The following is a 61565-nucleotide window of genomic DNA, read 5'->3' on the forward strand; positions in this document are numbered from 1 at the left end:
CTGAGAAAATTTGTGCCCAAGAGACTGGCTCTGCAAGAAATACTAAAGGGAGCACAACAGACAGATAGGAAAAGACAGGAGAGGGAAGTGTGGAGAAGAGTGTAGAAATGAAGACTATCAGTAAAGGTAAAAAGAAGAAAAATTAGATATGACATATAAAATTCAAAAGGCAAAATGGTGGAAGAAAGTACTGCCCATACAGTAATAACACTAAATGTTAATGGATTAAATTCCCCAATTGAAAGATATAGACTGGCAGAATGGAATAAAAAAATGGGACCCATCTATATGCTGTCTACAGGAGACACATCTTAGACCCAAGGTGTTAAACATAGGTTGAAAATGAAAGGTTGGGAAAGGATATTTCAGGCAAACAGCAATCAGAAAAGAGCAGAAGTAGCTATACTAGTATCCAACAAATTAGACTTCAAATGTAAAACAATTAAAAGAGACAAAGAAGGACACTATGTATTAATAAAAGGAACAGTACAACAAGAAGACATAACAATCATAAATATTTATGCACCAAGCCAGAGTGCTCCAAAATACATGAGGCAAACACTGAAAAGAGAAATAAACACATCTACCATAATAGATGGAGACTTCAATTCCCCACTCTTATCAATGGACAGAATATCTAGACAGAGAATCAATAAAGAAACAAAGAACTTGAATAATACAATAAGTGAGCTAGACTTAACAGACACTTATAGAACATTAAACCCCATAGCAGCAGGATACACCTTTTTCTCAAGTGCTCACTAGAACATATGCTGGGTCACAAAGCAATTCTCAATAAATTTAAAAAGATTGAAATCAGACAAAACACTTTCTCAGATTATAAAGCAATGAAGTTGGAAATCAATCATAGGCAGAGTGCCAGAAAATTCACAAATATATGGAGGCTCAACAACACACTCTTTTTTTTTTAATTAGTTAACGGAAAAAAAAAATTAACCCAACATTTAGAAATCATACCATTCTACATATGCAATCAGTAATTCTTAACATCATCACATAGATGCATGATCATCGTTTCTTAGTACATTTGCATCAGTTTAGAAGAACTAGCAACACAACCAAAAAAGATATAGAATGTTAATATAGAGAAAAAAATAAAAGTAATAATAGTAAAAAAAAAAGAAAACAAAAACAAAACAAAACAAAACAAAAACCTATAGCTCAGATGCAGCTTCATTAAGTGTTTTAACATGATTACTTTACAATTAGGTATTATTGTGCTGTCCATTTTTGAGTTTTTGTATCTAGTCCTGAGCACAGTCTGTATCCCTTCAGCTCCAATTACCCATTATCTTACCCTGTTTCTACGTCCTGCTGGACTCTGTTACCAATGACATATTCCAAGTTCATTCTCGAATGTCGATTCACATCATTGGGACCATACAGTATCTGTCTTTTAGTTTTTGGTTAGACTCACTCAGCATAATGTTCTCTAGGTCCATCCATGTTATTACATGTTTCATAACTTTATCCTGTATTAAAGCTGCATAATATTCCATCATATGTATAACAACAGTTTGTTTAGCCACTCGTCTGTTGATGGACATTTTGGCTGTTTCCATCTCTTTGCAATTGTAAATAACGCTGCTATAAACATTGGTGTGCAAATGTCCGTTTGAGTTTTTGCCCTTAATTCCTTTGAGTAGATTCCCAGCAATGGTATTGCTGGGTCGTATGGCAATTCTATATTCAGCTTTTTGAGGAACCGCCAAACTGCCTTCCACAGTGGTTGCACCATTTGACATTCCCACCAAGAGTGGATAAGTGTGCCTCTTTCTCCACATCCTCTCCAGCACTTGCCATTTTCTGTTTTGTTGATAATGGCCATTCTGGTGGGTGTGAGATGATATCTCATTGTGGTTTTGATTTGCATTTCTCTAATGGCCAGGGACATTGAGCATCTCTTCATGTGCCTTTTGGCCATTTGTATTTCCTCTTCTGATAGGTATCTGTTCAAGTCTTTTTCCCATTTTGTAATTGGGTTGGCTGTCTTTTTGTTGTTGAGTTGAACAATCTCTTTATAAATTCTGGATACTAGACCTTTATCTGATATGTCATTTCCAAATATTGTCTCCCATTGTGTAGGCTGTCTTTCTGCTTTCTTGATGAAGTTCTTTGATGCACAAAAGTGTTTAATTCTGAGGAGTTCCCATTTATTTATTTCCTTCTTCAGTGCTCTTGCTTTAGGTTTAAGGTCCATAAAACTGCCTCCAATTGTAAGTTTCATAAGATATCTCCCTACATTTTCCTCTAACTGTTTTATGTTCTTAGATCTAATGTTTAGATCTTTGATCCATTTTGAGTTAACTTTTGTATAGGGTGTGAGAGATGGGTCTTCTTTCATTCTTTTGCATATGGATATTCAGTTCTCTAGGCACCATTTATTGAAGAGACTGTTCTGTCCCAGGTGAGTTGGCTTGATTGCCTTATCAAAGATCAAATGTCCATAGATGAGAGGGTCTATATCTGAGCACTCTATTCGATTCCATTGGTCGATATATCTATCTTTATGCCAATACCATGCTGTTTTGACCACTGTGGCTTCATAATATGCCTTAAAGTCAGGCAGCGTGAGACCTCCAGCATAGTTTTTTTCCTCAAGATGTTTTTAGCAATTCGGGGCACCATGCCCTTCCAGATAAATTTGCTTATTGGTTTCTTTATTTCTGAAAAATAAGTTGTTGGGATTTTGATTGGTATTGCATTGAATCTGTAAATCAATTTAGGTAGGATTGACATCTTAACTATATTTAGTCTTCCAATCCATGAACACGGTATGCCCTTCCATCTATTTAGGTCTTCTGTGATTTCTTTTAACAGTTTTTTTGTAGTTTTCTTTATATAGGTTTTTTGTCTCTTTAGTTAAATTTATTCCTAGGTATTTCATTCTTTTAGTTGCAATTGTAAATGGGATTCGTTTCTTGATTTCCCCCTCAGCTTGTTCATTATTAGTGTATAGAAATGCTACAGATTTTTGAATGTTGATCTTGTAACCTGCTACTTTGCTGTACTCATTTATTAGCTCTAGTAGTTTTGTTGTGGATTTTTCCCGGTTTTAGACGTATAGTATCATATCGTCTGCAAACAGTGATAGTTTTACTTCTTCCTTTCCAATTTTGATGCCTTGTATTTCTTTTTCTTGTCTAATTGCTCTGGCTAGAACCTCCAACACAATGTTGAATAATAGTGGTGATAGTGGACATCCTTGTCTTGTTCCTGATCTTAGGGGGAAAGTTTTCAATTTTTCCCCATTGAGGATGATATTAGGTGTGGGTTTTTCATATATTCCCTCTATCATTTTAAGGAAGTTCCCCTGTATTCCTATCTTTTGAAGTGTTTTCAACAGGAAAGGATGTTGAATCTTGTCAAATGCCTTCTCTGCATCAATTGAGATGATCATCTGATTTTTCTGCTTTGATTTGTTGATATGGTGTATTACATTAATTGATTTTCTTATGTTGAACCATCCTTGCATACCTGGGATGAATCCTACTTGCATACCTGGGATGTATAATTCTTTTAATGTGTTGTTGGATACGATTTGCTAGAATTTTATTGAGGATTTTTGCATCTATATTCATTAGAGAGATTGGCCTGCAGTTGTCTTTTTTTGTAATATCTTTGCCTGGTTTTGGTATGAGGGTGATGTTGGCTTCATAGAATGAATTAGGTAGTTTTCCCTCCACTTTGATTATTTTGAAGAGTTTGAGGAGAGTTGGTACTAATTCTTTCTGGAATGTTTGATAGAATTCACATGTGAAGCCGTCTGGTCCTGGACTTTTCTTTTTAGGAAGCTTTTAAATAACTGATTCAATTTCTTTTCTTGTGATTGGTTTGTTGAGGTCATCTATTTCTTCTTGAGTCAAAGTTGGTTGTTCATGTCTTTCCAGGAACCCGTCCATTTCATCTAAATTGTTGCATTTATTAGCGTAAAGTTGTTCATAGTATCCTGTTATTACCTCCTTTATTGCTGTGAGGTCAGTAGTTATGTATCCTCTTCCATTTCTGATCTTATTTATTTGCATCCTCTCTCTTCTTCTTTTTGTCAATCTTGCTAAAGACCCATCAATCTTATTGATTTTCTCATAGAACCAATTTCTGGTCTTATTGATTTTCTCTATTGTTTTCATGTTTTCAATTTCATTTATTTCTGCTCTAATCTTTGTTATTTCTTTCCTTTTGCTTGCTTTGGGATTAGTTTGCTCCTCTTTCTCCAGTTCTTCCAAGTGGACAGTTAATTCCTGCATTTTTGCCTTTTCTTCTTTTCTGATATAGGCATTAAGGGCAATAAATTTCCCTCTTAGCACTGCCTTTGCTGCGTCCCATAAGTTTTGATATGTTGTGTTTTCATTTTCATTTGCCTCGAGGTATTTACTAATTTCTCTTGCATTTTCTTCTTAGACCCACTCGTTGTTTAAGAGTGTGTTGTTGAGGGGCGGGCCGCGGTGGCTCAGCGGGCAAAGTGCTTGCCTGCTATGCCGGAGGACCTCGGTTCGATTCCCGGCCCCAGCCCATGTAACAAAAACGGAGAAACAATAAAACAAGAAAATGTTTAAAGATGTTTCCCTTTCTTCCTTCCTTCCTTCCTTCTATCCTTCCTTCCTTCTCTCTGTCTAAAAAAAAAAAAAAAAAAAAAAGAGTGTGTTGTTGAGCCTCCACGTATTTGTGACTTTTATGGCACTCCGCCTACTATTGATTTCCAACTTCATTCCTTTATGATCCGAGAAAGTGCTGTGTATGATTTCAGTCTTTTTAAATTTGTTAAGACTTGCTTTGTGACCCAGCATATGGTCTATCTTTGAGAATGATCCATGAGCACTTGAGAAAAAGGTGTATCCTGCTGTTGTGGGATGTAATGTCCTATAAATGTCTGTTAAGTCTAGCTCATTTATAGTAATATTCAGATTCTCTATTTCTTTATTGATCCTCTGTCTAGATGTTCTGTCCATTGATGAGAGTGGGGAATTGAAGTCTCCAACTATTATGGTATATGTGTCTATTTCCCTTTTCAGTGTTTGCAGTGTATTCCTCACGTATTTTGGGGCGTTCTGGTTTGGTGCGTAAATATTTATGATTGTTATGTCTTCTTGTTTAATTGTTCCTTTTATTAGTATATAGTGTCCTTCTTTGTCTCTTTTAACTGTTTTACATTTGAAGTCTAATTTGTTGGATATTAGTATAGCCACTCCTGCTCTTTTCTGGTTGTTATTTGCATGAAATATCTTTTCCCAACCTTTCACTTTCAACCTATGTTTATCTTTGGGTCTAAGATGTGTTTCCTGTAGACAGCATATAGAAGGATCCTGTTTTTTAATCCATTCTGCCAATCTATGTCTTTTGATTGGGGAATTCAGTCCATTAACATTTAGTGTTATTACTGTTTGGATAATATTTTCCTCTACCATTTTGCCTTTTGTATTATATATATCATATTTGATTTTTCTTCTTTCTACACTCTTCTCCATACCTCTCTCTTCTGTCTTTTCGTATCTGACTCTAGTGCTCCCTTTAGTATTTCTTGCAGAGCTGGTCTCTTGGTCACAAATTCTCTCAGTGACTTTTGCCTGAGAATGTTTTAATTTCTCCCTCATTTTTGAAGGACAATTTTGCTGGATATAGGAGTCTTGGTTGGCAGTTTTTCTCTTTTAGTAATTTAAGTATATCATCCCACTGTCTTCTAGCTTCCATGGTTTCTGCTGAGAAATCTACACATAGTCTTATTGGGTTTCCCTTGTATGTGACAGATTGTTTTTCTCTTGCTGCTTTCAAGATCCTCTCTTTCTCTTTGACCTCTGACATTCTAACTAGTAAGTGTCTTGGAGAATGCCTTTTTGGGTCTAATCTCTTTGGGGTGTGCTGCACTTCTTGGATCTGTAATTTTAGGTCTTTCATAAGAGTTGGGAAATTTTCAGTGATAATTTCTTCCATTAGTTTTTCTCCTCCTTTTCCCTTCTCTTCTCCTTCTGGGACACCCACAACACGTATATTTGTGCGCTTCATATTGTCCTTGAGTTCCCTCATACCCTGTTCAAATTTTTCCATTCTTTTCCTGATAGTTTCTGTTTCTTTTTGGAATTCAGATGTTCCATCCTCCAAATCACTAATTCTATCTTCTGTCTCTTTGAATCTATCATTGTAGGTATCCATTGTTTTTTCCATCTTTTCTACTTTGTCCTTCACTTCCATAAGTTCTATGATTTGTTTTTTCAGTTTTTCTATTTCTTCTTTATGTTCAGCCCATGTCTTCTTCATGTCCTCCCTCAATTTATCGATTTCGTTTTTGAAGAGGTTTTCCATTTCTGTTCGTATATTCAGCATTAGTTGTCTCAGCTCCTGTATCTCATTTGAACTGCTGTTTTGTTCCTTTGACTGGGCCATATTCTCAATCTTCTGAGCGTGGACTGTTATCTTCCGCTGGCGTCTGGGCATTTAGTCAGATTTCCCTTGGTGTCGGACCCAACAGGTTGTAAGATTTTTCTGTGAAATCTCTGGGTTCTGTGTTTCTTATCCTGCCCAGTAGGTGGCGCTCGTGGCACACGTTTGTCTCAAATGTTTGGAAGGGATCCCCCCAGTCACCATTCTCCGTGGCCTGGGGATTTCTGATCCAATTCTCTCAGTTGGTCCGGGGGGCTGCGCGTGGTGGGGGCGTCAGCCGCCGCGGCTTGAGGGGACCCTGTGGCTCCTATTATTAATACCCCTGTTGGTGTTTGGTTGGTCCCAGTCCCTGCCACTGTCGGAAATTCCCTCCTCTCCCTGGAAGGGTGCCGGTCGCCAGCCACCGCAGCCTGGGTTACTCACCACCGGTCCAGGAAGCCACCCGCAGGGGAGGGGCGCCGGTTGCTGGCCACCGCGGCTTGGGTAGCCCTCTGATCCAAGACTCATAGCTGGTCCAGGGAGCCAACCGCAAAAGAGGGGCACCGGCCGCCGTGGCTTGGGAAACTTGCCTCTCCAAGACTCTCAGCCAGCCCGGGAAGGAGGGAGGGAGGTGCTCTGGCCGCCAGCTGCTGCTGCTCAGGGAATCGCGTGCTGCTCGGGGATCTCACCGCACCAGAGTCTCGCAGTCAGTCTAGCCAGTCCAGACTGGGGTACGCTGTGTGTCCATTCCCTGCCGTGGTCCCGGGAGCTGTTCTGCACTGTTTCTGTTCATCTAGTAGTTGCTCCGGAGGAGGAACTAAGACTCATGCACCTTACTAAGCCGCCATCTTGGCCCCGCCTCCTCAACAACACACTCAAACAACCAGTGGGTCAAGGAAGAAATTAAAAAAGAAATCAGTAAATATCTTGAAGAAAATGAAAATGAAAATACAACATATCAAAATTTATGGGATGCAGAAAAGGCAGTGCTATGAGGGAAATTCAGTGCCATAAATGCCTACATCAAAAAAGAAGAAAGAGCAAAAATGGAGGAATTAACTGTCCACTTGGAAGAACTAGAGAAAAAACAGCAAAGTAACCCCACAGCAAGCAAAAGGAAAGAAATAATGAAGATTAGAGCAGAAATAAATGAAACTGAGAACAGGAAAACAATTGAGAAAATCAACAAAACTAGAAGTTGGTTCTATGAGAAAATCAATAACATTGATGGGCTCTTAGCAAGGCTGACAAAAAGAAGATGAGAGAGGATGAAAATAAATAAAATCAGAAATGGAAGAGGAGACATAAACACTGACCCCGCAGAAATAAAGTAGGTAATAAGAGGATACTATGGACAACTTTATGCTAATAAACTAGACAATGTAGATGAAATGGACAACTTCCTAGAAAGGCATGAACAACCAACACTGACTCACAAAGAAATAGATGACCTCAACAAACCAATCACAAATACAGAATTGAATTAGTCATTAAGAAGCTCCCAAAAAAGAAAAGTCCAGATCCAGATGGCTTCACATGTGAATTCTACCAAACATTCAAGAAAGAATTAGTACCAATTCTGCTCAAACTCTTCAAAAAAAAAAATGGAAGAAGAGGGAAGGCTACCTAATTCATTTTATGAAGCCAACATACTAAACCAGACAAAGATATTACAAGAAAAGTAAACTACAGACCTATCACTCTAATGAATATAGATGCAAAAATCCTTAACAAAATTCTTGCAAATCTAATCCAGCAGCACATTAAAAGTATGACCAAGTCGGATTCATCCCAGGTATGCGAGGATAATTCAGTATAAGAAAATCAATTAATGTAATACACCATATCAACAAATCAAAGCAGAAAAACCATATGATCATCTCAATTGATGCAGAAAAGGCATTTGACAAAATTCAACAACCTTTCTTGTTGAAAACACTTCAAATGATAGGAATAGAAGAGAACTTCTTCAACATGATAAAGGGTATATATGAAAAACCCACAGCTAACATCATCCTCACTGGGAAAAACTGAAAACTTTCCCCCTAAGATCAGGAACAAGACAAGGACACCCACTATCACCACTGTTATTCAGCATTGTGTTGGAATTTCTAGCCAGAGTAATTGGACAAGAAAAAGAAATACAAGGCATCAAAATTGGAAAGGAAGAAATAAAACTCTCACTGTTTGCAGATAATATGATAATATATGTCGAAAATCCCGAAAAATCCACAGCAAAACTGCTAAAGCTAATAAATGAGTACAGAAATGTGGCAGGATTAATATAAAAAAAATCTGTACTGTTCCTACACACTAGTAATGAACAATCTGAGGGGAAAATCAAGAAAAAAATCCATTTACAATTGCAGCCAAAAGAATAAAATATTTAGGAATAAATTTAACTAAGGATACAAAAGACCTATGCAAAGAAAACTACAAGAAATTGCTAAAAGAAATCACAGAAGACCTAAATAAATGGAAGGGCATACTGTATTCATGAATTGGAAGACAAAATATAGTTAAGATGTCAATTCTACCTAAATTGATTTACAGATCCAATGCAATACCAATTAAAATCCCAAAAACTTACTTTTCAGAAGGAGAAAAACCAATAACCAAATTTCTGTGGAACAGCAGAGTGCCACAAATAGTTAAAAATATCCTGAGAAAGAAAAATGAAGTCGGAGGTCTCACACTACCTGACTTTCAAGTGTATTATGAAGCTACAGTGGTCAAAATAACATGGTAATGGCATAAAGATAGATATACTGACCAACGGAATCGAATAAATTGTTCAGATGTAGACCCTCTCATCTACGGACAATTGATCTTTGAAAAGGCAGTCAAGCCAACTCACCTGGGACAGAGCAGTCTCTTCAATAAATGATACCTAAAGAACTGGATATCCACATGCAAAAGAATGAATGAGGATCCATATCTCACGTCCTATACAAAAATTAACTCAAAATGGATAAAAGACCTTAACATTAAATCTAAGACCATAAAACTTTTAGAAGAAAATGTAGGGAAATGTCTTATAAATCTTATAGGAGACACTTTCATAGATATTACACTCAAAGCATGAGCACTGAAGAAAGAAAGAAAGAAATGGGAACTCCTCAAAATTAAACACTTTTGTGCATCAAAGAACTTAGTAAAGAAAATAAAAAGACAGCCTACACAATGGGAGACAATATTTTGGAAACGATATGTCAGGTAAAGGTCTAGTATCCAGAATATATAAATTGTTCAACTCAACAACAAAAAGACAGACAACCCAATTAAAATGGGCAAAATACATGAAGAGACACTTCTCAGAAGAGGAAATACAAATGGCCAAAAGGCACATGAAGAGATGCTCAACTTCCCTGGCTATTCAGGAAATGCAAATCAAAACCACAATGAGATATCACCTCACACCCACCAGAATGGCCATTATCAATAAAACAGAAAATGACAAGTGCTGGAGAGGATGTGGAGAAAGAGGCACACTTATCCACTGTTGGTGGGAATGTAAAATGATACAACTGTTGTGGAAGGCAGTTTGGTGGTTCCTCAGGAAGTTAAGCATAAAATTGCCATATGATCCAGCAATAGCATTTGCTAGGTATCTACTCAGAGAAAACAAGGGCAAGGACAGAAACAGACATTTGCACACCAATGTTTATAGCAGCATTATTTACAATTGCCAGGAGATGGAAACAGCCCAAATGTCCATCAACAGATGAGTGGCTAAACAAGCTGTGGTATATACATACAATGGAATATTATGCAGCTGTAAGACAGAATAAAGTACATAACAACATGTATAGACCTTGAGAACATTATGCTGAGTAAGATTAGCCAGAAACATGAGGACAAATATTGTATGGTCTCACTAACATTAGTGAATGAGCTTGGAGAATTTCAGCTAAGAATGAAGACCACCAGGAGACAGAAATAGGGTAAATATTGGGTAATTGGAGCTGAAGGGATACAAATTGTGCACCAGGACTGGTTGTAAAAATTCAGAAATGGATAGCACAATACCAACTAGCTGTAATACAATAATGTTAGTACAATGAATGAAGCTGAATGTGAAAATGATAGAGCTAGTAGGGCTGGGGGCACAAATGAAATCAGAAGGAAAGATAGATGATAAAGACTGAGCTGGTATAATCTAGGAATGCCTAGAGTGTACAATGATAGTGACTAAATGTACACATTTTAAAATGTCTTTGCATGAAAAAGAACAATGGAATATCAATATTGCAGAGTGTTGGAAATAGATGGTCATTCATATTTTAAAACTTTAACTTAACGTGTAAGACTAAAGCAAAAAATGTTTATTTGATACAAAATTTATAATTCGACTAGTGCATTTCCTAATATAATTTATGTGGACAGTTTAATTAAACACCATAAGTACATGGAACCTTGAGTAGGGCGTGAGATTTTGTAGGTTTGTCCAGAGTGATGCCCTGATAAATCCCAGAGTGATTTGAACAGTGAATAAATAGTATTTACAAAGTCCCCTTGGGGGGAAATGAGAAAGGGGGAAAATTCAATTTCCCCATGTGGAGAATTCCTGATATTCTCACAAGCAGTGGGGACAACCAAAGCAATAGGCCGAGCCCTCTATCTTGGGGTTTATTCATATGAAACTTATCCCCCCACAAAGGATAGGCAAAGACTACTTAAAATTAGGCCTAAGAGTCACCCCCAGGAGAACCTCTTTTGTTGCTCAGATGTGGCCTCTCTCTCTCAGCCAACATGAAAAGCAAACTCACTGCCTTACCCCTCTCTATGTGGGACCTAACTCCCAGGTGTGTAAACCTTCCTGGCAACGTGGGACAGAAATCCTAGAATGAGCTTGGACTCAGCATCAAGGGATTGAGAAAACCTCCTTGACCAAAAGGGGGAAGAGAGAAATGAGACAAAATAAAGTGTCAATGGCTGAGAGATTTCAAACAGAGTTGAGAGGTTATCCTGGAGGTTATTCTTACATATTAAAAGATATCACATTTTTAGTTAAGGTCTATTGGAGAGGCTTGAGGTAAGTGCCTGAGAATGTAGAGCTGTGTTCCAGTAGCCATGTTTCTTGAAGATGATTACATAATGATATAGCTTTCACAATATGACTGTGATTGTGAAAACCTTGTATCTGATGCTCCTTTTATCTATGGTGTGAACAGATGAGTAAAATATATGGATTAAAAATAAATAAGTAATAGGGGGAACAAATGTAAAAATAAATTTAGTAGATTGAAATGCTAGGTGATCAATGAAAGGGAGTGATAGAGGTATAGAAAAAAATATGAGATATATTTCAAGGCTGAAATATATTGGGTAGATGGAAATACTAGCAATCAATGAGAGGGATGGGATAAGGGATATGGTATGTATGACTTTTTTTCTTTTTTATTTTTATTTCTTTTCCTGAATTGATGTAAATTTTCTAAGAAATGATCACGGTGATGAATATACAACTATGTGATGATATTGTGAGTTATTGATTATATACCAAAAATGGAATGACCATATGATAAGAATGTTTGTGTTTGTATGTTTTGTTAAAAAAATTTTTTTTAAACTTCAATCTTTTTCACAGCTAATAATATTCCATTGTATGTATATACCACACTTTGTTTATCCATTCATCTATTAATGGACACTTGGTTGTTTCAATCTTTTGGCTATTGTGAATAATGCTGTTGTGAATATTGGTGTACAGTTATCTGTTCAACAACTTGCTTTCAATTCTTTTGGGCATATTTCTAGAAGTGGGCTTGCCAGGTCACAATGTAGCTTTATGCCTAAATTTTTGAGGAATAACCAAGTTGTTTTCTACAATGGATGCACCATTTTATATTCCCACCAACAGTGTATGAGATTCCTATTTCTCTGCATCCCTGACAGTTATTTGTATCCTCTCTCATTTTTCTTTGTTAGCCCAACTAATTCACTGATCTCTTCAAAGAGCCAACTTTTGGTTTCATTGATTCACTCTGTTGTTTTCCTACTCTCTATTTCATTTATGTCCACTATCATCTTTATTATTTCCTTACTTCTGCTAACTTTGGGTTTAGATTGCTCTTTCTTGTTCCTCCAGTGTGAGGGTAAGTTACTGACTTGAAATCTTTCTTCTTTTTAATGTAAGCCTTTAGCTATACATATCCCTTTGAAGAGTGCCATTGCTGCATCACATATGTTTGGTTTGTTGTGTTTCCATTTTCATTTGTCTCAAGATAGTTCCTAATTTTCCTCATGATTTATAACATTGGTTGATTGAGTATATTTGTTTTATTTCCACTTTTTTGTGAATTTTCCAGTTCTTCTTGTTTTTTATTTCTAGCTTCATTCCATTGTGATCAGAGAAGATACTTGGTATGATTTCAGTCTTTAAATTTATTGAGACTTGCTTTGTGACTTAACATATGATGTATCCTGGAGAATAATCTGTGTGCAACTTGAGAAGAATGTTTGTACACTTTTATTTTTTTTGTACTCTTTTATTTTTGCATGAAGTGTTTTATAGATGCCTGTTTAGGTATAATTGTTTTATAATAATATCCAAGTCCTCTATTTCCTTATTAATCTTCTGTTCAGATGTTCTGTCCCATATTGAAAATGGTGTATTGACGTGTCCTATTATTAATGTAGATCTATCTTTATTTTTCTCACATATGTTGATGTTTGCTTCAAATATTTTGGAGCTCTGCTGTTAGGTCCATGCCTTAGTTTGCCAGAGCTGCCCTCATAAATGCCACAAATTTGTTTTGGCTTAAAATCTCAATTTGTTGTCTCATCATTTTGAAGCTAAAAGGGTCCAAAATCAAGAGTGTGATAAGGCTTGCTTTCTCCCGGAGTCTTACCATTCTGGTGCTTGCTGCTAGAATCTTTGGAGTTCCTTGGCTTGTATCTCTGCCTCTCATCACATGGTGATATGCTGTCCTTTCTGGCTTCTGTGACTTCCAGATTCTTTTCATAAGGCCTCCAGTAATATGACCATATCTTAAATTAAAATGACATCTTCAAATGGTCCCATTTATAAATGGGTTCATACCCACAGGCATGCAGATTAAGATTAAGGGGCAGTACCGGGATGGGGTCAAAATGGAAGATGCACCGGGAGGCCGGTTACAGAGGGCAAAGTGGCTACTGAGGCATAGCAATCTGAGCATGGAGTTGAAAAGACATGGTGGAACCAGCTGGCTCTGATAAGGTCTTCAAGCACAGTGAAAAACAAATGCAGATCATCAAGTGGGAATACCTGGACAAGAAGTTCTATGTGTTAGGTGTGGCAATGACCATGATTATCTGTGTCAGCATCTACCCATTCACTCTCATCTGTACCCAGTTGTAGGTTCAAAAGGGCAAGAGTCTGTACCATGGGACCTTTAATGCCTTCATGAAGATCCTGTGGGAGGACGATGTGACTGATCTCTACCAGGGGTTCCATTCAACACCTTCACCTTCATCTCTGGCCAGTGCTACATCACCACTTATGAGCTCACCCTGATGTTTATAGCTGACTATAGCCAGAGGAACACAGCAAAATCAATGGTGGCCTGCCTGGTAGCCCAGAGCACCATAGTACCCATTGATGTTATCTCCCAGCACCTGATGATGGAGTGCAAGGGTGATAAAATGGGTCTCCATTCTCACCAATCCCATTGATGTCATCCAAACCCAAGTGCAGGTTGAGAGCAAGAACTCCATCATCCTGACCTTCAGACAGCTGGTCATGAAGGAGGGAACTTGGGGCCTCTCAGCCACAATCACCTCAGACACACACTCCACCATCATCATTGTGGTGGGCCATGAGAGCCTCAAAAATCTCAGCCTCTGACCTGAACTGGTGAACTCTAGACACAGGTAGCCAGCCAGTGGTGGGGAGAAAAGCCCGCTGTTTCCCACACTACACTGGATCGGGGGCAGAGCAGGGAGGAGGACAGCAATCCTTTCCAAATGCCCCCACCACACACCCAGCCCTGCCCTGGACCAGGTAGCCTCTCTGGAGCAGGGACAAAGACTTTGAACTGCTCTTGCTGAGGAGACTCCATGCCTGGATCCCCTGTCCTCATTACTCAGTCCCTGTACTTGATCCTGCCCTAAGGAAACTCCCACCTGCTAACCCTTCTGGCTTCCCCCTCCACCTGTTTCCCTCATATACTGAGAAGAAGTGACCTATTTACCACCACTGGTTCTTCCTCTGGGGCTTACAGCTCTGACTCCAAGCAGCTGACTTCAGTTCTCTCCTATTTCATCTCTTAGGCTTGCTTACTTTTATTTTGGGATGGAGTTTTCCACCAGATTACTGCTTTCCTCTGCCACTGGAGAAAAATATCAGCACTTTGCACAAGGAATAGGAGTAGAAAAAAAACCTTTGGTTCTCCAGAGCACTCTCTGGAGCAATATTACGTTAGGAAGAAATGTTCATACTTTATTTTGGTATGTGCGTGTGTATTTCTTTAATATCTGTGAAAAAAGCTGTTGTCTTAGTCCTGCTAAAATACCAATGCTGCAGTCATCGCCCACCCCCTTCTCAGATAGGCAGTACATGTAATGTAGCTTTTTCTTCAATCCCTCTTCCCTATTTCTTCAATGTTCCTTCAATCCCAGAGCCCCAGGACAGTATAAGCTGTTGACTTCCCCTGGCCCAGATGACCACAGTGGTAAGTGTAGTTCTAAGTAGATCAGGCTGTCTGGGGCAAACTGGATCTGGAACACTATTCCAAAAGGTCAGGTTGAGAGGATAGTTGGTTGCAAAGTGAGGAAAGGGTGCAAATGTGCCCAAAGATAGCTCCCCTAGGCCAATTGTGCCAAACCTAGGAGAGGTCAATGGAGGTTCTCAGCCCTAGGTACCTGGACGTAAACATATATACCCTGACCACATGGAAACATGCTCTTTTAATGTGGAAATCTCTGAGATGAAGAACTGCTTATTTTTCTCCTCCTGGATATGAAGAGTCATCCCAGTCATATTACCCTATGTATGGAGGGATGCTTGCAGCAAAGTAAAGAAGTTACCCAATACTAGGACTACTGCATTTACCAGCCAGATACTGCAGAGGTTACCTGTTAATGCTCTCCTCAGGAGCTTGGAGCTAGGCCATTCTTCCCTGCTTCATCCTTCTCCCCCAGAACCTTCACCACACCTGTGTTGCAGACAGAGAGGGGCAGCAAACAGAATGAGAAGGCACATCAAAAACCTTGCATTTCTACTTGAGGCATTTGGCCTGGATCATACCTTCTTATTGGTCCCACCCTCTGGGAAATGCCATGGTTCCAATTTGAAAAGTGCTAGTTACCTGAAGCCTTAATAATTCTTATGGCTGCCCCACATTCTTCCTCCCTGTCCAGAGCAGAATCTGAAGACCACATGTCTCTACCTTTACACCACACTGCCCATCTTGGTTTTTTTTTTTATCTTTGAGAGCTTTTTCTTTCCCTCTTTCACTTAACCTTTATTTTTACTTTTGTACTGTCTTGCATTTTGTTACGAGAATCCTCCAATTTCTATCTGTGAATGGCCATCCAAAGGGTTGGCTCCACAAACCATTCTGAATCGCTTGGGCCCTTGGCCACCTCTCACCTTAAGCACTACAGTCTAATAGAAATAAGAGGCCTTTCCTTCTCTTTAAGCTTATCCTAATGAGACCATTCAAGGTTGGTTTTCTCAACTCCATACCTTTCTCTCTCTAGTGACTTGTCTTCAATCTTTCCCCAGTATGACAAAGTAGGTAAAGTATCATGGAGAAGATAATCTCCTGCTTCTCATGTCTTAGGATGTTTATCCCTCCCAGACCCCTTTCCTTGTTTTATTTTTCTTGTACAGTATTCCATAGCCTTTTATCATTCCCTCTCTTCTCCCCTCCCACACACACACATACAGTTTTAAAGGATGATATGTGTATTATTAAAGGAACCTCTAGGTGCAACCTTTCCATCTAATAATTTAGGGACTGAGATTGTGTTTGATTCAAACATGTCTTATTGGGGGTGGTACTGTGGGCTTCTGTCCCCCAGAACCAGATACCAGACCAACTGGAATTTTAGATGTATTTGTCAGTAACCAAAACTGTAGAAGAAACTTGTAAGATTGGGAAAGACAGGAAACCTGATGAAGTATTGAGGGACCAGCGCAGATGCACTGTAGACTCTTATGTATATTAACAGTGTACATTCATTGTCCCAACTGTACAAAGTATAATTGAAAGTTTTTATTGAAAAGAAAGAACATGTGATTTTTTGTCATACATAATTCAACCTACTTATCACATATGTGGGTATAATTGTTGTATTTTCTTGATTAATTGGCCCTTTTATCCATATATAGTGTTTTTTGTCCCTCAACAGTTTTTTACTTCAGTCTGTTTTGTTTGATATTATAGTCAGCCCTGCTCTCTTTTGGTTACTATTTCCATAGAGTATATTTTCAGTCCCTTCACTTTCAACCACTTGTTTCTTTGAATTTAGGACAAGTCTCTTGTAAACAGCATATAATTGGATCATGTTTTATTATACATTCCACCTATCTCTGCCTTTTGACTGGAAAATTTAACTCATTTACCTCTAAAATAATTACTGATACCACAGGACTTACTTCTGCCATTTTGCTATTTAGTTTTTGTCCCTCAATTCTTCAATTACTGCCTATTTTGGTGTTTAGTTTATCTTAATAGTGAACCTTTTAGAATCTCATCTCAATTAATTTTTTGTATATTTTCCAATATACAAAGTATTTTCTCTGCAATTATAAAAGGGCTTAAAAGTAACATTCTAAATTGTAACAATCTCATTTTATTTTATACCTACTGAACTTTAATAGCCTACAGAAACTATGGTCCCATATCCCTCTGCTCCTCCCTTTGGTGGTTCTTGTCAAAAATTACAAATGTATACATTGAGTCCAAAACCATAGGTTTATCGCCACTTTTTTTTGTGGGGGGGGGGGGCACATGATCTGGGAATCAAACCCAGATCTCCCACATGGAAAACAAGCATAATATCACAGAACCACCCATGCACCCTTGTATTACTTTTAAGTATTTGCATTTTGATACTATAAGGAATAAGAAGTGCAAAGCAGAGTTATAAACAAAAATATAATAGTACTGGCATTTATAGTTACCCATGCAGTTACCTTTATTGGATTGGAGATCTTTATTTCTTCATGTAGCTTCAATTTACAGTCCAGTGTCCTTTGTTTTCAAACTGAAGATATCCCTTTAGCCTTTTTTTATACTGTAGTGGTGACATACTTCCTTAGCCTTTGTTTAACTGGAAATGTCTTAATCTCTCCCCTATTTTTGAAAGACGGTTTTGCTAGATATGGAATGTTTGATTGTCAATATTTTTATGCCAGCACTTTAAATATGTCATCCCACTGCTTTCTGCCTCCATTGTTTCTGTGACAAATTGGCAGTTAATTTTATTGAGTTATTGAGGCGCCCTTGTACATGATGCATTGTTTCTCTCTTATAGCTTTCAGGATTCTATCTTTGTCTTTGGCATTTGACAACTTTATTATTAGGTATCTCAGTGTGGCCTATTTGAGTTTATTCTGTTTGGACTTCATTGAACTTCTTAGATATTTATATATTCATGTCTTCAGTTAAATTTGGGGACTTTTCACCTATTATTTCTTCAAATATCCTTTCTGCCACTTTCTCTCTTTCTTCTTCTGTTACTCCCATTATGCATATATTGGTACGTTTGATGTTGTCTCACAGATCTCTCTGTTCACTTTTTTGTGTTAATATAGTTTATTTAACCCAATATACCCAAATATTATTTTCCACACTATCCGAATATTATTTTCCACACGTAATTAATTTTTAATTATTGACAAAATAGTGTACATTTTTTATACTGTCTTCAAAAACCAGTTTGTATTTTATACTTACAGCACATCTCAATTCAGATTAAGCACATTTCAGGTACTACATGTGGCTAGTGAATAGTGTATTGACAATGCATATCTAGGTATAAACACACTTGCAACCATGTTCATAAACTTATTTTAAGTGGTCACATAAAGCGAATGTGCCAAGAGAAGGTGAATTTAAGTTCATAGGGATATTATAATGCAATAAACTGCGACAATTTTTACAGTAAAACTTTCATGGTAAAGTGAAAAAATTAATCTATAATTAATCTATAAATTATAAGGATTATAAATTTGTATTATAATAAGATTCCTTTCCTATCTATTCTTGGGAGAATAAAATAACCTGGTTAAAAGGTGAATGTGGAATAAGGAGCTATATAAATCACGTTTTTTGAAGTCTACAGACTTGCCTCCCCCACTCCCCCTTACTTTTCCCAAAGTTATATACAAAACAGAGCATACAAGAAGAAAAAATTTTTCAAACCTTATGCAATATATTACTAGGTTGGTAGCATTTTTCCAGCATTTTCATCATCTTTTCCTCTTAAACATCTCATATGAAAACATACTTCTCATTACTAACGCCACAGCACATCCAAGGGATACTTGGCCAAAGAACATTAGTAAACACAATCAGGAGGGAAGGAATCTAGAAATTATTTCCATTCATCACAGATCCATAGTTTTATTTCCCAGGTCTGTGTGCCATCATTCACTGCTCCAAAAAAGTGTGACTGGCCAAATTGTTGATCCCAGGGAGGACAAATCACATATAAACTCTTGCGTTTTGACTATTCAAAATCTTCATTTAGGTACCTAGATCCCAAGAGGGCTATCTAGCTCCATGTGTGAAAAATCACTCCCATATTCCTATGATGAGCATTTCAGTAAGCAGGACAGTGAGGCATTTGACTTCATATTGGTTGCATTTTCTCAAGGTTCATTCATGTTGAAGCATGTCTAAAAGCTTCATTCCTACTTACAGCCAAATAATATGCCATTGTATGTATGTACCACATTTTGTTTGTTCACAACTGTCAACAGTTTGAAAAAACCCAAGTGTCCATCGATAGATGACTCCAATACTGCTATGAACATTAGAATACAATATCTCATTTTAACTTTTTTAGGGTATATATAGTTTTGAGGCTAAAAAAAAACCCAAACGAAGGCATCAAAGTAATGCTTCCTTTCTGAAGACTGGTGTTCTGGGGTTAGCTGCTGGCAATCTTTGGTCCTTAGATTATCACATGACAAGGCACATGGCAGCCTCTCCCTTCATCTTCCTGCTGCCTATGGCCTTCTCTCTTCTCTCTCTCTCTCTTCACTTTTTTTCATTCCCTTTTCTTTAGGCTTATTAGGCTGAATAATTTAAATTGTATTCGTATCAAGTTCATTGTCTTCTGCCATCTCCTATCTCTTGTTGAACCCATCTAGGGAATTTTAAACTTCACTTATGATTTCTATTTCTTTATTGAAATTCTCTTTTATTTATCTTTGGTTTTTCTGTTTTCCTTTAGTTCTTTGTCCATGTTTTCCTTTAGATCTTTGAACATATTTAAGATCAATTTTTAAAGTCTCTTGGAGTGGGCAGACCACAGTGGCTCAGCAGGCAGAGTTCTCCCCTGCCATGCCAGAGAGCCAGGTTCAATTTCCAGTGCCTGCCCATTCAAAAAACAAACAAACAAACAAAAAAACACTTTGAAGTCTCTCTGGCATGTCTGAAATCTGATCTTCCTCACTGATTGTTTCTAATGCTTTATCTTGCTCTTTGCATGGGCTTTTCTGTTTCTTTGCGTACTTGATAATCTTTTGTTGCATACTGGACATTTTAATGTCTAAATATGTTATTTCTAGAGATTAGTTACTGAAGTATCTGTTCCTTAAGCTTGTATCCAGCTAGTGTTAAGTTTTATGTCAGAGCATTCCTTGAATGCCAGGAACTTAAAAAAAATTCCCTGTGTTTTTTTGTTTTTTTTTTTGGTTTTTTTTGGTTTGTAAAGCTGCTGGAATCTATATACCAGAAAGGGGTTGATTTTTCAATGGAGATGCATTAATTTACAAAGTTACAGTCCTAAGGTCATAAAAATGTACAAATTAAGGCATCAAGAGGAAGACACCTGCTCTGAGGAAAGGCTTCTGGCATCTGGGGTTCCTCTGTTACATAGGAAGGCACATGGCAACATCTGCTGATTCTTCTCTACTGGGTTCTGGTTTCAATGGTTTTCTCTCTCAAATCCTGTGAATCCTTGCTTGTTTCTCCCTGGCATTTCTCTCTAAAATCTCTTTGCTTTTACTCTCTTTTATCCTCTTCATAAAGGACTCCAGTAAAGCACTAAGGCCCACCTTGAATGAGTTGGGTCACATCTCAATTGAAATAGCCTAACCAAAAGGTCCCACTCACAATAGGTCTGCACCCACAAGAATGGATTAAAAAAACATGGTCTTCTCTGGAGTATATAACAGATTCAAATCAGCACACTCCACCTTCTGGACCCCAAAAAGACATGTTCTTTCCATATGCAGAATACATTCATTCTATAGCCATATCACAAAATCTTTAGATCATTTAAGTAACAATATTAGGTACTAAGTTTCATTTAAGTCAGTTACAGTCATGGTTTGTTCTAAGGTAAAATTCCCTTCTGGCTATGGACTTGCAAAACCTAGAACAAGTTATCTGCCTCCAATATACGAAGGAAGGACAGTTCTAGGATAACTGTTCCCATTTTTATAGGGACAACTAGGAAGGAAAATGGGGGTCAAAGGTCCTAAATAGTTCTGAATATCTGCAGGGAAAACTTTGTTAGATTTTAGAGTCAGAGAGTCATCTACAGAAAGATGTTTTATCCTCAGTGCTTGAGAGAGTGACAGTCTATCCTTCTCCAAGGGCTTATACAGTGGCCCTGCTCTCTCCAAACACTAGGGTGAGGGATCCAACATCTCCAAACAATGGGAAGACCACCTTGTTCTTGGCCCCACCCTCCTCAAGCATCAGGGTGGCAATTGAACTCTGTCATCTTTTGGGGGCAAACTATTAACACCCTTAGAATAGTGGGGTGGTGGCCAGTTTCTCCCCAATCCCTGGGAAATGTGTTCCACTCTCCCTGAGGCCTCAGGTGGCAGCATTCTTTCTGAACAACAGAGTGGCTAAGTTCCGCTGAATTCCCCAGGCATCTGAGACCCCTGGGGTGGTAACACTCTTCCTGAACAATGAGGCAGAAGGACTATCCTCTGCAAATTCTAGGGCAAACTTATCCTTTCCACAGGAATGGGTGGGTTCACTCTCCTGGTTTAACATTTTGTGGCTGCAGGCCTCAATTTCCATCATTCTGTTTTTCCTTTAATCTGTGCTTTTTCTGTCCTGTTTAGTCCAGGCTAAGAGTGGTTCTGTTCATACAGATCTCACAAAAAAAAATTGTCAATTTCCCATGCAGCACACCAGGGTCCCAACTGTTAGACAAGAGGACTTTCCACAAATCTTTTCTGGATAAATCCATTTCTAATCCAGATATATTAATTAGCAGTCTCTAGAGAAACAGAATCAACAGGGAATTCTCACAAATATGAAATTTATAAAAGTGTCTCATGTGACCACTGGAACACAGAGTCCAAAATCCTCAGGGCAGGCTGTGAAGCTGATGATTCTGATGAAGGGTCTGGATGAACTCCACAGGAGAGGCTCACCAGCCAAAACAGGAAGAGCCTGTCTCTTCTGAATCTTCCTTAAAAGGCTTCCAGTGATCAGATTAAGCATTACTCATTGCAGAAGACACTCCCCTTTGGCTGATTACAAATGGAATCAGCTGTGGATGTAGCTGACATAATCATGATTTAATTCTATGAAATGTCCTCATCGCAACAGACAGGCCAGCACTTGCCCAACCAGACAAACAGGTACCACCATTGGCCAAGTTGACACATGAACCTGACCATGACACCTGTCATGCACTGAAATGGTTGGCTGGTTTGATCTTCAACTGAAGCTCCATGCTATGAGGACTCAATTGTCAAAAGCTCAGAATTTTCCAAGCTATCACTTTCTTGTTTCTTTGTACTCAACAGTCCAGTTCTAAGCTTATCTCTTTCCTCTCACATTTTACTATAAGTTGCAAGAAGAAGGCAGGCTACATTTTCCACATTTAATTTAGAATTTAGAAATTTCTTCAGCTAAGTATCCAGCTCATCGCTTTCAAATTCTGCTTTCTGTCCAACACCAAGACTTAATTTTGCCAAATTCGCTGCCACTTTAAAACAAGGAATGCCTTTCTTCCAGTTAGCAATATCATCATTTCTGTCTAAGACCTCATTGGAACTACCTTTAGCAAACATATTTTTACCAATAGGCCCTTCAAAGCAATCTAGGCCTTTCCTATCAAGCATCTCTCAATTCTTCCAAAATCTTCCCCTTATCCTTTTATAAAGCCATTCTAATATTTTTGCTATTTTCAAATTGCAGCACAAAATCTGTTTCGGTTTGCTAAACTTTCCAGAATGCAATATACCCGAAATTACTTGGCTTTTTTTTTTTTTTTTAATTTTACCAATGGTACTTTCATTTTTTTTATTAATTAAAGAAAAAAAGAAATTAACACAACATTTAGAAATCATTCCATTCTACATATGCAATCAGCAATTCTTAACATCATCACATAGATGCATGATCATCGTTTCTTAGTACATTTGCATCAACTCAGGAAAAGAACTAGCAAAACAACAGAAAAAGATATAGAATGTTAATATAGAGAAAAAAATAAAAATAATAATAATAATAAAAAAAAGAAAAGGAAAAAGAAAAAAAACAAAAGACACAAACAAACAAAAACTATAGCTCAGATGCAGCTTCATTCAGTGTTTTAACATAATTACATTACAATTAGGTATTATTGTGCTGTCCATTTTTGAGTTTTTGTATCTAGTCCTGTTGCACAGTCTGTATCCCTTCAGCTCCAATTACCCACCATCTCACCCTGTCTCTAACTCCTGCTGGTCTCTGTTACCAATGACATATTCCAAGTTTATTCTTGAATGTCTGTTCACATCAGTGGGACCATACAGTATTTGTCCTTTAGTTTTTGGCTAGACTCACTCAGCATAATGTTCTCTAGGTCCATCCATGTTATTACATGCTTCATAAGTTTATTCTGTCTTAAAGATGCACAACATTCCATCGTATGTACATACCACAGTCCGTTCAGCCACTCGTCCATTGATGGACATTTTGGCCGTTTCCATCTCTTTGCAATTGTAAATAACGCTGCTATAAACATTGGTGTGCAAATGTCCGTTTGTGTCTTTGCCCTTAAGTCCTTTGAGTAGATACCCAGCAATGGTATTGCTGGGTCGTATGGCAATTCTATATATTCAGCTTTTTGAGGAACCGCCAAACTGCCTTCCACAGTGGTTGCACCATTTGACATTCCCACCAACAGTGGATAAGTGTGCCTCTTTCTCCGCATCCTCTCCAGCACTTGTCATTTTCTGTTTTGTTGATAATGGCCATTCTGGTGGGTGTCAGATGATATCTCATTGTGGTTTTGATTTGCATTTCTCTAATGGCCAGGGACATTGAGCATCTCTTCATGTGCCTTTTGGCCATTTGTATTTCCTCTTCTGAGAGGTGTCTGTTCAAGTCTTTTTCCCATTTTGTAATTGGGTTGGCTGTCTTTTTGTTGTTGAGTTGAACAATCTCTCTATAAATTCTGGATACTAGACCTTTATCTGATATGTCGTTTCCAAATATTGTCTCCCATTGTGTAGGCTGTCTTTCTACTTTTTGATGAATTGATGGAGATTTATTAATTTACAAATTTACAGTTCTAAGGCCATATAAATGTCCAAATTAAAACATCAAAAGGAAGATACCTTCTCTAAGGAAAAGTTGCTGGCATCTGGGTTTCCTCTGTCACGTGGGAAGGCACATGGCAACATTTGCTGGTTCTTCTCTACTGGGTCCTGGTTTCAATGGCTTTCTCTCTCAGTTCCTGTGGGTTCTTGCTTCTTTCTCCAAGGGTGTTTCTCTCTAAGCTCTCTGGGCCTTCACTATCTTTTATTCTTTTCCCAAAGGTCTCCAGTAAAGAATTAAGATCCACCTTGAATGGGCTGGGTCAGATCTCAATTGAAATAGCCAAACCAAACGACCCCACCTACAATAGTTACACATCCACAAGAATGGATTAAAAGAACATGGTCTTTTGGGGGGTACATAACAGATTCAAACCAGCACACCAGTCTTTACAGATTATCCTATCACTACACGCCTTCAGAAATGAGGCTGCCTAGTAATGTGCTTATGGAGACAAACTGAGGAAAAAATATCAGGTCCTCCCTACTCTTTTCTGCATGTGCACCTTGTCCTAGGCTTGTGCCCAAAGTCCTAGGAATTCCTTCATGTACGCAGATACAAATGACCTCCTTCTCCCAGTAAGCAGTCTCTTTTCCAAGTTTCAGTTGTCCACTGCATGTCCCAAAGTCCACATTCCTTTGCCTCAGGCAGCTGTGACTTAACCATTCTTTTGCAGTATCACAACTGCCCTTCCAAACGCCTCCATTTGAAGGGCAATCTCTGGGATGGCAAACCTGTGACAACTGTTGTGATTCAATTCTTCAGGCTGCCACCAGACATATTGGCACAAACATATATGTACCCAGTATTGCACAAGGGTTACTCTGCTCCCTCAAGAATCAAAAGTAGAGACCCACACTGGGAGTGCTGGCCAACTCTGCAACAAGCAGGGGAGTGGGTAGGGGAATGACCAGCAAGGGCACCACAAGATTTTATCAATTTTACGTTGCCTTTTTATTGATCCAGTGCTTGCCAAATTACTTCTACTCTTTAACTGTTTTATAGGGCCCTGAGAAAGACGACTGTGCTTGTTCATTATTGTTCAAAAATTCTATTGAGGCACACAACCCAGAAACATGTCTCTCTACCATTTTGGTGATGTAATCAGTGTAGTAGACCCATCTTTGACAGATTATCCCATATTAGAGATATATCCTTGAAGGTATACAGTCATGTACATCTTTGTGTGACCCCTAGCACGACTGACACAAATAGATGACTAATTAGCATATCTTAGTTTACCAGAATGGGGAACAGTGTATGGCCACACTTATTTTACTATCCAATAATAATGACTTCAAGCCTCCATCCTGCTGATCTTGAGAACTGCATTCATCTAGTTACTATATTCTCAAATGCTTTCTGGCTATCTTGAAGAATGCTTACTTGGTATATGAAATTAGCCTTCATTATTGTGGCTCCCACATGCACAAATCAGAAGTACTCCTTAAAGTTTATTTTGCCCTACTGACATCCAGAGCCCAATTTGCTGTTTTCTACTTCATACATTCAGCTGCTTCCATGAACATTATAGCACTAAGCCCCATTTCAGAATTGGACTGACATTCAATTTGCTCCAGCAACTGAACCACAGTGGTCCTAGAGTGCAGAGGAAATTCTAAGAAAAACAGCCCTAGTTCCAATCCTCAATAATCAACTCATTTGAGTTAAAAGCACATAGGCATTTTCCCAGGTTGTGCCCACAGTGTCAGGGAAGCTAGGTCATACAGAAACCCAGCATCAGCCTTTCTATGTGGCAACTTAGGCATTGAGGTTGAACCCAGGTCTCTAGTGTTTAGGCATCCTCTTCTCTCATAAGCATTGAGGTCTGCCACAGGAGAAATAAATGTGAGATGCTTAGTTGATCTTGGTCTCCCTGTCAGGATGCTTGTTGAGCTCCAGAGACCAAAGCAAAGCAAAAAGAACACTTGGGAGAATGTAACATTTAATTCTCAGTATTTTGGGGGGGAAATATGGATTTGGAAATAAGTACTTGCTCCTTATCTGGAAAATTCTAAAGGGAGGCAGCAGGAGTGACCAAAAACAACAGGCAATAAAAGAGAGGCCATCAAATGGTTAAGAGGCAATTCTATCGTTTCAGAGGCCAGGAATAGACTTAGTTCCCATGTGTTCAGCGGGCATCACAGAAGATAGTGAGCCTGAGATGTTAAGCCAATGTAAGGAAAATATAGCAGTTTCTTGATTACATTTAATGTTTTATACCCATTTAGTAGTGAGCTGAATGTTTAGTTCTATAAATCTTGGCCTTTTATACATTTTATAGTATAAGACAGCAAAAAAAAAAACTATTAACAAATTCCACTTGCTAATAGAAAGAAGTTATTGATATCATACTAGGCTGAGATTTCATGATTTCTAGAACTCATGATTTCTAGCAGCAAGTAAATAGCTAGAGAATCATTATTATTAATAGCTTGCATGGGGCTAGGATTGGGCAAAGAATGACAAAACAGGTACGTGAGAAATCAATAGCTCACATAATGAAGATATCAGTCTTAGCAGTACAGATTAGAGAACAGGATCATCAGTACTGAGAATTTTGTCTTACTAACCTTCCCCTTCCTCCATTAGAAATAAAAGACCCATTGCTTTGAGGTAGTATAGGGTGTTTAACAAATTTACCTCATTTAATGCATTGGCCCTCTTGGCTCATAAAATTTTCATAATACTCAGACTTGTCTCCTTCCATCTATGATCATCTGCGGTATTAGTTACACAGCCCCCTGCCAATACTACCAGCCCCAGGTTATCACTCGACATTGTTGTGCTGGTAGTAATCTTGGACAATTAAGGTTTCTTACTAATCCTCACTCTTCCTGCCTTGTCTATTGGCTAGACTGCTTTTGGCCTCTGACTCCTTTTTTGCCCTTCCTCTCCCCATTTCTTCAATGCAAGGTTGTAAAGCAGATAGAATCTCTTTTTAGAAGGGAACTGAAGATTTCACATGGGGAGATACCTTCTGGATATATAGACCAAGATGAAAATCACTTTGCAGTAACATGTGTAACAGGACTAGGTCCTCCCTAACCTTTGGCTCAGAGACCCATATCTCTGTATTATTTTCTGTCTAAATACATATTAACAATACATGGTTTATTTCACCAGAAGAAATGGGGCTAAAATGGAGAGATGGGGAGTGAGATTCACTGAACTAACTGACCCTATATCAGACTATTTTTTTTTATATGCTGTATGGCGGGGGTTATATTTCATTCTTTTTCCATGTGGGTATCCCCTCACTGCAGCACCATTTTGTTGAATTTTTGTTTGTTTGCTTGATTGTTTGGGAAGTGCATGGGCTGGGAATCAATCACCAGTCTCCCACATGGCAGGTGAGAATTCTACCACTGAACTACACTTGCACCGTCCAAGGACTATTTTTAATTGAAGCTAAGTAAAAGGCAATGTTTACAAAATTTTAATTAAAAATTCAGAAAGGAAAATAAGAAAGAAAACTAATACTTAAATCTTTCTTCTCATGGTAGACCTATAAGTTTATGACATAAACTGAGGCATACAGGTTAAGTTACTTACCCATAGTATTTCAGTTAAAAAGTGAAAGCAACCAAAATTATTCATTTTTCTGATTCAAGAACATGAACTGTATCTCAATTTTCCTAGTTCACAGCCCAGTGGGTTTTTTTTCACTCTACCCACTGTTATGATTTAATTGTTTGCAGAAAGCTTAAATTTGAGCCCTGAAATTCCTCCATTCAAATTCTGTTTAGATTCCTGTATACTTTTTGAATGATATAGAATGATTTCTGTCATCCAATGATCAAAATGTTGCACATAAAATCTTGTCAGTTGCAATTTCTCTGTGCACTTGGGCCACCCAGTGCCAAAAAAGAGAAACTGCAGGCAGATAGCAACATTTCCCCAGACAAGCATGATAGTACATGGTCTCTACTTTCAGGGAAAAAAAAAAAAAATATATATATATATATATATATATATATGTGTGTGTGTGTGTATGTGTGTGTGTGTGTGTGTGTATCTAAATATATATATAATAGAGGTTCCAGAGTCTTTGAATGGTGAAAACGTGCACATATGAAGATATCCCCACAACAGGAAGCTTATGAAAATGACAGTCATATTTTTTAAATGAAAAATTTAAATATCACAAACAAAGAAGATGTGCTCATTCCAAAATCCTAAAAAAAATAAAATAGTAAAAGAAAACTAGATAATAAAATTGAATCATATGTAATCATAGCCAAAAATAAGAAGCATTATATTCAGTCTTTTCACAAATTTTTTTAAGGTAGATGTTAATTAGATAGTGTAATAAAACACAAAGGGAATTAATGGAATTACCAATATTGGAGGTAGTCAGAGAAATATCTAGCTAGACAGCTGAGGGAAAACCTATGGAAATTAAGCTCCACCAAGTTGTAATGGCAAACACAAGTAAACAAATTGCAGCAAGAGATCCCCTAGGACTCACCTTAGAATCATCATCTAAGTGGATTTGCTATGGACTTGATTAAACGTAGCACCTGCCCTTTAGAGAGCATAATCTAGTAAAACAGAAATTATGACCTCATCACAAAATGAAGCTATCAGTCAAGTAATCCAACTACAGGAATGACAAAGAGGAGTGAATGTTAGAGATGGGATATATGAGTCTGTGTTTATTTTAAATTTAAGAAGTAGAAAACTTGTCGTAGAATTGTGAGTTAATCTGTTTCTTCTCTTTCGCTACAAGAAAAGGAACTTTAATGGGACTTCTTTCATAATTATTCATGGTTTGTGCTGGGGCTTTCTGTATCTCTTATGCAATTCTATCTCTTATCTGCCCCCACACTTTGCACAAGTGTACAAGGCTGTAGATTAGACCAATCGTTCTCAATGTTATTTTCTGTTTCCGTATGTGGGATAGAAAGTATTCATATATGTGCTAGGGTTATTCAGAATTCCTATCTCCCTCCCTGTAAATCCTTTCTCTCCCACTGGAGAAAATAGCTCATGAAAAGGAGTAAAAAAGATAGCTATAGGGACAACTGTTCTTTTTTAATTTCAAAGTTCAGTGTTTTATTAGTGGTAACAAATTTTTTACAGCAAATTCCCAAATTGTATGAAGCCAGCAGTCAAACAATAAATATTGTTAAAGATAATAATTTAATTCTCTCATAGTTAAAGGCATATAGCATATTAGGGAAAGGTGGATTGGAAGACATTTGGTGTATATTTACCATCAATGCATGGAATTAAAAGGAAGTTTCAAAAATCTCTCAATTTTCATTTATCCCCAAAAAGTTTGCCTTCAGAGTATCCCAGACCCAAAACCTCCCTCTCACTTTAGCAATATTCAGTGATGGGAATTCAACAACCACTCAAAGTAACCACCTGTAAGGAGGTGCTTTGTTGAGTCTCTATTTCACAATAAACCTGTTTCTTCTAGCTTTGTCCTTCTTGGCTTTTGACTAAGCTAGTATTCAATTAGTTATTATCATGTTCCACATTCTCAAAGGTTAGCGTCTAGAAATAACTCCTCTCTGCCACCATTAGAGGCTTTTGCAAGTTTACAAGGTATCGAAGCTGAGCTGGAGCCAATGCCTGTTAAAGTACTCTAACACCCATGGAGGGAAAGTCACTCAACCCTCCTTTTTTGTGATGAATAACCACTCTCCAAATATCAGTTCTTTCCTTGGCAGATAGAATTGCATTCCTTAAAAAGCCAGCCTGTGAGGAGAGTTGATAATGTCCTATGCTCAACAACAACATCAACAACAAAGTACTAATAAAAATGGGGCAATTTAAAATACCTTCAATTTTATTTATTTCGCATTATCAAAGGTATTACCCAACTCACTTCAGAAAAAAAATTCACAACTATGCTGGAACAACAGGTCTCGCAACTATTGCATTATTTTAATAATAATAGTAGTAGTAGTAAAAACAGAGCATAGCGTTGGACCAAGCTACCCATTTTATAGGAAAGGAAGTACAGCAGTGTTTGCATAATAATGAGATCCACTGGTCTTGCCACATATCACACCATCCAAAAGCTTCCAGACAAATAAAGTGATGGAGTGACGTTTTGAAGGAGCAGCTGAAGTACCAGCTTGGAGGTAATACCCTATGAAAATGAGAAGCCATTAAGTTAACAACCAGTTATGATACTTTTGATCCCATAGGTAGAATACATAGTCTGGGAACCAAGTAGTAGAAGTAAGAGTAGCTCTGTTTACCTTTATTTCCAGTGACCCACATGGGGAATTTTTGCTTCCCATCCCTACAACTAGAGGCTCTGTAGATTTAGATCAGCACTATTCAATAGAACTTTCTGTGCTGATAGAAATGTTTTAAATTTGCACTATCCAATATAATACAAAATAATGAAACTGAAGAACTGAATTTCTAATTGTACTTTATTTGTTAAGTTAAATTTAAATAGCCACATATGACTAGAGCCTCTGTATTAGGCAATGCAGGTCTACAGGTCCTGGTTCCTAGAAATGTAACATTTCCACTGGAGAACACAGTAGAAATTAGAATGTTTTCCCAGGCAAAGTCATCTAAGACGGATACATACCAAAATGCTATTGAGTTGGATAAGTGAAAGTAAAGAAGGGAAAATGGATACTTTACTTTTGGATTTTTAATAACAAATCTAAATTGAATTGATTTCTAATTTATAAAGAAAAAAATGGAAAAGACAAAGGGAAGGAAAGAAGGAAGCAAGAATCAAAATAGACTCCCTGCTCCATGCTTGGTAATCACCCTCATTGCTTGAAATGCTATGTAACCAGTTGGGATGACATAGTTCCTAAATGACTGAAGTGGGTGGTAATGTTAGCCCAGAGAAATGTTGCTATTTTCCATTTAACAAAAGAAGAAGCTGAACATTTTAACAGAAACCATACTTACTCTTTTTTTTGCCTGGATTTCATTCATTCTTTAACTAGTATTTATTGAGCACCTACAATGTCAAGCACTGCTTACTCTGTATTCTATATTATAGTAGTTTTATCTTTATGGGCACTCTTAAATCTATGAATCAAATATATGTTTCAAATACTCTTGGATATAATACTATTCCTAACCAATTACTTTCCTTCTCTTTCATATTTTATTTCTTCCTCATTGCAAGTCACAAAGTCAATAAAGCAATGATAATTAGAGTAGATATCACAAGGACATTTAAATTGGAATAATTTCCTATTTACCAAAGATATTGTGAAGGACACTTTTTCAGGCCATTACACATTTACATAGGAGATTCAATAATATCATACTTGCAAAGTAGCTACACATTTTGGCACTTTGGTTCTGGGGTGATGGGATTAAAACAGCATTATATGAAGACTGTGATTAGCACTAAATGAGAAAAGATGAGGATAAAATAACATTTTAATTACTGACAATGAATATGTCAAGATGAGTAGAGCAAAAGAAGATTATTTAAACTGGAAAACATTTTTAAGAGGACAAAATTTAAAAGTGCCTCATTAGTATCATATCTCTGCAAATCGATGAATAAAAACATGTTCCAGTTCTGAAAATAAAAATTTAGATTGGTTTATAAGAATTCAAATGCCGAACTAAAAGAAATTAGTTTGGTTATCTGAAGTATGGAAATGAAAAATTAGCTTTGACTAAAATTGTAAGTGAAACCATAGATCACAATTTTATTTGTAGGAAACATGAAGAAGTTGCTAACATAAGTGCTTTTGAGAATGCAAAACTTTGGTAGATATGAGAGAATATTTTTGTTTACATACAGTTATCACAAAATTTAAGTCTACAGAATCTGAATCAATATAAACCCAAGTTTCTGTCTACCAAGGGTAAGTAGTTATTCCATAACATTCACAAGTGTGCTGGTTTGAAACTGTTAAGTACCCCAGAAAAGCCATGCTCTTTATCCTAATCCAATCTTGTGAGGGCAGACCTATTGTGAGTGGGATCTTTCTTTTTAATTAAGTTGTTTCCATGGAGATGTGACCCACCCAATTGTGGGTGGGACCTTTTGATTAGGTGGTTTATGTGGAGATGTGTCTCTGCCCATTCAAGGTATGTTTCAATTTACTTACTAGAGTCCTTTAAGAGGGAACCATTTTAAAAAGCTGAGAGCGGACACTGATAGAGAAGTTTGGAGAGGCAGAAAGAAAACGCTCCCAGAGTAACTGTTTGAAACCAGAAGCTATGAGAGAAAACCAGCAAAGTTTGCCATGTGCCTTCCCATGTGACAGAGAAACCCCGAATGCCATCAGCGTTTTCTTCAGAATCAAGTTATCTTTCTCTGGATGCCTTAATTTGGACATTTTTCTGTACATGAGAACTGTAAACTTGTAACTTAATAAATTACATTTATAAAAGCCAACCCATGTGGTGATGTGCTTTGAACTTTATTGCTTTTTGTATATACATTATGTTTCACAAAAAAGAAAAAAAGTCTATCGTAATGATAAAAAAATATTTATTCCTTCTAGCCTCCAATGTTCTGGAGTAGCTAGAAGAAAAAATCTGAGATGATGGTATAGTAGCCCATGACAAACTCTGGGATCTGTCCTGTAACTATTTGTTGACAAGTGCTTTGAAAACTACTGCTTTTTTCTTTCTTTGATTTGTATGTATGTTATATTATACAATAAAATTTTGTTTAAAAAGCCAACCCATTCCTGGTATATTGCATTACAGCAACACTAGCAAACTAAAACAAGTCAATGTTAATAGTAAAATTTCAAAGGCTACTGACTTGAAACTTTGAAATTATCTGTTTGTTATAAGACATTTACTTGTTAAAGAAAATTTTGTTCATTTAAAGTTGTATTGTTTACAAATACAAATATTGTTACAAATATTGTTTATTTGTTATGAGATTGGATTTGCTCACCAAACGTGCATAATTAAATCATGGAGCATACCTCATTATAAATGACCCACCCAGTATGTAAAAACTGTACTTGCTCTTTGCAAAATGTCCGTAGCAGTGTATTCTTGCTGCTCCTTCTACAAGTATCCTTGCTTGATTTTTAAGCTTTTTCACCATTTCCACATGTTTTGTGGGTTGGGGTTTTAACTATCTCCTGGTTTGTGTTTTTTCTTTTCTTTTCTCATTCTCCTTATTGATTTTAGATGAGCTTTAGGAGGAGAATGGGGAAATGATATGTATTTATGTTACCATCTTCAAATCACAAGTCCTCCAAACTCCTTCATGAAGTCTCTAAACCCTTTGGCTTCTAAAACTCAATTCTCTCTCTCATCTGAGCTACTCTTCTCATTTCCCTTCATGAATTTGTCTCCCTCTGACTACTCCTCAAACGCTGTTGTGTTTTAGGATCCCGTCCTTGGTGTACGTCTTTCTCTTGAAACACTCTCCTTTAACAATCCCCTCTACTCGCTAACCTTAACAACCATCAAATTTTCAGCACTGACCCCCATCTTCAGACTTTTACACAAACCCATCTGTGTGTTACCTAAGCCCCTCAAACCCATAACATCTAAGGCTAAGTTCACCCCACTCCCCACCCCACAAACACATTCCTTCTTCCATATTTCCAAAATCAATGAAGGGCTCCACTATCCACCAAGTTACCTAAGGGAAAAAAATATGGAGATCATCTTCAATAATTTCCTTCTTCACATCGCACTCTCAACTAATCAAGTAATACCAATTTTACTTCCTAAACATTTCAGAATCAGATCTCAACATGTTATCCTCTTCCTTAAAATCCATCAATGGATCCTCATTTGCTTTGGGTAAAAGTCCAGACTATTTGGCATGACACAATGTTTCCGTAGCACATTCCTCTTTCCCTATCCTTGCCTGACCTATCATCATTCCCTACCTTGTACTTTGTGTTCTAGTATTGCAGAACTTCTGGTAATTTCCTCATATCACATGGATTCTTACCTCTATTGTCTCTACCTGTCTTCCCTACCATCATTTTTCTTGGCTAAGCCTCACTCATCTTTCAAGATTTAGGTCATACATCATATTCTCCAAGAAGCCTATTCTGAACTCCCAGTTGAGATAAGCGCCCAACCCTACTGTGCAGTTATGAAGTTTATGCACTGAACAAAAGTACCTGGTTGAGGGGACAGGTGGGATCAGTAGTCTACCTAGTAGGAGGGGCATCCTTTTCTGATTTTCACAAAGGTTCCACAAGGCAGGACAAGCTTTTTAAATGCATAACGTTTGCAGTCGCACAAGGCCCTACACTTAGATGATCCTTGCGGCTGGTTAATGCTCTGTTGTTGCATTCTTAAAATTTGTGATGACTTTTTAACAAAGGCCCCACATTTTCATTTTTCACTGGGCCCCACAAGTTATATAGCCAGACTCACATATGGGCTAGATAAACCCTTTGATCCCATACTCTGTGTCTTCATGAAACTCTGTGCACATTTATCTTAGTACTTACCACATTCTCCACATTATATAATAATCATTCATTTTTGTGAGCACTTTCCATGTGCCAGGCACTGTGCTAAATACCTTACATGTATTATCTCATTTAATCCTCTTAACAGCTCTTTGAGATAGGCACTATTACTTTCCCATTTTATAAATGATTACCTGAGGCTTAGAGAGATTAAGTAACTTGCCCAAGATTACTTTGACTCCAGAATCCCAACAGTTAATACCTATGCTATTTAATTTTAACTGCCAATTTATGAATCTGCCATTTTGACTAGGCTTAAAGCAAGAATTACATTTTATTCCTCTTTTTCACCCTGGCAAATAGCATTGCTTGAAACATCCAAAGTATCTAATGAATGTTGTGTTGAGCTAAACCTAATCTACAATAACTTGTACTTGGAAGATATCAGCAGAACCACAGTAATCGTATATGTAAGTACATTTTTGGCATCTATGCATATATCTTGAATGTGACTGGACATTCTTAGAATACTCTTGTTCTGTCCCCACACCTGCCTTTAAGCCAATTAGAATACATGTTTTGCTTTCCCCAAAACCAAAAATCCAATTCCAAAAGCACTGATAAATATGTAGATTTTTATGAAAGAGAAAAGTGAAACTTTTCCCAAAGATCCTTGTATATTTCCCCAGAGTTTCTCTCTCCTCTCTCCTTTTATTCCTTTTGAGCAATTTCAGCTCTGTCTCTCTCTCTCTCTCTCTCTCTCTCTCTGTCTGTCTCATCTTCTCCCTGACTATTCCATCTACAATGAAGAGCAATTTAGCTCTCTTTAGGCATCTCCAATTTGCATCCTCAATGTGCAGATTTTATTTCCCAAATTGGCAACCACAATATGTCCCATCCCACCAGCTCTCATTATAGTATAACACTGACACTCTTCTCATCAAGTAATAGCACTTCTTCTGAATCTGGGTAGACATTTGTGACTGTCTCAACTGATAGAGTGTAGTGGGAGTGACACTATATTATTTTCAAGACTAGGTCACAAAAATGATATGTACTTTCACCTGGCTTTCTTGGGAGGATCTCTCTTTGAACCCAGCCACTATGCTGGGAGGAAACAAGCCACCACATTAAGATCCCATGTGTGAGTATTTCATTCTACTGAGAGTGCCAAATGCATTTTCCGCTGACAGCCAGATTCAGCTGCCAGACATGTGATTAAGTGTGCCTTCAGATGAATCATCCCAGTCCCCTGCCATTGAGTTACCTCAGCCTTCAAGCCACCTGTTTGAAGTTTCCTAGGGCTGCTTTTAAAAAGTACAACAAGCAAGCCTTCCTGACCAAAAGGGGGAAAACAAATGTAACAAAATAAGGTATCTGTGGCTAAGAAAGTTCAAGTAGAGTTGAGAGGCTATTCTGGAGGCTACTCTCAAGCTTCAGTTAGATACTGCTAATTACCACAGTTTGCCAACCTCCAACCAACACCACTCCTGTTAACCCTAAAGAACACCTAAGGCTCTATCTGAGATTATACAAAAGTCTCACACATGAAGATTACTTTCCAGAAACCTACAACTTTCAGATAGTTCCAAGGCCAGCTATATCCTGAAATGCAGAGGGCCCAGCCTCTCCAAGAACATCAACTAATTCCATCTCTCTATCCCATATTATCAACACCCTTTTCCAACATGAAAAAGTTAGAAAGGACTTAACCCAAATATCCCTAAAGATTAGGAAAAGGATATGAGAAGGAGGAGTTATAACAGAAAAGATAGGATTTAACAAATGAGTACGACTGCTGAATGTTATGGAATTTTTTTTTTGTCTCCAGTGTCTTGGAGCAGCTAGAAAGAAAAACCTGAAATTATTTCCAAATTTTGAAATCTGTTCTATAACTGCTTGTTACAATGTACTTCAAAATGTATTGCTTTTTTGTATATATATTTCACAATAAAAATGTTTTTTGAAAAAAAGTACCACAAATGAAGTGGCTTAAAAGAACAGAAATAGTTTGTCTCACAGTTCTGGAGGCTAGAAGACCAAAATCAAGATTTTGAAAGGGCCATGCTCCCACTGCAGAACAGGATACTTTCTTGCCTCTTATGCCTTCTGGTGATTTGCTGGCAACTCTTGGTGTTCTTTGGCTTGCAGCTGCAGCATTTCAATCTCTGTCTCCATCATCACATGGAGTTCTCCCCTATGTCTGTCTGCCAATGGGTACAAATTTCCTCTCCTTATAAGGATACCAGTCATACTGGATTGGAGCCCACCCTATTCCAATTGGACCTCATCTTAACTAAATCACATCTATTTCCAAAGAGGGTCATATTTATGGGAATGGGGATTAGGACTTAAACATTTGGGATGGGGTTACATTCAACCTATAACACTGCCTTAGCTGATGCCACATGAGGTAGAAATGAGTTGTCCTACTGAGTCCGGCCCAAATTGCACATTCATTGGCAAGATAAACAACTGTTATCTTAAACCACTAAATTTGGGGTGGTTTGTTACACAGAAAAAGATAAATGGAATAGCCATCCAATGCCTCTCTCAACAACACTAAAGATTTACCCTCTAAAGAAGACAGAGGGATTATTAAAAAGTTTCCAGTCACATACATATGTATATGTGTATATGTTTACTATGTAGTAAATTTAATGTAGTTTATTCCATGGAGTAGTAATCCTTACATGAGCTTTTTTTTTTTTTTTTTGCGTGGGCAGGCACCGGGAATCAAACCCGGGTCTCCAGCATGGCAGGCGAGAACTCTGCCTGCTGAGCCACAGAGGCCCACCCTCACATAAGCTTTTAAATTATTACAATGTATGATTATTGGTACTATTATTTTTATTGATACTGTTATGTGCTGAGACAAAATAAAGCCCTTAGGAATTATGATAAATAGACAAATAAATTGACCATTTCATCTGACTCTTTCAGTCATGATTTTGGCAACTTCAGAGAGTACACCAGAGAAGCAGCACCCATGAAAGAATATGTATGTCTTATAAAGTCTTGTTCTGTCTGCATATGCCACACATTACATAAAGTCCTTGAGAACTGTATGTCTGATTTTGGTTTTGGTCCTTCTCAGCACCAAACACAGAAACAGTTAAATTGATATATCTCTGGGTTCAGGTACTTCCTCTGTAGCCCATGATGATGTAGGAAAGCCAGTCCCAAAACCAAGGGAAATTAGAGAAGTGGTAAAAGTGGAGAATACTGGTCATTGTTATTTGGTATATAATATATATATATACCACCTTTCTTTTATTATATATATTTATTTTAATATATTTAATTAAATTAATATATTTAATATTTTATATTAATATATATTTTAATATATATTTCTTTTAATATATATAAAAAGCACCTTTCTTCTGATGCTCTGAAACAGTTTTCTCAGTTGCTACTCAAGGAGTAGCATGACCATCATAGCAGCCAAGAATCTCTCCAATTGATGCTGAACATACTTCGCAGACTTAGAAAGTTTTTACCTTATACTGAGTCTGTGTAGACTAATGAGGCAAAGGCTGACTGAAGCAGACTGAACTTCTAAAACTGTTGTTTTAGACATTGACCTATAATTTCCCATTTCCTTTGGTGTGTAATTTTTACTCAGCAAATAATACTTAATTGGCTACCTAATTATTGGACATGAAGATCTATAATAATTAAAGGTGGCTCTTATTTCAGAGTTGTTTTCTAAAATAGGAAATTAGGGCTTGCAGGCTTGTGTAAATCCTTGAGGATTTGCATATTACTTATCTTTGTGTTGCAAATATTATAGCTGGTGAGAATTTTAGTATCTTAAACTGCAACTCAAACATGGAATAAAAACATTAATCCTGAACTGCCACTCAATATGAACTTATTATCTCAATTTTCTCAGTGAAAAACAAGTACCTCATCAAATGGATTTGAATTATTCAATGCAGCAAATGTCTATTGAGCACCCACACATATGCATGTTCTTATGCTACATACTTTGAGAGATACAAAAATAATAACAGAGATTCAATCTTTCCAGGGGATTAAAGTCTTGGGATGACAAAAAGAAATATATAAGTATAAATCCTCTGTATGAAAGAATATAATATGTGCCATAGAAGTGTGCAAGAAAGTGTTACAGAAGATCCTTGGAGGGGAAAATCATATCTGAATGGGCAGCAGAGGGTACAGGAAGGGCCCATAAGGAAAAGTTTGACATTGTCTTTGAGATGTCACAAGACAATGAGTACAATTTGGTATAGAGAGGTCTGGGAGCAGAAGAGAAGGAGAGTGGTAAGGATATTCCAAGCCAGTGGCTTTTAATTGTGACTGTGCTCTAAAATCACTAGGGGAACATTTCATTCTCAACACTCCTGCCTGACACAGGGCACGTTTGAGAACCATTATTTTATATGGAAAGAATGACATGTGTTTATGCATAGAAAAAGGGTAGGAAATCTATATATATTCAGGGAAACTGAAGAAACCATTTTGTTTTAAACATGAGGTACATATAAGGAAGTACTGAAAGATAAACTTGGAAAATTCGAATGGGGTCATATCACTCAGCAAGCTTGCTTCACATTGGTATTTCCACTATAGGCTCCTAGGTCTGACCTATCTCCCTTCTGTCTTCAATTACTGTGGTTTAGATGAAGTTTAGGTTTCTTGTTTACAGTGCTTTGAGGTGAGTTTCAAAAATAGGAATCAGAAATATTTTGACCATCTTCAAAAGGGGCTAACCTTTCCTTAATTTTTAATACTCATTAATTTTGCAACATTGAGTCATTATCCTGCCTGATGTATAAATTTTATCTGGTTTTCTTTAGGTAACCTTAGTCTACTAACGATTTCTCAATCCACAGTAATTTTGTGGAATGTGGAAATCTAACTTCTGGGTCCTCTGAAAAAGATACCATGGCAGTGTGAAGAGAAGATGTTTCTGACTGCTTCTCCATTTGAAAATTAGCTCAAACATCAAAGATATCAAGAAACAAACATAAAGTACATCTTTACCTACAGTGGAAGACTCAAAAAGAAGCTGCCTTAGTCCTACAATCCTAAAAAGGCTTAGGAATTGGAGGTTGTGATACAGAGAAGGGATTAAAAACACAGGGATTATTTGTAAGTCCCCGTTTTCAAGGTAGGCAGGAAACTGCTCTTTCCCTTCCTGCAGATACATTGGTTTGTTCTCTGGAAATACAGAGATGCCAGTTTGAAGATCACCAGAAATCAGTGAAGGTAATGAAAATGGTTCCTACTGAGCAATGAAAACCTTCACCTCTTTCCTGTGTCCAGCTAGAGAAAGAAGATGTGAGAGCCATGAAAGTAAAGGGAATTCCAAGAAGGATGACAAAGGACCAAGTCAGAGAAAGCAACCAATTCAGATTGGCACAAGGTCAGATGAATTCAGTGTTGGTGTTTCCAAGGGAGGAAATGGAGCTCATAAATTATCTGAAAGTTTAGGTTTAATAAAATTTATATTGAGTTTTGGACAATAAGAAAACTTTAAGTCAAATTTTCAAGGAAAACTAATGAATGAAAATTTTAAAACCAAGAAACGATTAATTTCAGAACATGAACAAGTTAGGAAATAAAATCATAGTTTAGCACTTTTCCTAGAAGTGACCTAGTCAAAAATACAATCAATGAATAGAGATTTAATTAAAAAATTAAAGAACAGTTATATAGGACAATATGAGGAAGGAACGATAACCAGTAAGATCAAATCATTATGCCCCCAAATGAGAAAACAATAGATGTCTATAATTAATAATAATTGAAATGGAAGTATATATATATATATATATATATATATATATATATATATTTTTTTTTTTAAGGAAATAAGTATCAGAATAAACTTCTAAAGCAATTGAAAGTTGTGGCTTCCAGAGATAAGCATGAGGGAAGGTAGAACAGAGGTTCTTTGTAGTAATCATTGAATGTATAACTATGTGGGTATAAATCTTTGACAAAAAGTAAATTAAAAACATATAGATTAGCATGTATATGCTGTATGATTCAACATTTCCACTTTGAGATATATACCCTAGAGAAAAAAACACATATGCTCACAAGGAGATATGTATAAAGATGTTCATAGCAAAATATTGTTTAAAATATTGTTCAAAATATTGTGAAACATGAAATGTCTACTAAGAGTGAAATAAATAAATAAAATATGCTATGTTTAAAAGACAAAATGCCATATAATAGGTAAAAGAAGCCCCCTACAGCCACGGGTATATTAGTAAACAAGAGCAGTTGTAGGATATTTGTTTAGGATGAATCCATTTAAATAAAATCTAGATGCAAAACAACAGTATACATTATGTCTGTATGTATTTTTATGTGTCTAAATTTATAAAAATTGAATGAAAGACACATAATAAATTTATGGGGAAAGATATAGGTAATGGGAATTGGGGGAAAAGACTCCAATTTTACTTATAATATTTTATTCATTATACTATAAAAAGATGAAGCAAATATGACGAATGTTAACTATTGAAGATTGTTGTGGTCATTTCTCAGGTACATTTAATTATTTTTTATAATTACATTTTTCAAACATTTCAAATTTTAAAATTTAATTGCTCGTGATTTTGCACATCTTATCTGTGACAGTATCCATAGCATATTAAAGAAGATTTAAGAGCAAATGTCCTTAGTCTCACCAACTACAATGCTTTGATTGGAGTAAAAATAAGATACATTAAATTTACACATCCTTGTGAACATAAACTATAAGTAATGGAACTAACTAATGCCTAAAAGTCTCATCACAACCTCTTTTTTAAAAAATAAGCATGTTTCTTCCCAAAGCAATATCAATTTAAAAGTCTTTCTAAATGAGCCTCTAATCAGAAAAAGTAGATAACAAATACAGCTCTATATAAAATTGACTTAAAGAGTGGGATAGATTATTAAGATTTAGATTAAATAAAAATGAAAATACACTTCGTTATGAAACATTTACATAGTTAGAAACCCTACCCACAAGTCAGTCTTCCACTACATGTTTACACAGAGAGACCACATTTGAATATCAAGCTCATTCACTGGTTAAGTAATGTCACTGATAAAGGAAGCATGGCAGGAAAATATTTTAGTACTTATAATGTTGGACCTGCAATGTAGCTTTAGCAAATCTGACTTTGAGAACTGCCTAATTACATATTCATAGATAAATATCATATACCTTGCAGACTGCAACAAAGTCCTATTGCCATTTCAATTTATCAAATAAATGAAGTGATTTTTTAAAAAAAGACATTATGCAACTTATTAAACCAAGAGACAATGTATACTCATGATTATTTGTAAAAGCTATAATTTATGGACTGATTTTTCTGTTTTATTGTGTCCTTAAATGCCAGGAACTTGAGTCAATGAAAACTAACTGTACTATGTAAATCCAGAAGCTGAGATGATGGATTCTTAGCAATCTTCTTTAAACATCATAACTGTTATTTAACATTCATTACATATTGGCAGCATTCTAATCCTTTTCTAAGATGCAGAGAAAAACACTCTTTCTGCCCAGTGCATTTACCTAGGTAGTATGAAAGGAAAGACATGCTAATATCACTGAACCATTACAATATCTCTGGTAAAGGTAAGTGCGTGGTAAATATACATGCCAAGTACTATATTATTTTTTGTTTGTAACTCCACTTTTTACTTTTTACAGGATCAAAAGGCAAATACATAAAAGTAATGATAAACCTGTGGTTTTGGACTCACAATCTATAAATTTGTAATTTGTGACTGGAACAACAAAAAGGTGGAGAGACAGAAGCGTAAAGAAACAAAGTTTGTGTAGGCTACTGAAGTAAAATTGGTATCAAATAAAATGAAGTCGTTATAGAATTAGGGTGTTAATTTTAGTCCCCATGATAACTACGAAGAAAATATCTGAAGAAATATGCATATAGAAAAGTAGATGAGAAGAGATTCTAAAGGGTTTACTAACAAAATCAACTAATATTAAAATAGGCAGTAATGTTCATTTCCTGGTGCCATGTAAAAAAAAAAAAAAGTGAATGGGCTAAACTTTCCAGTCAAAAGTCACAATTGACCAAATGAATCATGTCTTAGCTTCCCCAGGGCAAATACCACACAATGAGTTGCTTGAACTTGGGAATTTATTAGTTCATAGTTTTGAGGCTACAGGAAGTCCAAAATCAAGATATCAACAAGGCCTGCTTCCTCTTTTAAAAGCTGTAGCATTCTGGTGCTGGCTACTGGCAATCCTTGGGATTCCTTGGCTTTTCTGTCACATGGTAATGTCCTCTCCTTTCTTTTCCAGGTCCCTGTTTACTCTCTCTCTCTTTTTTTTTTTTTTTTTTTTTATGAACAAACCCCAAGAGTGAGGGCTTGGCTACTGATTTGGTTGTCCCCACTGCTTGCAAGAATATCAGGAATTCTCCAAATAGGGAAGTTGAATTTTTCCCCTTTCTTGCCATTCCCCCAAGGCGACTTTGCAAATACTTCTTTATTCACTGTTCAAATCACTCTGGGACTTTTCAGGGCATCACATTGAACAAACCTACAAAATCTCATGCCCTATTCAAGGTTTCATGTACTTATGATGTTCAATGAACCTGTCCACAGAAGTTATATTAGGAAATGCACTAGTCAGAATATAAATTTTGTTCCAAATAAACATTTCTTGCTTTAGTCTCACACAGAAGTTGAAGTTCTAAAATATGAATGATCATTTATTTTCAACACCCTGTGATATTGACATTCCTTCGTTCTTCCTCATACAAAAACATTTTTTTATTTGTACATTTAGTCACTATCATTGTACACTGTAGGCATTTCTAGATTACACCATCTCAGTCTTTATTATCTACCTTTCCTTCTGGTTTCATATGTGCCAGACATTCATATGTCAACAGACCATATGAATACTGCTTACTTTCAACTTTCAATTCCTCTCTGTGGCTTTCTCTGACTCTGACTTATGGTTATTTCTCTTTATAAGGCCACCAGTAATCTGGAGTAAAACCCAAATTCAGTCAGTTGGGTCACAGCTCTAATTAAAATAACATCTTCAAGAGACCCTATTTCAATTGGTTCATAACCACAAGAACACAGATGATGATTAAAAACACATCTAAATTGGGCACATAATTCAATCTACCACAAATAAAAAAAAACACGACCAGCTATATTCTGTTTACAAAGGCCCACTTTAAATTCAAACACACAAGTAAATTGAAGCAAAAAATTAGAAAAGTATTACATGAAATAGTAACCACAACAGAGGTGGCATGGTTATATTAATATCAGAAAAAAAATAGACTTTGAGTCAAAAACCTTTAAAAGGGACAAAGAAGAACACTATATATTGGTAAAAGGATCAATTCATCAAGAAGATATAATAATCATAAACATATATGTACCTAACAACAAAGCCCCAAAATAGATCAAGTAAGATTAACATTTTTTTAAGTTTGAAATAGACAGATACATATTAATAAAAGGAGAGCTCAGTGCACTACTTGCAATAATGGATACAACACTGAGATAGAAGATGAATAAGGCAGTGGAGGACTTGAGCATGCCAAGTATCTTCTCTGACCACAATGAAATGAAACTCAAAATCAAAAAAAATAGAGAGAGCTAGAAAATTCACAAATATGTGGCATGAAACAGTACACTCTTAAAGAACAAATGGATCAAGGAAGAAATCATAAAGAAAAGTAAAAAGTATCTTGAAACTAATGAAAATGAAAACACAACATACCAAAGCATATGGGGCACAGAAAACACAGTGCTCAGGGGGAAATGTATGACTCTAAATGCTTACATTAAAAAAAGAAGAAATATCCCAACTCAATAATCTACCCTCACACCTGGAGGAACTAGAAAAAGAGCAATCTAAACCCAAAGTTAGCAGAAGAAAGGAAATAATAAAGATTAGAGTGGAGGTAAATGAAATATTGCATAGAATCAATGAAACCAAAAGCTGGTTTTTTGAAGAGATCAATAAAATTGGCAAAGCTTTAGCTAGACTGACAATGAAGAGAGTAAGCAAGTAAACAAAATCAGAAATAAAAGTGGGGTCAATATTACCAATCTCATAGAAATAAAAAGAAGTATTAAAAGAATACTATGAACAATTGTACATCAAAAAATTAGATAACTTACATGAAATGGATAAATTTCCAGAAACACACAAATTATCTAAACTGTCTCAAGGAGAAATAGAAGAATATCAATAGACCAGAAATAAGTAAAGAGATTTAATCAGTAATAAAAAATCTTTAAAGGAAAAAAAGAACAGAATCAGATGGCTTCATTGATGAATGTTTCAACTCTTTTAAAAAGAGAGAACACTTCCTAGCCCATTCTATGTAGCCAACATCACCTTCATACCAAAGCCAAAAAAATATATCACAAGAAGAGTAAAGATTAATGAATAGAGGCAGAATCTTCAATAAAATACTAGCATACTGAACCCAATAGCACATTAAAAGTATTATACACCATGATTGGGATTTATCCCAGGAATGCAAGACTGGTTTAACATAAGAAAATCAATGTCATTGACCACATCAGAATGAAGGGTGGGGGGGGGAATGCAAATATCTCAACTGACCCAGAAAAGTCATTTGACAAAATCCAGAACACTTTCTGAATGAAACACTCAGAGAACTAGGAGTTAAAGAGGACATTCTCAACATGATAAAGGGTATATATGAAAATAGCCACACCTAATATCCTGCTCAAGGATAAAAGACTGAAAGCTTTCTCCCTAAGATCAGGAATAAAATAAGAACATCTGATTTCACCACTGGTATTCAACATTGTACTGGAAGCTCTAGCCAAGGAAATTAGGCAAGAAAATGAAAGGCATCCAGATTGAGAAGAAAGAAGTGAAACTATCCCTATTCATCAATGACATGGCCATATATATAGAAAATTCCAAATACTCTACAAGAATGTAACTAGAATTGATAAAGGAATTCAGCAAAATGGCGGGTTGCAAGATCAAACAAAAATCAGAGTTGCTTTTATACATTAGTAATGAACAATCTAAGAGGAAATTTACTCCCTAAGAGTAAATCAAGAAAAACAATTCAATTTACAATGGCAACAAAAAAGAACAAAATACTTAGGAATAAATCTAATCAAGTATATAGAATCAATATACTATTAACTGAATCAATATCTATTAACTTAACATTTTGACACATTTGTTATATCTATCTATCTATCTATCTATCTATCTATCTATCTATCTATCTATCATCTATGTATCTATCACCTCCCTATTTCCTAAACATTTCTGAGTTTAGGAATGTTTGTACATGGAAAACTACAAATACTTACTGAAATAAATTTTTTAAATCCTAAATAAATGGAAAAATATCCTATGTTTATGGTTTGGAGGACTTAATTTAGTTAAAATATCAATTCTTTCAAAAGTAATTTACAGATTCAATGCAATCACAACCAAAATTCGACAGCCTTATTTGCAGAAACGGGAAAACTAATTTCTAAATGTTTACAGAAGAGCAATGGACCTGGAATGGCCAAAGCCATCTTGAAAAAGAACAATGTTGGAGACTCACATTTCCCAATTTTGAAACTTATAACAAGTGACAGTTATCAACACAGTATGGTACTGGCACAAGGACAGGCATATAGACCCATGGGATAGAAATGAGTGTTCAGAAATAAATGCACACATCTATGGCCAATTGATTTTTGACAAGGTTTCTAAGTATACTCAATAGGGAAAGAAAAATCTCATCAACAAATGGTACTTGGAAAAGTGAATATTCACATGCAAAGAATGGAAGTGGACCTCCTACCTTACACCATATATAAAAATTAACTCAGACTTCCGGAGAAGATGGCGGCTTAGTAAGACGCGCGGGTCTTAGTTCCTCCTCCAGAAAAGCAACTAAAGAAACAGAAACAATACGAAACAGCTCCCGGAGTCACGACAGAGACCAAAAAGACAGTGTACCCCATTCTGGAACGGCTGAACGGGCAGGGAGAATCTGCTGCGGTGAGATACCCGAGGGGCGCGCGTTTTCCCGGCCAGGGCGGCTGGCGACTGGGGTCCCCTCCACGCACGTGGCTCCCCGGTCTGACTGGGAACATTGGATAGTGGGGCCCTCCCGTCACGCTTGGCGTTTCGGGCCAGCTGGGCAATTAGGACCGGCACTCTCCCAAGCCGCGGCGGCCAGCGACCCCCGCCTCCACGCGCGGTTTCCCGGGCCGACTGCCGTGCAGACAGACGAGCGCCACGAGCGCCACCTACTGGGCAGGAAAAGAAAAACAGAGCCCAGAGATTTCACAGAAAAACCTTTCAACCAGCTGGGTCCCACACCCAGGGAAATCTGATCAAATGCCCAGACACCAGCAGAAAATAATGGATGACGCTTGGAAAATTGAAGATATGGCCCAGTCAAAGAAACAAACCAATAGTTCAAATGAGATACAGGAGCTGAGACAACTAATGCTGAATATACGAACAGAAATGGAAAAACTCTTCAAAAACCAAATCAATAAATTGAGGGAGGACATGAAGAAGACATGGGCTGAACAAAAAGAAGAAATAGAAAATCTGAAAAAACAAATCACAGAACTTACGGGAGTGAAGGACAAAGAAGAAAAAATGGAAAAAACAATGGATACCTACAATGGTAGATCTAAAGAGACAGAAGCTACAATTAGTGAACTGGAGGATGGAACATCTGAATTCCAAAAAGAAACAGAAACTATCCGGAAAAGAATGGAAAAACTTGAGCAGGGGATCAGGGAACTGAATGACAATATGAAGCGCACAAATATACGTGTTGTGGGTGTCCCAGAAGGAGAAGAGAAGGGAAAAGGAGGAGAAAAACTAATGGAAGAAATTATCACTGAAAATTTCCCAACTCTTATGAAAGACCTAAATTTGCAGATCCAAGAAGTGCAGCGCACCCCAAAGAGAATAGACCCAAATAGGCGTTCTCCAAGACACTTACTAGTTAGAATGTCAGAGGTCAAAGAGAAAGAGAGGATCTTGAAAGCAGCAAGAGAAAAACAATCTGTCACATACAAGGGAAACCCAATAAGACTATGTGTAGATTTCTCAGCAGAAACCATGGAAGCTAGAAGACAGTGGGATGATATATTTAAATTACTAAAAGAGAAAAACTGCCAACCAAGACTCCTATATCCAGCAAAATTGTCCTTCAAAAATGAAGGAGAAATTAAAACATTTATAGACAAAAAGTCACTGAGAGAATTTGTGACCAAGAGACCAGCTCTGCAAGAAATACTAAAGGGAGCACTAGAGTCAGATACGAAAAGACAGAAGAGAGAGGTATAGAGTAAAGTGTAGAAAGAAGGAAAATCAGATATGATATATATAATACAAAAGCCAAAATGGTAGAGGAAAATATTATCCAAACAGTAATAATACTAAAAGTTAATAGACTGAATTTCCCAATCAAAAGACATAGAATGGCAGAATGGATTACGACCCAGCAATACCACTGCTAGGTATCTACTCAAGGGACTTAAGGGCAAAGACACAGACGGACATTTGCACACCAGTGTTTATAGCAGCATTATCTACAATTGCAAAGAGATGGAAACAGCCAAAATGTTCATCAACAGACGAGTGGCTAAACAAACTGTGGCGTATACCTACGATGGAATATTATGCAGCTTTAAGACAGACTAAACTTATGAAGCATGTAATAACATGGATGGACCTAGAGAACATTATGCTGAGTGAGTCTAGCCCAAAACTAAAGGACAAATACTGTATGGTCCCACTGATGTGAACCGACATTCGAGAATCAGCTTGGAATATATCATTGGTAACAGAGACCAGCAGGAGTTAGAAACAGGGTAAGATAATGGGTAATTGGAGCTGAAGGGATACAGACTGTGCAACAGGACTAGATACAAAAACTCAAAAATGGACAGCACAATAATACCTAAGTGTAATGTAACTAGGTTGGAACACTGAATGAAGCTGCACCTGAAATACGGTTTTTTGTTTGTTTGTATCTTTTGTTTTTGTTTTTTTTCTTTTTCCTTTTTATATATATATATATATTATTAGTATTATTATTTTAATTCTCTTCTCTATATTAATATTCTATATCTTTTTCTGCTGTTTTGCTAGTTCTTTTCCTAAATCGATGCAAATGTACTAAGAAATGATGATCATACATCTGTGTGATGATACTAAGAATTACTGAGTGCATTTGTAGAATGGAATGATTTCTAAATGTTGTGTTAATTTCTTTTCTTTTTTTTGATTAATAAAAAAATTAAAAAAAAAAATTAACTCAAAATGGGTCAAAGACCTAAATATAAGAACCAAGATTATAAAACTCTTAGAAGAAAACAGAAATATCTTCAGAACCTTGTAATAGGCAATGGATTGCTAGGCTTTACACCAAAAGCATGGGCAAAGAAAGAAAAAATAGTTATTACTGGACTTCATCAATATTAAAATATTTTGTGCATCAAAGGGCAGTATCAAAAAAGTGAAAAAAAGCCAACAGAATGGGAGAAATATTTGGAAACCATATATATGATAGGGATTTAATATCCAGAATATAAAGAATTCCTAAAACTCAACAACAAAACAAAAAACAACCTAATTTAAAAATGGGCAAAGGACTTGAATAGACATTTTTCCAAAGAGGAAATACAGATAGCTAAAAGTACATGAAAAGATGCTCAGCTTCAATAACTATTAGGGAAATGCAAATCAAAACCACAATGAGATACCTCCTCTACCCCATTAAAATGGCTATTACTAAAAAAGAAAAAAAGGAATATAACAAGTGCCAGGAGGATGTGGAGAAGTAGAAACCATAGTAAATTGTTGATGGAATTGTAAAATGATGCAGCCATTGTAGAAAATAGTTTGGCCATTCCTCAAAAAAGTTAAACAGAGAATTACCATATAATCTAGCAAGCACATTTCTAGATATATAACCAAGAATGGAAATCAGGGAGTTAAACAGATATTTGCTCACCAATATTCATAGCAGCATTATTCACAATAGCCCAAAGGGAGAAACTATCCCTGTTCATCAACAGATGAATGGACAAACTAAATGTTACGCAGTCTTTAAAAGGAATGAAGTTTTGATACATACTACATTATGGATGAAACTTGAAGACATGAAGTTTAGTGTAATGTCAAGTGTAAAAGAACAAATATTGTATGATACCACTTATATAGAAAATGCAAACTTAAAAAGATAGAAAATAAAGGTTTCCTGGTTACCAGGGGGCTGGTGGAGAGGGAATGGGATGTTAATGCATAATGGGTGCAGGCTTTCTGTTCCAGGCAACAGAAAAGTTTTGGTAATGGATGGTGGTGATGATAGCACAATATCATGAATGTGATTATACCACTGAATTATATGCTTGGGGGTGTGAAAGGGGAAATATATGTTCTGCATGTTTTTCCATAATTAAAGAAAAGAGAGAGAGAGACTAAAGAGGCAATGACAATTAAATGCAATACATGATCCTGGCCTGGATCTAACAATGGAGCAGAAAATGCCCAAAGGACATTATTAGAACCATTGAAAAAAATGGAAAATAGAGTATATGCTTTTAATCAATGTTAAATTTCTTGAAATTGATGATTATACTTAATATGGCTATATAAGTGAGTGTCCTTGCACTTCGGAAATATACTTGGAAGTTTTAAATACAGTGAACATGATGTATGCAACTTACTCAGAAATGTTTAGGAAATAGGGAGGTGATAGATACATAGATGATAGATAGATAGATAGATAGATAGATAGATAGATAGATAGATAGATATAACAAATGTGTCAAAATGTTAAGTTAATAGATATTGATTCAGGGTAGCAGCTATATTGGAATTCTCTGTATTGGTTATGTATCATTTTTGCTACTTTCCTGTAAGTTTGAAAGTGTTTCAAAATTAAAAGTTTAAAGAAAAATTGTCTTGATAATTCTTGAGCCTATACCTTGAGCATCAACTTATCAAATTCCATGAAAAACACTTCTGCAATTTTATAGACAATTTATACATTAATATGTAATTTATAGATTAATCTAGAAATAAAGTCATCTTTATAATATTGAGTTTAGCATTCCATGAACATGGTATGTGTCTATTTTTATTTATTTAGGCCTCTTTAATGTTTTTCTAAAAAGTTTATAATTTTACATATCTTTTGTTAAATTTATCCTAAGTGACTTATAGTTCTTCTTGCTATTGAGAATGAGATCTTTGCTATATTTTTATTTTCCAATTGGTTCTTGCTTGTATATTGGATATGAACTTTTATTTGTATATTGATCTTATGTTTAGCAACCTTGCCAAGCACTCATTTATATCCATAGATTCTCCTGGATTTCTGTGTGGAGAATATTATCTATGAATAGTGACATTTTCCTCATATCCCAGAATTATGCCCTAGCTTTATATGCCTATCATTTTATATGACTTTCTTAGTTTTCTTGATCAACCTTGCCAGAGATTTCATATAATTATTTTGGTCTTATCAATGGATCAGATTTTTTGTTTTTTTTAATCCTTCTCTTTGTTTCTTTTTTCTGTTTTATTAATTTTCATAGTGTGTTCTGTTTTACTTTTTTCAAAATCTGAAATTGAAAATTCAGCTCATTAATTTAAAATTGTTCTTTCCTTATACATACACTAAAATATAAGATATCATGCTTGTCTCTCTATTAATACTGGTCCGCTCTCATTGTCATTACTTTCTAAATATTATTATTATATTATTATTAATATTATTGTTAATAATATTGTTATTAATATTATTATATTATTATTATTATTATATTATATTTATTGCACCCATAAGTTACTTAGTTTGGTTTCCAAATACATAATAGTTTGGGCTTTCTTTTTCTTATAGATATCTAATTTTGCTCAGAAAAGAAGATCTTTATTATATAGATTGATTGATATTTGCTGAAATGGGCTTTGCACTCAACAGTTTTTATAAAGTTCTATCCTTGTCTGAAAATTATATATATTCTCTAATTGTTGAGCAGCGGACTCTAGATTTAATCACTAGATCAAGATGGTAAATTATGTTGTCCTAATTTACTATATCTTTATTTTTGCTTGATCTGTCAGCTTTTAAAAGAATTTGTTGATTTCTATTTATAACTCCTCTGACTTTTTTTTTTCCTACATGGGCAGGCACCGGGAATCAAACCTGGGTCCTCAGGCATGGCAGGCAAGCACTCTTACCTGCTGAGCCACCATGGCCCACCTTCCTCTGGCTTTCTTTTTAATATGTTTTGAAGTCACGCATTTAGATAAAGATTCAGAGCTGTTGAAATGCAAGGGCCAGCTTCTCCAGAGCATCAACTAGTTCCATCCCCTTATGCCATATTATCGACAGCCCCTTTCAACATGAAAAAGTTAGAATGGCCATAGCCCAAAGACCCCTAAAGAGTGGGAGAAAGATCACAGGTGATGGTAGAGTTATACAGAGAAGGTAGGTATGCCAGTTTGAAAGGATTTACGTACCCCCAGAAAAGTCATGTTTTAGTCCTAATCAATCTTGTGGGAGCAACAGTTTCTTCTAATTCTTGTTCAGTTCTATAGATTGAAAATTTGATCAGGTTATTTCCATGGAGATGTGACTCAATTAATTGTGGGTATTGAACTTGACTAGATGGAGACATGTCTCCAATCATTCTACATGAGTAGATTAGTTTACTGGGATCGTATAAAAGAGGAGACATTTTTTGGAGAGAACTCCTTTTGAGAATGATGAGAAAGCCACAGCAGAGCCGAGCAGAGCCAAGAAGCTGAAAGAACCACAAAGTCCACCAGCCAGTGACCTTTGGAGATGAAGGAGAATGCCCCTGGAGGAGCTTCATGAAGCAAGAGGCCTGGTGAGGAAGCTAGCAGACATCATTGTGTTCACCATGTACCTCTCCAAATGAGAGAAACCCTGACCGTGTTTGCCATTGTGCCTTTCCACTCGAGAGAGTAATCCTGACCTTCACTGGTCATCTCAAATCAAGGTATCTTTCCCTGGATCCTTCAGATTAGACATTTCTATAGACTTGCTTTAGTTGGGAAATTTTCATGGCCTTAGAACTGTAAACTTGTAACTTATTAAATTCCCCTTTTTTAAAAAAGTTCCAGTGTTGCCAGTGTTCTGGAGCAACTAGAAGGAAAAACCTGAGATGATGGAATCGTAGCCCATGATGAACTCTGAGATCTATTCTCTATTTGTTGAAGAGTGTTTGAAAATTACTGCTTTTTTCTTCATTGCTTTGTATATATATTATATTATATAATAAGATATTGAGAGAGAGAGAGAAAGAAAGGCCAAAAAGTAGCCTAATACAATCAACTTATTTCAGAATAAAAAATTTAAAAAAGATTCAGGGTTGTTATATTTCCCTAATAAGCTGGGGTTTTTCACCATTAAATAGTGATCTGTTTTTTTTTTTTGTTTTTTTTTTTGTTTTTTGTTTTTTTTTTTAAAGGAAAGACAGAGAGAAGGAAGGAAGGATAGAAGGAAGGAAGGAAGGAAGAAAGGGAAACATTTTTAAACATTTTCTTGTTTTATTGTATTCTGTTTCTCTAGTGATCTGTTTTTAATAAGGTTTTTTTTTTTGCCTAAAAATCTATATTGATCGATAATAAATGTTAAGACAACTCTACATAGATTTGGTATATGTAGATACCGAATTTTCTTGGCCAATAATATTTTTTATCCTTTTATGCTCAACATTTCTGTATCTTTATTTATTAGGTGCCTCATAAAATGCTCAAGGCTGGAATTCTGGGGATAGAATATAGGAATTTCAGTTTTTAAGAAGCCAAATCAATTTATTTGCATTTATTGTGATTATATTTGGCCTTATTTCAACTTACAATGTACTTTATATTTGTTATGTTTTCCATTATTTTTTGTTTGGTTCTTGCTGCGGCTGTTGTTTTTTTCTCATCTGCCTTAGCTTACTTTCCTATATTATTTTCTCCCTTCCATTGCTTTGGAAATTGTTCTCTCTTTTTTTTTTTCTTTTTTGTAATTACCCTTAAATTTTTAACATACTTGGGTTAAAGAGATTTAAAATTAACTGATACTTCAATTCTTCAATTCTAATAATAAATGTTAGAATTCTCCCAACTTTTAGTGTATTTGTTAAAATTATTTCCATTCCACTTCTTATTAAAACATCCATAATCTATTTATTCAATACTTATGTTTACTTATTTCCTTGATCAGAATTGCTTCTTACAACCACTCATTTCTTCTGTTTAATTTTCATCTTCCTGAATTACATTTACTGAGACGTTCTTTTAGCAAGGGTCAGTATGTATTGTAAACTCAGTCTTTAAAAGACAAAACTATTTTTTTCATCTTGAATAATTCAACTGAGCACAGAATTTTAAGTTTATAGTAATTCTCCCCTTGGCACTTTTAAGGTATTAATTATCCCAATATCTTCTGGCATATACTATTTCTGATGAGAAGTTTGCTATATAAATGGCATTTCTTCAGTAGAGAACAAATTGTCTTCCCTCTTTGTTTCTAGGGTTTTCTCTGAGCTTCATATTTTTCTGCTCCTGAGTATGGGTCTAGGTATTTATAAGTATTCATATACAGGTATGGATTTATTTTTATTTTCACTGTTCTTATCAAACTCCTAACTTCTATATGTTTAGATTATGTATGTATAGACATAGATTTATTTATTTATTTATTTTTGGTCTCGCCCAATGTATAATTTCTGAATCTGAAGACTTGGGCTGTTTTTTTTGTTGTTTGTTTTTCTCAATTCTGAAAAAAAAAGTGTAAGTTTCTCATTCTGGAATTCCTATTAAACGCATGTTGAATTTTTGCCATTCTTCGTTGTTTTAACTGTTTGTTCATATTTTCCATACTTCATCTCTCTATTTTGCAATCTGTAACATGGTAGGTTAGAGGATTGTTTGGAAAATGATCACCCTCTTTCTCTCCCTTCACAAAAGAAGTATAATTCCCTGCTACTTACTTTGGGCATGGCATGTTCTTGAAATGTGCATACATAGTTGAGCTTGACTTTTAATCTCCTGATATTTTCCATAAGAATATGATTTACAAAGCTATTTTTACAAGGATGTGAGATATGTAGAAAGACCTGGACTCAATATGCAACTTAGAGAAAGCTGAGACCTGCCGAGATCAGCCAAAATCCAGCTAACCGCATATGCATGAATAAGAAATATGTGCATAGTTTTGTATGCCACTAAGTTTGGGAGTGTTTTGAAGAGCAGTGAAATTTGAATTATACATAATTTGGTATTTAAAGTGGAGTGGTACCATAACAAAACCTTAAAATATGTGGCATTGACTCCCCCCTAAGTAGGACATGACATCCAGGGGTGAAAGTCTCCCTGGCGATTTGGGAGATGACTCCCAGGAATGAATCTGGCCCTGGCACCATGGAATCAACAATTCCATTCTGACCAAAAGGGGGAAAAGAAGTGTAACTAATAAAGTATCAGCGGCAAAGAGAGTTCAAATAGACTCAAGAGGCTACTCTGGAGGTTGCTGTTATGCAAGCTTCAGTTAGACCTTGCTACCTATCATAATCTGCCAACCCCCAATCAGGACCATTCCAGCCAATCCTAAAGAACACCTAGGGCAATATACAAGATTTCACAAATGTTCCATGCACTAGAGTAACTTTCCAGAAACCTACAACCACCAGAAGGGTCCTTGGACCAGATAAAGTTCTGAAATCTAGAGGGCCCAGCCTCTCCAGAACAACAGATAGTTCCATCTCCTTACCCCATATTAGTGACAGACCCTTCCAATACGAAAAAGTTAGAATGGCCATAGCCAAACACCCCTAAAGAGAGGGATGGAAAGATCAGTGATGGTAGATCTACACAGAGAAGACAGGATTTAACAAATGAATGTGAATGCTGAGTCATTAAATTGATATCTCTTTTAGTCTCCAGTATCTTAGAGCAGCTAGAAGCAAAAACCTAAAATTGTGGAATTGTAACCCATGTCAAATTCTGAAATATGTTCCACAATTAATTGTGGTGCTTTGCTTTGAAATTTATTGCTTTCTTGTATATATGTTATTTTTCACACACACAAAGAAAGATCTGAGAGGATTGTATGGTAGGCCATGACAAACTCTGGGATCTGCCCTGTAATTATTTGTTGAAGAGCACTTTGAAAACTATTGCTTTTTTTTAATTTCTTTGTTTTGTATATATGTTATACAATACAATAAAAAAGTTTTAAAAAAATATGTGGCAATGGTGTTGGGAATGAGCAGCAGGCAGTGAGGTAATTATTATAGAAGACTGGAAAAATGGCAGGTGATGTTATGCAGTGGCATAAAATGAGGTAAAATTGTCACCTCCAGGAACATGGAAAGAAGAACACATACCTACTAAACTTGTGAAGTTGAGTGAGGTGTTTCAAAGTAGAATGTTAAAAAAACTGCATTTGAAAAGATACAATAAGAAAGACATGGGCTCAAAAAGAACAAATAGAATTGAGAGGAAATATAGGGTCCAGAAATACTGAAACCTTCAAGGTTAAAAAATGAAACTGTTTCTTACCAAATCACAGCCACAGGGGAAAACAAAACTGCTAGTAAAACATGACCTCAGAGCAAACACTAAACCAAGTATGTGAGTATAATATCCTGTGCTAAGACTTCTGAAAAGATTAAGGTTATGATGCAGGTCTGAGCATCCTGAAAGCAGGCTCTGAGACTTAGATTGGCACATGTATTGGTTAGAAACTGTTATGTACCCCAGAAAAGCAATGTCATTTTAATCCTAATCCAATCTTGTGGGGACAGACCTATTGTTTGGGTGGGAGCTTTTGATTAGATTATTTCTGTGGAGATATGACCCACACAATTGTGGGTGGAATTTTTTTATTAGATGGAGATGAGACCCTGCCCATTCAAGGTGGGCCTTAGTCCTTTTACCAGAGCCCTGTATGATGAGATTAAGAGGTAGAAAACATAGATAGAGCTGAGAACTGGCACAGAGGGGCAGAGAGATGAAACCAAGACACAGATGTCTGGGGATTCAGAAGGAGCTGAGAGAGCTATTCAAACCCAGAAACTGGGAGAGAGGGACAGCAGACATCACCATGTGCCTTCCCATGTGACAGAGAAACCCTGGACCCAATCAGTCTTTCTTGAGAGAAGGTATCCTCTTGTTGGTGTCTTAATTGACATTTTCACAACATTAGAATTGTCACTTGTAACTTAATAAATCCCCTTTATAAAAGTATATCCATTTCTGTTATATTGCATTCTGGAGCTTTAGCAAACCAAAACAGCATATCAGGGATTGCTTTGAAGATCAAGACTTGTGGAAGGGAAAGAAGCAATACTGGGCAGAAAGAAGGGGGCTGTAAGGCATTTACAAAAAGGCTCAAAGAATCCACAAGGAGATTTAAAGCTAGTTGATCTTTCAGAGTTGTTCCAAATTGGAACATTCAGATTAGACCGTTATAACACTGTATCAATCAGCCAGTGGATACTAACTGCTCTTAGGAAAGGAGCATGACCTTGCACATGGTGGATCTCTTCAGCTGAGGACAATTCCAAAAGTGGACGCTAGCTGAAGTCTGTCAAACAGCAGAAATCTAAGACGCTGGAGGAATAAATCCTTTAGTCCAGAAGGTAGAAGTTAGTAGCACAGGACATTATCCATGACAATCAACCCTCTAACCACTCGTGTCTACTTTGCATAAGTTTTGGTAATAGATCTATAACATGAGAGGAAAGCTAATGAAATAAGGTTTCCATGATGACAGCCGGTTTCAAGGCCACAGTGGATACTTAGCATATCCCTTCTCATCTACCTAATTATAGATTCCTCTCAACCTTGGATAGCACCTCTGCTGGTCTTTGTGACTTACCCATTGGGATGACCCAGGCCCTCATCCTTGAATGTCACCATACCTTTCTCAGTCACAGCTACTCTATTTGTCCATTTTCTATCAAAATTGAGCAAGGGAGTACCAAGAAATGCCAAATACATTCCTTTCTCTCATTATGTAACAACAGGCCTACCTCTCCTAATAATGAGGATGATAATCCTAACAGAATGATATTTTCACTCCTTGGGACTAGGAGCTAGAAATGACCTAAATGTGCTGTTTTGAAACTGTTATGTACCCCCAGAAAAACTACGTTTTTTTCTTAATACAACATTGTGGAGGCAGACCTATTTTTTTTAGGGTGGGGCCTTTTGATTAGGTTGTTTCCACAGAGATGTGGACCACCCAGTTGTGGGCAGGACCTTTTGAATAAGTGGTTTCCATGGAGACGTTTCTCTGTCCATTCAAAGTGGGACTTAATCTTCTTACTGAAGTCTTTTAAGAGGGAATCATTTTGGAAAAAGCAGAGAGTCAATACAGACAGAAACATTTGGAGTTGTAGAAAGAAGATGCCCCTGGAGAAGTTGTTTGAAACCAGAAGTCAAAGGAACAGCAGGTGCTAGCCATGTGACTTCCTGGCTGACAGAGGTTTCTGGGTTCTATTGGATTTTCTTGAGTCGAGGTATCTTTCTCTGGACGTCTTAGTATGGACATTTTTATGGCCTTAGAATTGTAAACTTGTAACTTAATAAATCCCTTTTATAAAGCCAACCCATTCCTGGTATATTGCACTCCAGCAGCATTAGCAAACTAAAATACATGATGAGTCAGTTTAAAGTTCAATGGGATTCCCTACTGTGTTTCCTGGAAGAAATGTTCCCCCTTTGGGACCCAACATCTCAAAACTTGCAGAGACAAGATGTGTTGACACAGGAAGCACAAATTCCCAAGAAGGTCTCTGAGAATGATGACAAACAGAGCTACCATTACTCCCACCCCTTGATTCCCATACTCATTAATTCTAGCTGATAGAGACATATTAACATATAATGGTCATTGATCCAGAGTACATTCTTCATCTGATAGGATGATGCCCCATTCTTTTATAGTTTCATCTCTAAAATCATGCTTCACAAATACCCCTAAGGAATGGGAGAAAGATCGAAGGTGATGGTGGAGTTATACAGAGAAGGTAGGGTTTAACAAATGAATATGATTGCTGAATCATTATTTTTATATTTTTTTTAGTTTCCAATATCTTACAGCAGCTAGAAATAGAAACTTAAAATTTTGGAATTTTTACTTATGCCAAACACTGAGGTCTGTTCTGCAACTCACTGTTGCAATATGCTTTGAAATGTGTTGCTTTTTTGTATATATGTTATTTTTCACACGAAAAAAGTTGATTGTGATGGTAAAAATATATATATATTTATTCCTTTTAGCCTCCAATGTTTGGAAGCAGCTAGAAGGGAAAATCTAAGATGATGGAATGGTAGCCCATGCCAAACTCTGGGGTCTGTCCTATAACTACCTGTTGAAGTGTGCTTTGAAAACTATTGCTTTTTCCTTTCTTTGCTTTGTATATATGTTATATTATACAATTATAAAGATTAAAAAATAAAGTGGTGCTCCAGCTGCATCTTCAACAGGCCATTCTATTGCTCTATTGAGTCAGCAACTGTTTAAAATTTATGGGTGGGGCAGTATCACATGGGTACATACTCATCTACCCACTGCCATATGAACTTTGCTATAAGGTGAATCTCTTTGTTTGATGTGATATTATGAAAGCTCTTGTATCATGAGATCCAACACTCTAAGTCTTTAGATGGTGGTGACAACAGAGGTCCTGTTGGGCAATCCATACCTGTAATTTGTGTCAATCCAATTAAGATGAATAATCTAATTTTAATGAATTTTGGTCATTATGAAAATCAAAACTGGAGGGCATGCACCATGCCAAAGAGTTCATAGCAAATCTAGTGTTTTTTCTAATCATAGACTACAGAAAACAATAAAAATTTCAGCTAATGTTTTAACCTCATTTGAAATTCTACAGGTTATGTGTATTGTAAGCAGTGTACAGCAGAATTTTAATAAAACTTGAGAGTTCTCTCCTTAACTAGAAATTTCCTTTCAAATATTATTTTGACCTTCTCACTGCTGGATGTTCAGTTTGTGAAATTGCAGGTCTTTCCCTCAGAAGAAATAAACCAAGAAGAAGAACCTAAGGTTCATGTACTCTGAGCCATTGTGACTCTAGCTCTCTTGACCACCCTTTGGAGTAGGATGTCCCTAAAATCCCTCAAACGGATCTTCCTGCTTCTGTCACTCCTGAGTTTCCTTGTGCTGCAGTACCTCAGAATACCCACTACAACATGACAGAATGTGAACTGGATTACTACTATGAGTATGAACCAATGTACCCACAAGACTTATGCTCCCTACTTTGAAAGCATTCAAACTGCTCTCATCAAAACCCATTCCTTGTCATCCTGGTGACTCACACCCCTCAGATGTGAAAGCCAGAAAGGCCATCAGACTTACTTGGGGTGAAAGAGGTCTTGGTGCAGGGATGAGGTTCTTATATTTTTTAAATTGTATCAGCAGGCTGAAAGGAAAGACAAAATGTTAGCATTGTCCTTAGAGGATGAACATCTCCTTTATGGCAACATAATACATCAAGATTTTTTTAGACACATATAACAACCTGACCTTGAGAACAATTATGGCATTCAGCTGGATAACTGAGTTTTACCCCAATGCCATGTATATTATGGAGACAGACACTGATGTTTTCATCAATACTGGCAATCTGGTGGAGCATCTTTTGAATTTAAACCATTCAGAGAAGTTTTTCACAGGTTGTCCTCTAATCAGTAATTATCCATACAGAGAATTTTACTAATAAAAACATATTTCATACCAGAAATATCCTTTTGAGGTGTTTTCTCAGTAGTGAAGTGGTTTGGGTAACATAATATCCAGAGATTTTGTGCCAGGGATCTGTGGAATGATGGATCTTTGTAAAACCCATCAAGTTTTAAAGGTGCATATATTGGGATCTACTTGAATGTATTAAAAGTGGACATTCGTATTCCAGAAGACCTTCTCTTTTTATATAGGATCCATTTGGAAGTCTGTCACCTCAGATATGTGATTGTAGCCCATGGTTTTTCTTCCAAAGAAATTATCACATTTTTCAAAGTTATGCTAAGGGACACCCATATCATTATTAATTTCACATTCTACCAAAAGCCTAGAGAAGGGCAGGATGCTTTGTGGAGAAGTGTTAAAATTGGTACTATGAAACGTCAAATGGAAAATTCATGGAAAGGTCAATGTGCTGCCCTATAGTGATCTGAAATTCATAAAGAAGCCATAAACTAGAGGTGAGGACTATATTTATTTATGAATTATTTTGTCAAAAATCAAGTCAGGCCCTTTTAAGATGATATTCAGAGGAATTAAATTGGAGATTTTTTGCTAATAAAATAAATAGCACCAACCTATTTTGACATGTCATTCTGTCTATAGACTAGAATTTCTTAAACAGGGTTCACTGAATTATAAACTCATTAATCCAAAAATCAAGCAATGTGAAGTTCTGTTTATTAAACAATCTAGTAAGTTAAGGGTATTTTCTATATCTTATATGGATCATTGATTTTTAAAATATATAGTTCTCTTCAGAATATCAGCTAGCTTCATCTCCCTACACCGTATTATTGACAGCCCCTTCCAATGTGAAAAAGTTAGAATGGCCATAGTAAAATACCACTAAAGAATGGGATAGAAATATCAAAGGTGATGGTGGAGTTATACAGAGAAGGTAGGGTTTAACAAATGAATATGATTGCTGAATCACTAAATTGATATTTCTTTTAGTTGCCAGTATCTTAGAGCAGCTAGAAGTGAAAACCTAAAATTGTAGAATTGTAACCCATACCAAACTCTGAAATCTGTTCTACAACTAATTGTGCTGTGCTTTGAAATTTGTTGTTTTGTATATATGTTATTTTTCACAAGAAAAAAAAGTCAATTGTGACAATAAAAAAAATATTTATTTCTTCTAGCCTCCCATATTCTAGAGCAGCTAGAAGGAAAAATCTGAGATGTTGGTATCATAGCCCATGACAAACTCTGAGATCTGTCCTCTAACTACTTGCTGAAGAGCGCTTTATAAACTATTGCTTTTTTTCTTTCTTTGCTTTGTATATATGTCATATTATACAATA

General features: G+C 36.4%; 1 pseudogene; it reads left to right on the plus strand.

Moving 5' to 3' along the window:
• Positions 1–13552: 13552 nt before the first annotated feature.
• LOC143690671 (UDP-GalNAc:beta-1,3-N-acetylgalactosaminyltransferase 1-like) lies at positions 13553–60684 on the plus strand (annotated as a pseudogene).
• The last annotated feature ends 881 nt before the right edge of the window (positions 60685–61565 follow it).

The sequence above is a fragment of the Tamandua tetradactyla genome, chromosome 7, assembly GCF_023851605.1.
Source record: "Tamandua tetradactyla isolate mTamTet1 chromosome 7, mTamTet1.pri, whole genome shotgun sequence".
Classification (NCBI taxonomy): Eukaryota; Metazoa; Chordata; class Mammalia; order Pilosa; family Myrmecophagidae; genus Tamandua; species Tamandua tetradactyla.